This window comes from Manihot esculenta, chromosome 13 (assembly GCF_001659605.2).
Source record: "Manihot esculenta cultivar AM560-2 chromosome 13, M.esculenta_v8, whole genome shotgun sequence".
NCBI classification, from domain to species: domain Eukaryota; kingdom Viridiplantae; phylum Streptophyta; class Magnoliopsida; order Malpighiales; family Euphorbiaceae; genus Manihot; species Manihot esculenta.
This window is the reverse complement of record NC_035173.2, coordinates 21,659,058-21,731,146: the sequence shown is the minus strand read 5'-3', so window position 1 is coordinate 21,731,146 and position 72,089 is coordinate 21,659,058. Positions and strand designations below refer to the sequence as shown.

Here is a 72,089-nt window from a genome sequence, read left to right as displayed (position 1 = left end):
TATTAGTAATATAATATATCTTTATATATTAATTACACATAATTTTTACATTAAAAATATATAATTAATAATTATATATAAAAGAATATAATATTTTTATTAAAAATTGTATAGAATATATTAATTTTGATATTATTATTATTTAAATATTAGTATTATTATTTTTATTATTATTTTGATATTAGTTATTTAATATTTTAAAATAAACTTAATAATATTATAATTTTATATAAAAAATTAAAATTAAAATTAAACTTAAAAAAAACTAAAATAAGAACCGGAATCGAACCAAAACCGTATTAAAATTATTTAAAATCGTACCAAAATTTGATTCAAAATATGATTTCTAAGAATGAAAAAATTTGATATTTTGTTTCAGTTCTGATTTTTAAAAAGAATCGTACTAGAACCGAAACTCAACCGTATAATTAGATATAATAAATTAATAATATTAAATCTATAAAATAGTTAGAAAAATTTATGCTTTTATTTTTTTTTTATTATTTGGATATATTTTTAGCATTAATTAATACTCCAATATATCGTAATATTTAATAAGAATTAATGCATTTAAGAGGATTATAATCGAAAAGTTAATAAAAAATTATATTTTTTAATATGTATAAAAAAATAAAGTGGATAAAAATTATAAAATAAAAAAAAATATTTTTAATAGTTAACTTTTTTTTGGATGGAATTTTTTTGGTTAATTTTAAATTTATTGGATATAAAAAGTTAAAATTTTTTGTTAACATTTTTAATTTTAAACCTTCAAAATTATTACAGCCAATTTTTAAAATTATTTATCTAATTGGATATAAAAATTTAAAATTTTGTATTACTTATAATTGTAGTAAAAATTTCTAATTTTATATACAATTTTTAAATTTATTATAATTATAACTACACTTAATATAATTTTGACTAATTTTTAATTTGCACATGTCATAATATGTACCATTTATTTACTATTTTTAAATGTTAGTTAAATCATTTTCAAAAAGAAAATGTTAGTTAAATTTACATAAATAATTTCTAAACTCTAATTAAATATACATCATAAAAAATACCTATTTTTTTTATCGTAATCTTTACTTTAAATTGTAAAATCTTATTTTGAATGAATCAATAAATCTAAATAGTTTTAAATGAAAAAAAAAAAAAGAGTTTAAATTAAGAGTTAGAACATGAAGAGTTAGAGTTTTTAAGTTAGATTGATAGTTAGAGCTAAGATATTATTTACATGAACTTAACTAATATTTTAAAAATACAAATAAATAATATTTGATACATATAAGATATGCATCAATTTAAACTAATTACAATTATTTTAGGGTTTAACTATAATTATAATAAAATAAAAGTTTGTGATATAAAATTGAAAGTTTTGGTTATAAAAGTGAATAAAAGTAAAATTTTATATTTTTATATCTAATTAAATAAATAATTTTAAAAATTAAATATAGTAATAAATTTAAAAATTGAAATTTTATGATTTAAAATTGAAATTTTGAATATAATCTATACTATATATAAAAGTGAGAAGAGAGGAAAAAATTAAGATTTCTTATAATGCCTTTAGTTCTTTTATTTAAAAATAAATCTACTATTATTTAATATTTTAATATTTAATTTTTTATTTAGATTTAATTATAAAATATGATAAAGTTTATTAATGATAACCTTTCTAATCTATAGATTAAATTAATTTATATTATATGTAAAGGTAAAAAGAGGAGAAATGTAGGGTAACCTCGCTAGACCTATTATTTATTTACAACTATATTTGAATTTAAAAATAGATAATAACATTATTATTTAAATTAATTTTATGAGTTAATTAAATAAATTTTAAAATATATAAAATTGTTAACATTTAAAAACTTTAAATTGAATATATTATTTTGTATTTTAATGTAAATCTATTTTATTTTTTTATTAAATTTAATATTTTTTTAAAATAAGAGGAGATATTATTCATGTAAAAAAGGAGTTTACAAATGGAGGAGGTACATCAAACCAAACACTCTCCTATAAAGTATTAGAAGCAAATCTAATAATCTCGTGAGCAAGCTCATTACCACTATGTCTTACATGAATATATCTGTAATACCCGGCTAGACTCCGGTATCGGAATTTCTACCGTCCGGTGGAATCTCGGATGTCGGAGACCTCTAGATGGGTAAAACCATGTTTCATGAAATGTTTTAATGTTTTTAATGATTTTAAGTAAAGAGGAAATGAGTTTTTGAATAAAAACAACCTTGGAGGAAAGCTCAGGTTCGGCCGCCGAAACTCAAAGTTCGGCCGCCGAACATGCATGTGTTTCGGGTGAGCCTTAGGCCCCCGAAGGCATAAGTGAGGGAAGTCCAGGTTCGGCCGCCGAACCTCAAGTTCGGCCGCCGAACCTCAAGTTCGGCCGCCGAACATGGCATGCATGCGGAGGCACATTCGGCCCCCGAACGTGGCCTAGACAGCCACTATAAAAGGGTCCCTTAGCCGAAAACGGGCGAGCTTTTCCCCATTTTCGGCCAAGGTGAGCTCTCCGCCGTCCCTCACCGATCTTTGATGTTTTTCCTCTAGATCTTTCAAGTTTTTCATTTGTTTTAACTTTGTTTTGAAGATTTGAGCTTTTGAACAAAGTTTTGGAGTTTTGAGGTTCAAGAACTCAAATCTCTCCTAACTCCAAGTTTGGTCGCCTCTACTCTCGATCTTCAAGAGGTAAGAGTCGATCTCTAGCTTATATTATGTTTTAAGTAAGTTTTATGAAGTTCTTGGGGGTAGAATGCATGTTTAGGTTATAGTTATGTTTATGGGTATAAATGTATGTTCATGAACAATGTGGCTTGTAATGTGTGTTTGATGTGTTGTAGTTGGGGTTTAAGGTAGTTTGAGACCCCTAGGAGCTTGTATGTATGTTTTGGTTGAGCTAAATGCATGATGGTTTGAGTTTGGAGGCATTTGTGCATGTTGAACCAAGTTTCTGCCCTTTGGGAGAAACCAGGTTTGGCAGCCAAAGGGACTTTCGGCCGCCGAACCCTCCTGTGGAGGCAGCCTTCGGCTGCCGAAGCTTGCCCCCGAAAGGAGACTTTCGTCTCTGTCTGGGAGTTTCGGCCGCCGAAAGTGCCGCCGAACATGCATGAGTTTCGCCTCTGTCTGGGAGTTTCGGCCGCCGAAGGTGCCGCCGGACCTGCCTGACTTTCGGCTCTGGAGGGACTTTCGGCCGCCGAACCTGCCGCCGAAAGTGCCCTGTCCAGCCTTTCTTTGCATGTTTTTGCATGGATGTTTTGAGGAGTTTTAGAGGGTTTTGGGGGATGTTTTTAGAGTTATGTTCTAGTATGTTGGTCCCTCATTTGAGTCCACCTGTGTAGGTTCGGACCCGAGGAACCGAGGACCTCAGCAGTGAGTCAGCTGCTTCAGTCAGTGTCAGAGCTAGCCAGAGGTGAGTGGAATGACTCTTATGCTTTTAAATAAATAAATCAGTTTTGAGCATGTTCATGCATCACGGATGCCATGTGATATTTTAGGTTGTATGCATTAGAAATCACGAATATGTTGCATTGCATAATATGTTGTTGATGTGGATAAATGTTGAATGATCCGTTAGCCCTCATATGTTATGACATGATGATATGATATGGAAGTCCAGATGTGGCCTGCACTACGCCCCTGGCACTATGTAAGAGAAAGACCGGATGTGGCCTACACTACGTCCCCGGCACTATGGAATATGTATGTTATGTTATGTTATGTATAAGAGAAAGACCAGGTGTGGCCTGCACTACGCCCCTGGCATGATTGGATTATGTAGAGGGCTAATTGGTGACAAGTTCATCCTTGATATGATTAGTTGTGATGTGATGCATTCCATGATAGCATGTGTTTTAAATGCTTTATGATTCTGCTCACTGGGCTCTAGTAGCTCACCCCTCTCCCAAATTCCCCAGGTTTGCAGGTACGGGTTAGACAGAGAAGTCAAGAGGAGTAAGGAAGTCTTATGTATGTAATAGTTAGAATGTGGACATGACAGATTGTATAAATGATGTTTGGACATGTAATGTAATGATATTGAGGTTATAAGTGTGCTTGACCATAGTATAATGTAATCCCTTTTGAAACATGATCTTAATGTTATTGATGTCCATGTTTAGCCAACTCAACTCTTGTTATGCCACCCATTGGGGGCATTGATGAGATCCCTCAGAGGGGTTAAGTTTATGATTATGTATATGTTCAGTGCATGCACAGGTTGAGTTTGGTGGATGATAGAATGTATGAGAGAAAAGTTTTAAATTTTTATGTAAATTGTTGATCATGTATGGGATTAAACAGGTTTACAGGTTACATGTCAGGCTTGCTACGGGTCCCGGCGGCCTTAAGTCTGTAACGACCCGGAAATCCGACCCGTTACCGGCGCTAGGATCCAGATCGGCTTAAGGCCGCCGGGACCCGTAGCAAGCCAAACATACCTCCTGTAACCTGTAATATCCCATACATGATCAGCATACATAAAGCTGTAAACTTTTTTCTTTCTTTTTCCAAGCTTAACCTGAACATGTGCACAACAATAACATAACCACCACTGGAGTCCTCATCAAATGCTCCAATGGGGTATTTCATCATTCGATAAGCTTGGACTAACAAATACATCATAAAAACATTTCTATAGATCATGTACCAAGGGGATAACCATAAACATAGGGTCAAGCACATACTAATCCTCAATCATCATTATCATTACATATCATAACTATACATTACTCATTACATCATATTCATGTCCATTACTATCTATTACAACATACAAGGCTTGACTTCACTCTAGCCGACTTCTTGATCTATCCTGTACCTGCAACTTTGGGGATAAAGGGAGTGGGGTGAGCTACTAGAGCCCAGTGAGCAGAAACTAAAAACATTTGTTTTAATTCCTCCATTTTTAGGTATATTATTATTCGTTTTATTATCAATATTATTATTATCATTTAACTTTTTCTTTCTTTTCTTATTCATGCTTTCATGTATGCACCATAACACAAACATTTCACAACAAGGATGAACTTGTCACCATTTAGCCCCAGTCTTTCTTGCTCATACATGCCGGGGGCGTAGAGCCGTAGCAGGCACACCCGGACTTTCATAATCAGTCATAGTGCCAGGGGCGTGGAGCCGTAGCAGGCACACCTGGACTCACATAGGCTTTCATGACATACAAGGGCTAATGGATCATTCAACATTCATCCACATCAACAACAAAGTATGCAATGCAACATATTCGTGAATTCTAATGCATACAACCTAATATTGCATAGCATAATGATGCATGGGCAATGCTTTATGATTCATTCATTTATTCCTTTACTTTAAAGCTTAAGGGGTTGTTCCACTCACCTGGTAACTGAAGCTTTACAACGAACTCTGTACGACTATCTCACAACCGGGGGTCTCGGTTCCTCGGGTCCGAACCTACACAGGTGGACGCAAATGAGGCACCAAACATACGTGAACATGACTCTAAAATACTCCTCAAAGACCCCCTAAAACATCTTGAAACATCACATGAAAACATGCAAGAAATGGCTGAACAGGGCACCTTCGGCGGCACCTTCGGCGGCCGAAAGTCCTGGACAGAGACGAAACTCAGGTAGGTTCGGCGGCACCTTCGGCGGCCGAAAGTGCCAGACAGAGACGAAAGTCTCTTTTCGGGGGCAACTTCGGCAGCCAAAAGGCCTGCCTCCCCAGCCACGTTCGGCGGCCGAAAGTACCTTCGGCTGCCGAACCTGGTTTCTGCCAAAGGGCAGAAACTTGGCTCCCTTAGCATATTTCGCCTCCAAACCTTCCAAACATGCATATTGTTCAACCAAAGCATGCATACAAGTTCCTAGGGGCCTCAAACATGCATATACCCCATCTACAACACTTCAATCACATACAATCAAGCTACATTGTTCAAAAAGTCATCAAAAACCCATAAACATACACATAACCTAAACATGCATTCTAACCCTTAGATCTTGCATAAAACTTATTTAAAACATAATGAGAGTTCAAGATCGACCCTTACCTCTTGAAGATCGAGAGGAAAACGACTTTGACTCAAAGATGGGAGGATTAAGCTCCTTGAACCCCAAAGTACTCAAACGTGCTTAAAACTTGTAGATCTTCAAAACAAAGTTATAAACTTGTTAAAAACGTGAAAGATTGAAGGAAAATGCTCAAGATTGGTGAGGGGCGGCGAAGGTTTACCTTGGCTGACAACGGGGAAGAAAAGCTCGCCCGTGCGGACCAAAGAGACCCTTTTATAGTGGCTGGCCAGGCCACGTTCGGGGGCCGAAAGTGCCTCCGCATGCATGCAAGGTTCGGCGGCCGAACATGAGGTTCGGCGGCCGAACCTGGACTTCCCTCACTCATGCTTTCGGGGGCCTAACGTGCCTCCAAAACGCATGCATGTTCGGCGGCCGAACCTGACTTTCGGCGGCCGAACCTGGGTTTTCCTCCAAAGACTTTTTCATGGAAAAACTCATTTAATTTCTTACTTAAAAACATGAAATACATGAAAACATTTCATAAAATCATAGTTTTACCCTTCTAGAGGTTTCCGACATCCGAGGTCCCACCGGACGGTAGGGATTCCGATACCGGAGTCTAGCCGGGTATTACATTCTCCCCCCCTTAAGAACATTCGTCCCCGAATGTTCCTCAACTAATATACAATACATGGCATCACTCAAAACATACAACATAGCATACAATATATCATACATGCAACACATAGAACAACTAACACTCACCTCAAAACAGATGGGGGTACTGCTGGAGCATAGACTCCCGTGTCTCCCAGGTGCATTCTTCAATATTGTGGTGGTTCCAAAGGACTTTCACCATCGGGATTTCCTTGTTCCTCAGCTTTCTGATCTGAGTGTCTAGGATCCGCACTGGCTGTTCTACATAGGTGAGATCCTCATGGATCTCCACATCAGGCTCACTAAGAACCTTGCTCGGATCGGACACGTATTTCCTTAACAGAGAAACATGAAAAACCGGATGGATTCTCTACATCGAAGCAGGCAAGTCTAGCTTGTACGACACATTACCGACCCTCTGAAGCACCTCGAAAGGGCCGATGTACCGTGGAGCTAACTTACCCTTCTTCCCAAACCGAACCACTCCTTTCATAGGAGACACCTTGAGCAAGACCAAATCCCCCTCCTGAAACTCTAGCTGTCTTCTGCGGATATCTGCATAACTCTTTTGCCGACTAGCAGCAGTCCTGATCCTCTCTCTGATTATGGGTACCACCCTGCTGGTAAGCTCTACTAACTCCGGACCCGCAAGAGTCCTCTCTCCTACTTCTTCCCAGCAGATAGGTGATCTGCACTTCCTCCCATACAAAGCTTCATATGGAGCCATCCCTATGCTAGCATGATAGCTGTTATTGTAGGCAAACTCCACCAAAGGTAGATGCTGCCTCCAAGAACCGCCAAAATCTAGCACACACATTCTGAGCATATCCTCTATTGTCTGGATGGTCCTTTCTGACTGTCCGTCTGTCTGTGGGTGGAAGGCAGTACTGAAGTCTAATCTGGTACCCATAGCGTTCTGCAGACTCCGCCAAAACCTGGAGGTGAACTGGGGCCCTCTATCTGACACTATAGATACCGGGACCCCATGCAGTCTGACAATCTCATCTACGTACACCTGCGCCAACTTGTCCACAGAGTAACCACTCCTGACAGGGATGAAGTGAGCAGATTTGGTGAGTCTGTCCACAATCACCCATATGGAGTCCAATCTGTTGGACGTCGCCGGTAACCCCACTACGAAGTCCATAGCTATGTTCTCCCATTTCCATTCTGGAATAGGTAGCGGGTTAAGCGTTCCAGCCGGCTTCTGATGCTCTAGTTTCACCCTCTGACACACATCGCAGGCTGACACGAACAGTGCCACGTCCTTCTTCATAGCTGGCCACCAATACACTCTCTTCAGATCCTGATACATCTTGGTGGCTCCAGGGTGAACACTATACCTGGTATTATGGGCTTCCCCCATAATATCTCCCTTTAGACCAATGTCATCTGGCACACATAATCTGTTCCCGTAGCGGAGGATCCCCTTATCATCAAACTTGAACTCATTACTCTGGCCTGACTGAACTGTTCTGGCTATCCTGACCAACTCTGGGTCCTCATGCTGTTTCTGAGTTACCTGCTCCAGAAACACGGGTGTCACTCTCATCTGAGCCACTAAGGCACCTGTGCCAGACAACCCCAACTGTAATCCCTCACTCATAAGTCTGTGGAACTCCTTCACCACCGGCCTCCTCTCTGCTGAAATGTGGGATAGACTGCCGAGTGATTTCCGGCTTAGGGCGTCTGCCACAACATTCGCCTTACCCGGATGGTACTGAATCTTGCAATCATAGTCACTCAACAGTTCTACCCATCTCCTCTGCCTCATGTTCAGTTCTCTCTGACTCAGGATGTACTGCAGGCTCTTATGATCTGTGAAGATCTCACACTTTACCCCATAAAGGTAATGCCTCCACATCTTGAGTGCAAAGATCACTGCTGCCATTTCTAGGTCATGTGTGGGGTAATTCAGCTCATGCTTCTTCAGCTGCCTAGAAGCATAAGCGATCACCCTCTCATTTTGCATTAGCACACAACCCAGTCCCACACGGGACGCATCACAATATACTGAGAAGTCATCATCACTTTTTGGCAGAGCTAACACCGGTGCTGAAGTCAACCTCCTCTTAAGCTCCTCAAAGCTTTCCTCACACTGATCGGTCCATATGAACTTCTGGTTCTTCTTTGTCAATTTGGTCATAGGAGCAGCAATCTTTGAGAAGTCCTGAACGAACCTCCTGTAGTAACCTGCTAAACCCAGAAAACTCTTGATCTCGGTCACTGTGGTGGGTCTAGGCCAGTTAGCTACAGCCTCTACCTTCTTGGGGTCTACTTCAATACCCTGTTCTGACACAATGTGCCCCAAGAATGATATGCTCCTAAGCCAAAACTCACACTTGGAGAACTTGGCATACAAGCCATGCTCTCTCAAGGTCTGCAAAACTGTCCTCAGGTGATGGGCATGCTCCTCTGCATTTCGGGAATACACTAAGATATCATCTATGAAGACAATAACGAAGTGATCCAGATACTGACTGAATACTCTGTTCATGAGGTCCATGAATGCTGCAGGGGCGTTGGTCAGCCCAAACGGCATCACAAGGAACTCATAGTGCCCATACCTGGTCCTGAAAGCTGTCTTCGGTATATCTTCATTCCTTATCCTCAACTGATGGTACCCTGATCTCAGATCTATTTTGGAGAAACAACTTGCTCCTGCTAGCTGGTCGAATAGATCGTCGATCCTCGGCAAAGGGTACTTGTTCTTGGTAGTGACCTTGTTCAACTGTCTGTAGTCGATACAAAGTCTAAGGGATCCATCCTTCTTCCTCACAAACAAAACCGGAGCACCCCAAGGTGAAGTACTCGGTCGGATGAAACCCTTATCTACCAGCTCTTGCAACTGTTCCTTCAGTTCTTTCAATTCAGCTGGTGCCATCCTGTAGGGAGGGATAGAGATCGGTCTGGTACCAGGCATTAATTCAATCTCGAACTCTATCTCCCTAGCAGGTGGTAACCCTGGCAGCTCGTCTGGGAAAACATCTAAGAACTCACTCACCACAGGCACTGAGGCGGGCTCTCTGACATGACTATCTAACTCCCTCACATGAGCTAGAAACCCCTGACATCCCCTCCTGAGCAACCTACGAGCCTGAAGAGCTGAGATCAGACCTCTAGGTGTACCCCTCTTGTCTCCTCTGAAGACGACCTCTGACCCATCCTGATCTCTGAATCTGACTACCTTGTCTCTACAGTCCAAGGTAGCACCATGGGTCGATAACCAATCCATCCCTAGAATGACGTCAAAATCTGTCAAATCTAGAACCACGAGGTCGGCGGAAAGGCATCTTCCCTCTATGAAAACTGGACTACATTGGCAGACTGCCTCTGCCACTGACGGGTCACACTTGGGTCCACTGACCCATAGGGGACACTCTAACCCAGAGACCATCAATCCTACCCTCTCCACGACTCTCGGAGCAACAAAAGAATGAGATGCACCCGGGTCCATTAAGGCATACACATCAGAACAACCAATGATGAGATTACCTGCCACCACGGTGTTGGATGTGTTGGCCTCCTGTTGAGTCATAGTGAAGATCCGTGCCGGAGCTGATGGACCTTCACCTCTGTATCCTGCTGATGAAGAGGCTGACCCTCTCTCCCTGCCTCTGCCACTGGCCTGTGTTGCGGTTGGAGCTACTGGCTGCACCACACTGCCGGAGGCTGTCTGCTGAGACGGTGCTGTAAAGGCTGCTCTAGGACAGTCTCGAGCCAAATGACCCGCCTGTCCGCATCTGAAACACGTGTTTGTCCCTGCCAGACATACTCCTTTGTGTGGTCTCCCACATCTCATACATGCTGTAACCTCTGCGCCAGAGCTTGAGCCACTGCCTAAACCCAGACCTGACTTGATCTTGTTCCAGAACTTATTCTTCTTAGATTTTCTGTGACCTCTGTCCCACTTCTTATTTCCTGCAACTGCTGTACTCAGAGAAGAAGAGTCTAACCTTTCCCCACCTGGGGTCTTGGAAACAGAAGACTGTGCCACTGACTGTTTTACCTTCCCCTCAACGATAGCACTAGCCTCCATTCTCCTAGCCATATCCACTATGGTATGGAAACTCTCCCTCTCTGCTGACTGTACCAAAGAGGAATACCTGGAGTGCAGCCTCATAATATATCTACTTGACTTCTTTTGATCTGTGTCCAAATTCAGCCCAGCATATGGCAGCAACTCCAGGAACCTGTCTGTGTACTCCTCCACACTCATCTGATCAGTTTGCCTCAACTGCTCGAATTCTATCATCTTCTGCTCTCTAGAGCTCTCAGGGAAAGCCCATCCTGCAAACTCATTTGCGAACTCCTCCCAGGACATACTGTCCGCTCTCGGGTTCACATAGTTCTTAAACCAACTACGTGCCTTCTTGCACTCCAGTGTGAACCCAGCCATCTGTATGGCTCTACTATCATCAGCCCCTATCTCATCTGTAATAGTCTTGACCCTGCTCAGATACTCAAATGGGTCATCACCTGCTCTGTACTGAGGAGCACCCAACTTCAAGTAATCGGTCATCTTGACCTTGCTCCCTCTAGATAAGGTAGGCTTGGGTACTTGTGTTTCCGGGACAGTAGGTACTGGTGGTGGTGGAGGCGCAACATCCCCTGGGGTAGGGTTTGCTGTACTGGTATAGGGAGGTGGAGGTGGGTACATGGGGTACTGAGAGTATGGTGGGTAGTAAGGTGGGTATGGCATATGTGGAGGATAAGGACTAAAACTGGGGTAATCCGATGTACCTCCCATCGAATACCCTGGATGGTGTGAATAGGGTGGGTAGTGATGTGGCTGGACATAACTCGAGGCCTGAGTGCCTCCTTCTGATTCTCCCATGCCCTCCTCCGGCATGCTCACACCAAGATTGCCATCCCTCCTCTGATCTACTTCCATATCCTCAGACATTCCTCCCTGCACTGTTCCTCTTACTGATCCGCTTCTACCCAGATCCAAAGACCTTCTAGGGTCTCTAGCTACTCTGTCTCTGTTGGACCTACTGGACATTGCCCTAGGCAATGCTGGAGGACGGGCATCAACGCTCTCGTCCTGAGGTGGCACTCCAGTCAATCGTGCAGATCGACGAGTTCCTCTCATTCTTTCTTCTGAAAAACAGCACATAGCATAAGCAATCATTAGCATCATATGGTTCATGTGGAAACACATGAACCCTCATCACATACATAGCATCATATCATAACATTTATGCACATGCGTATCATCATGGCATATCATATCATCATATAGACAGGACTCTACATCCTATCCTAGTGGACATGATTTTCCTAGTGTGCTTGACCTTCTAGAACATCTATGAGCCCGACATACTAGGTCCGACCATATGAACCAGGCTTTGATACCACTCTGTAACGACCCGGAAATCCGACCCGTTACCGGCGCTAGGATCCAGATCGGCTTAAGGCCGCCGGGACCCGTAGCAAGCCAAACATACCTCCTGTAACCTGTAATATCCCATACATGATCAGCATACATAAAGCTGTAAACTTTTTTCTTTCTTTTTCCAAGCTTAACCTGAACATGTGCACAACAATAACATAACCACCACTGGAGTCCTCATCAAATGCTCCAATGGGGTATTTCATCATTCGATAAGCTTGGACTAACAAATACATCATAAAAACATTTCTATAGATCATGTACCAAGGGGATAACCATAAACATAGGGTCAAGCACATACTAATCCTCAATCATCATTATCATTACATATCATAACTATACATTACTCATTACATCATATTCATGTCCATTACTATCTATTACAACATACAAGGCTTGACTTCACTCTAGCCGACTTCTTGATCTATCCTGTACCTGCAACTTTGGGGATAAAGGGAGTGGGGTGAGCTACTAGAGCCCAGTGAGCAGAAACTAAAAACATTTGTTTTAATTCCTCCATTTTTAGGTATATTATTATTCATTTTATTATCAATATTATTATTATCATTTAACTTTTTCTTTCTTTTCTTATTCATGCTTTCATGTATGCACCATAACACAAACATTTCACAACAAGGATGAACTTGTCACCATTTAGCCCCAGTCTTTCTTGCTCATACATGCCGGGGGCGTAGAGCCGTAGCAGGCACACCCGGACTTTCATAATCAGTCATAGTGCCAGGGGCGTGGAGCCGTAGCAGGCACACCTGGACTCACATAGGCTTTCATGACATACAAGGGCTAATGGATCATTCAACATTCATCCACATCAACAACAAAGTATGCAATGCAACATATTCGTGAATTCTAATGCATACAACCTAATATTGCATAGCATAATGATGCATGGGCAATGCTTTATGATTCATTCATTTATTCCTTTACTTTAAAGCTTAAGGGGTTGTTCCACTCACCTGGTAACTGAAGCTTTACAACGAACTCTGTACGACTATCTCACAACCGGGGGTCTCGGTTCCTCGGGTCCGAACCTACACAGGTGGACGCAAATGAGGCACCAAACATACGTGAACATGACTCTAAAATACTCCTCAAAGACCCCCTAAAACATCTTGAAACATCACATGAAAACATGCAAGAAATGGCTGAACAGGGCACCTTCGGCGGCACCTTCGGCGGCCGAAAGTCCTGGACAGAGACGAAACTCAGGTAGGTTCGGCGGCACCTTCGGCGGCCGAAAGTGCCAGACAGAGACGAAAGTCTCTTTTCGGGGGCAACTTCGGCAGCCGAAAGGCCTGCCTCCCCAGCCACGTTCGGCGGCCGAAAGTACCTTCGGCTGCCGAACCTGGTTTCTGCCAAAGGGCAGAAACTTGGCTCCCTTAGCATATTTCGCCTCCAAACCTTCCAAACATGCATATTGTTCAACCAAAGCATGCATACAAGTTCCTAGGGGCCTCAAACATGCATATACCCCATCTACAACACTTCAATCACATACAATCAAGCTACATTGTTCAAAAAGTCATCAAAAACCCATAAACATACACATAACCTAAACATGCATTCTAACCCTTAGATCTTGCATAAAACTTATTTAAAACATAATGAGAGTTCAAGATCGACCCTTACCTCTTGAAGATCGAGAGGAAAACGACCTTGACTCAAAGATGGGAGGATTAAGCTCCTTGAACCCCAAAGTACTCAAACGTGCTTAAAACTTGTAGATCTTCAAAACAAAGTTATAAACTTGTTAAAAACGTGAAAGATTGAAGGAAAATGCTCAAGATTGGTGAGGGGCGGCGAAGGTTTACCTTGGCTGACAACGGGGAAGAAAAGCTCGCCCGTGCGGACCAAAGAGACCCTTTTATAGTGGCTGGCCAGGCCACGTTCGGGGGCCGAAAGTGCCTCCGCATGCATGCAAGGTTCGGCGGCCGAACATGAGGTTCGGCGGCCGAACCTGGACTTCCCTCACTCATGCTTTCGGGGGCCTAACGTGCCTCCAAAACGCATGCATGTTCGGCGGCCGAACCTGACTTTCGGCGGCCGAACCTGGGTTTTCCTCCAAAGACTTTTTCATGGAAAAACTCATTTAATTTCTTACTTAAAAACATGAAATACATGAAAACATTTCATAAAATCATAGTTTTACCCTTCTAGAGGTTTCCGACATCCGAGGTCCCACCGGACGGTAGGGATTCCGATACCGGAGTCTAGCCGGGTATTACAAAGTCGACCCGGATCCTAACGCCGGTAGCGGTCCGATTTTCGGGTCGTTACAATATCTCACAATAAAACTAGTCTCACTAGCTAGAGACTTACAATTTTGAATTATAAAATTAGTACTTGATATATTTAGAACTAAATTTGATGTCAAAACCTTTACTGCAATAACAAAATCTGTTTCAATCATAATGTTTCCCCAAGAGATAGTCTTCAACTAGCTAAGAACCTCCCTTATAGCTACCAACTCAAATTCTCAAGGGTTTAAAGACTGAGGTATCACAGCCATTTTGCAAGCCAAGAACTCACCATTATCACCTCTAACAAATTTTCCAATACCTATCTATCCTGCACTCCTTGTTGAGGCATCAACATTAGCATTTACCCACCCCACAGGAGGAGCAGACTACGCTCTTTGTCAAGGTTGAGACTGAGTTACTATTGCAAAGGCCTTAAATGTAATACCCGGCTAGAGTCCGGCACCGGAAGTCTTGTCGTCCGGTGGACTCCGGGCTGTCGGAATCCTTGAGAGGGTAGGAGATATGAGTTTCTCAAGAAATGTTGTGTGGTGTATTGTGTTACAGGTAAATGGAACCAAGTTTTGAGTTGAAATGGACCAAGGCAGAGGAGCCAAGTTCGGCCGCCGAAGATAAGTTCGGCCGCCGAAAGTGCCCAATATTCGGCTTCCGAATTCAGGTTCGGCCCCCGAATGTTGCATGGTTTTGCATGCGATTCGGCAGCCGAAGCTGAGTTGCTGAGCCAGCAGTTTTGTACCCTTAATAGACTCCCGTGTCTCCCAGGTGCACTCTTCTAGATTATGGTGGTTCCATAGAACTTTCACCATCGGAATCTCCTTGTTCCTTAGCTGTCTGATCTGCGTGTCAAGAATCCGCACTGGCTGCTCTATATAGGTGAGATCCGTATGAATCTCCACCTCAGGCTCTCTCAGAACCTGATTCGGATCTGACACAAACTGTCGTAGCATAGAAACATGAAATACCGGGTGAATTCTCTCCATAGAAGCAGGTAAATCCAGCTTATACGACACATTTCCGATCCTCTGCACCACCTCAAAGGGTCCAATGTACCGTGGAGCCAATTTACCTTTCTTTCCAAAACGAACCACTCCTTTCATTGGAGACACTTTTAGCAATACCCAATTACCCTCTTGAAACTCTACCTGCTTCCTGCGAACGTCTGCATAACTTTTCTGTCTACTCTGAGCTGTTCTGATTCTCTCTCTGATCATGGGCACCATTCTACTGGTAATGTCTACTATCTCTGGCCCTGCAAGAGCCTTCTCTCCTATCTCTTCCCAGCAAACAGGGGATCTGCACTTCCTCCCATACAAAGCTTCATAAGGAGCCATCCCGATGCTCGCATGATGGCTGTTATTGTAGGCAAACTCCACCAAAGGTAGATGCTGCCTCCAAGAACCGCCAAACTCTAATACACATAATCGAAGCATATCCTCTATGGTCTGGATGGTCCTTTCTGACTGTCCATCAGTCTGTGGGTGGAAAGCAGTACTAAAATCTAATCTCGTGCCCATCGCACTTTGCAGACTCCGCCAAAAGCGGGAGGTAAACTGAGGTCCTCTGTCTGAAACTATAGACACTGGAACTCCATGTAATCTCACTATCTCATCCAGATAGACCTGTGCCAACTTATCCACAGAATAGTTACTCCGTACTGGAAGAAAATGAGCAGATTTCGTGAGTCTGTCCACAATCACCCATATCGAGTCTATCCTGTTGGACGCTACTGGTAAACCCACTACAAAATCCATGGCTATGTTCTCCCATTTCCACTCTGGAATCGGTAATGGGTTAAGCATTCCGGCTGGTTTCTGATGCTCTAATTTCACCCTCTGACACACCTCACAGGCTGTCACGAACTGCGCCACTTCTTTCTTCATGGCTGGCCACCAATAGACCCTTTTCAGATCCTGATACATCTTGGTGGCTCCTGGGTGAACACTATACCTCGCATTATGAGCTTCCCTCATAATGTCTTCCTTCACACGGCCCTTATCTGGTACACAAAGTCGACTCCCATAGCGAAGGATCCCTTTGCTGTCAAATCTGAACTCTACCCTATTGCCTGACTGAACAGTCCTGGCAATTTTCATCAACTCAGGGTCCTCATGCTGTCTCTGAGCTATCTGCTCCAGAAACACAGGTGTCACTCTCATCTGTGCTATCAACGCACCTGTACCAGACAACTCTAGCTGTAATCCCTCATCGAAGAGCTTATAAAGCTCCATCACAACTGGTCTCCGCTCTGCTGCTATATGGGATAAACTGCCTAGTGACTTCCGGCTTAGGGCGTCTGCGACAACATTCGCCTTACCCGGATGATACTGGATTTTACAATCATAATCACTGAGCAATTCGACCCACCTTCTCTGCCGCAAATTCAGCTCTCTCTGACTTAAGATGTACTGTAAACTCTTGTGATCGGTGAAGATCTCGCATTTAACCCCGTAGAGGTAATGCCGCCACATCTTAAGTGCAAAGATAACTGCTGCCATCTCTAGGTCATGGGTAGGGTAATTCAACTCGTGCTTCTTCAACTGTCTAGAAGCATAAGCTATTACTTTATCACTCTGCATCAATACACAACCCAATCCCACTCGAGACGCATCACAGAACACTGTGAACTCTTCATTACTGACAGGCAGAGCTAACACTGGTGCTGTTGTCAATCTCCTCTTGAGCTCCTCAAAGCTCTCTTCACACTGGTCTGACCAGATAAACTTCTGGTTCTTTTGAGTCAATTTGGTCATAGGAGCTGCTATCTTTGAGAAGTTCTGAACGAACCTCCTGTAGTAACCTGCCAGTCCCAGAAAGCTTTTAATCTCAGTCACTGTCGTGGGTCTGGGCCAGTTAGCTACAGCCTCTATCTTCTTGGGGTCTACCTCAATACCCTCTGCTGATACCACATGTCCCAAGAAGGCAATGCTCCGTAACCAAAACTCACACTTTGAGAACTTGGCATATAACCCATGCTCTCTCAGTGTCTGCAGAATGATCCTCAGATGATGGGCATGCTCCTCTGCATCTCTGGAATACACTAAGATATCATCGATAAACACAATGACAAAGTGATCCAGAAACTCACTGAATACTCTATTCATGAGATCCATAAATGCTGCAGGGGCGTTAGTCAACCCGAACGGCATCACTAAGAACTCATAATGCCCATATCTGGTCCGGAAAGCTGTCTTAGGCACATCTGTCTCTCTGACTCTCAACTGATGATACCCAGATCTCAGATCTATTTTCGAGAAACAACCTGCTCCAGCTAGCTGGTCAAATAGATCATCAATCCGAGGTAAGGGATACCTATTCTTGATAGTGACCTTGTTCAACTGTCTGTAGTCGATACAAAGTCTGAGGGATCCATCCTTCTTTCTGACAAAGAGCACTGGAGCACCCCAAGGTGAGGTACTAGGGCGGATGAAACCCTTGTCTACCAAGTCCTGCAACTGTTCTTTCAACTCTGTTAAACTCAGCTGGCGCCATCCTGTAGGGAGGAATAGAGATAGGTCTGGTACCTGGCAGTAATTCAATTTCAAACCCTATCTCCCTATCAGGTGGTAGTCCTGGCAAATCGTCTGGGAACACATCGAGAAACTCTCGGACTACTGGTACTGTGGCTGGTTCCCTCACCTGACTGTCTAGCTCTCTCACATGAGCTAGAAACCCCTGACAACCCCTCCTAAGCAAACGACGAGCCTGAAGGGCGGAAATCATACCTCTGGGTGTACCTCTCCTGTCTCCTCTGAAGACACACTCTGACCCATCCTGGTCTCTAAGACTCACTAACTTCTCTCGACAGTCCAACGTAGCACTATATGTAGATAACCAATCCATCCCTAGAATGACATCAAAATCCGTCAAATCTAGAACCACAAGGTCAGCTGGAAGGTATCTACCCTCAATAAACACTGGACTGAAACGACAGACTGACACTGCCACTGATGGGTCACACTTGGGTCCACTGACCCAGAGAGGATACTCTAACTCAGAACTGATCAAACCCAATCGCTCTATGGCTCTCGAAGCAATAAAGGAATGAGAAGCACCGGGGTCCATCAAAGCATACACATCTGAACACCCAATGATGAGATTACCTGACACCGCTGTGTTCGACGTGTTAGCCTCCTCCTGTGTCACTGTGAAAATCCGTGCTGGGGGATAGTGAGATTACATGGAGTTCCAGTGTCTATAGTTTCAGACAGAGGACCTCAGTTTACCTCCCGCTTTTGGCGGAGTCTGCAAAGTGCGATGGGCACGAGATTGGATTTTAGTACTGCTTTCCACCCACAGACTGATGGACAGTCAGAAAGGACCATCCAGACCATAGAGGATATGCTTCGATTATGTGTATTAGATTTTGGCGGTTCTTGGAGGCAGCATCTACCTTTGGTGGAGTTTGCCTACAATAACAACCATCATGCGAGCATCGGGATGGCTCCTTATGAAGCTTTGTATGGGATGAAGTGCAGATCCCCTGTTTGCTGGGAAGAGATAGGAGAGAAGGCTCTTGCAGGGCCAGAGATAGTAGACATTACCAGTAGAATGGTGCCCATGATCAGAGAGAGAATCAGAACAGCTCAGAGTAGACAGAAAAGTTATGCAGACATTCGCAGGAAGCAGTTAGAGTTTCAAGAGGGTAATTGGGTATTGCTAAAAGTGTCTCCAATGAGAGTGACACATGTGTTTCTGGAGCAGATAGCTCAGAGACAGCATGAGGACCCTGAGTTGATGAAAATTGCCAGGACTGTTCAGTCAGGCAATAGGGTAGAGTTCAGATTTGACAGCAAAGGGATCCTTCGCTATGGGAGTCGACTTTGTGTACCAGATAAGGGCCGTGTGAAGGAAGACATTATGAGGGAAGCTCATAATGCGAGGTATAGTGTTCACTCCGTTTCATGTGTTAATTATGTGTTTTAGGAACCTTCGAGGACGAATGTTCTAAAGGGGGGGAGAATGTAATACCCGGCTAGAGTCCGGCACCGGAAGTCTTGTCGTTCGGTGGACTCCGGGCTGTCGGAATCCTTGAGAGGGTAGGAGATATGAGTTTCTCAAGAAATATTGTGTGGTGTATTGTGTTACAGGTAAACGGAACCAAGTTTTGAGTTGAAATGGACCAAGGCAGAGGAGCCAAGTTCGGCCGCCGAAGATAAGTTCGGCCGCCGAAAGTGCCCAATATTCGGCTTCCGAATTCAGGTTCGGCCCCCGAATGTTGCATGGTTTTGCATGCGATTCGGCAGCCGAAGCTGAGTTGCTGAGCCAGCAGTTTTGTACCCTTAGTCAGCATTTGGGACAGGTGTTATCACCAGATCATGTCCAGAAGTTGGTCACATCTCCCATGCTTTATTTGCACGCTTTTAGTTGCTCAGGCTAAGGGTTTCACGGGTGTGGAAAGTGTAGACGTGAATGTTTTGACAAAGCTCCGTTTGTGCGAGTTTGAGAGGTTGAGGAGAGTTGGTCCGTTTTCCTTAGGTCAGAGTGTTCAGCTTCTTGTTTCAGGAGGTAAGTAATGCTCTTGACCCTGTTTATGTGTTTTCTGAAGGTTTTATGGAAGTTAAGGGAGAGAGATGCATGTTTAAGTGAGAAGTAGTGATTTTGATGAGTTATGCATGTATACATGTTTATGTGTTATGTTGTTTTGTTGTTTGGGGTTATTAGATAGTTTTGGACCCCTGTGAACATATACTTGAGTATCTGTGTATTGACTAGTTGAAGTCTGCATGTTTGGAGAAGTTGAAGGGAAGAAGGAGATGGTTTGCCGTTGAAGCTGAGTTCTGGATGAACTCAGGTTCGGCAGCCGAAGGTTCATTCGGCCGCCGAACCTCCTGCATGGTGGCTTGGTTGCCACAGCTTGCCCCCGAGTGTTTTTGCATGTTCGGCTCTGTTTGGGGGATTCGGCCGCAGAAGGTGCCGCCGAAGGTGCTTGAGTTTCGTCTCTGGAGAGGACATTCGGCCGCCGAACCAGCCGAAAGTGTCCTGTCCAGCTTTCTTTTGCATGCTTTGCATGGATAGTTGAGTGAGTTTAAGGGGATTCTTGGGGACGTGTAAGAGAGTTATGTCTACGCTTGTTTGGTCCCTCATTTGAGTCCATCTGTATAGGTACAGACCAGAGGAACCAGAGAGAGCAGCAGTGAGTACTGCTCCAGAGGTTCAGAGCCTGCAGAGTCAGTCAGTCCAGATAGCCAGAGGTGAGTGGAACTAAACTTATGACTTTTAATTGAACCACAAACTGCTTTGAGCATATCTCATGCATCATGTTTATGCCATAGGTTGATTGCATTAGTATTCATGAATATGTTGCATTGCATCGTTATTTGGTGATATGAGTGAATGCTGAATGATCCAATAGTCTCAGACAGGAAGTCCAGGAGCCTTTGACTACGCCCTGGCAGGTATAGCGAAGTCCAGGAGCCTTTGACTACGCCCTGGCAGGTATAGCGAAGTCCAGGAGCCTTTGACTACGCCCTGGCAGGTATAGCGAAGTCCAGGAGCCTTTGACTACGCCCTGGCAGGTATAGCAAAGTCCAGGAGCCTTTGACTACGCCCTGGCAATGGTAAGTACAGAGGTGTTATATACACATATACATATATGACAGGAAGACCAGGTGCTCGATTCTACGCCCTGGCACAGAGTTACTGGGACTATGTGGTGACAGGTTTACTCTTGATGTGGCTTGTCTGTGATATGGTGCATTCCATGAGATCATATTTTACTGAGATGTTTTACTGTTCTACTCACTGGGCTATAGAGCTCATCCCACTCCCTTAACCCTAGTTTTGCAGGTTCAGTGTACAGTGTACAGGGACAGTCTAGCAGAGTACAAGAAAAGTAAAGAGATCTGTAATAGCTTAGAGTGGACATGTAATATGAACGAGATGTAATAGTTGTTGCTTGACCTAGTGATGTATGTTTTGTACATGATCTGTATATGTATATATGTTTTCCTGTATGTGAAAATCAGGCTTAACAGGTATGAGTTAACCCATCTAGAGCAAGCTCTAGTCAGGGATACAGAGTACAGAGTACAGAGATAGTGCATGCACAGGTTAAGCCTTGGTTCAGAAAAGAGTTTTATTTTCACAGAAAATGTATGATCATGTATGAGGTTTACAGGTACACAGAGAGTATAGCAGGCTTGCTACGGGTTCTGGCGGCCTTAAGCCGACCTGAATCCTAGCGCCGGTGACGGTCCATTTTGGGGTCGTTACATTAAAGGCTGCAGTCCATTGCCTGAATAATAGCTAGGCATTACTCTAAATTTGAACAACTGCATAAGTTTGTTGCTGCCATACACATTTATTATGTGCTTCCCATAAATACCAGCACAGTACTAAGGCCAACGCAGCATCATTACTATTAAACAGATTTAAAATCTTCCATAACCATTCAGTAAATGTAGCAGAGGGAGGAGAAAATCAGCCAAGATACGAAGCCCTCCATATTTGCCTAGCGAACGGGCAAGAAATCAGTGTATGAAACACTGTTTCTAAATCAACCAAACAAAAGGGGCAGACATCCTGAATAGATACATGCCTCGATACCAAAGCTGACCGGACCGGCAAGATATTACTATAGGTATACCAAATGAAATTCTAACTTTGGGGATTAGCTGAAGTGACCAAATCTTCTTCCATAACCGTTGTTGATCTTCATTACCATAAGAGACTCATCCCATGTTAGTGCTTTGTAAGCACTTTTTACAGAATAGAAACCATTAGTAGACAACCTCCAGTATAAAGAATCTGGCTTCAAAATATTGGGCAGCGATAATGATAAAATAAGATTTCTATCTATATCATTGAAAGCTTGTGAAAGCACTTCACTATTCCATGTGCCATGTTGAATGAGATCACTAACATAATCAATCCCAATAGAAGTTTCAAAATCTAATGTAATGAAAGGGTTCTCTCTATCAGGCAACCAAGGTTTAAGCCAAATGGGCACCGCCGAATCATTATCAATGCGCCATGAAATTCCTTGTCGAAAGAGATCATGCAATGCATGAATGCTAGTCCAAACAAAACTATGGTTTGTACCTTTTGGAGCATCTAAGAATGAGATAACAAGATAGTAACGAGCTTTTAATAATGAGGCCACCAAGAATTTAGGATTCAAAATCAAATTCTAATCAACACGACTTAGCATTGCCAAGTTAAACTCCTTAAACTTTTTACAACTAAATCCCCCACCAGTCTTAAAATTATCTTATTAATTGTAAAAGAGTTTATATATTCTTAATCGAATTTTTTAAAATAAATTAATAATTTTTTTCTTTTAAATTAATTGATTTTTAAGTATAAAAGTTATTTAAAAATAAATACCTATAATATTATTAAGTTTAGCAATATTTTATTTATTGAGAATTAATCTTTCACGATATATAAATTTAAATATGAAAAATAAATTATTTAATTAAATACTAATATATAATTTTATAATCTATACTATATATATATATATATATATATAAGTGGGAAGAGGAAGGAAATATTTGGACTTCTTAAACTACCCCTACTATATTTTGTTAATTACAAATTTATTATTATTTAAAATTTTTTAATTTCATTATTTAATTATATTAATATTTTATTTAATTTTAAATTGATTAAAGAAATATCTTAATATTTAAATTATAAATAATTAAATTTTATTAATTAATAATTCTCTTAATATTTAAATTATTTGTATTCAAATTTTGTTATAAGTTAAATTATAATTTTTTTAAAAAAATAATTATATTTTGATATTATTTAAAAAATTATAATTTAATTATTTAATTATATTATTAGTCTATTTAAATTTAAATTAATTGAAGTTATTCTTAATTAAATTTTATTATAAAATATTTTTTAATTTAAATTTTATTTATTGAAATTTTATCTTAAATACTATCCTATTATATTTTATTAATTAATATGAACTCTTCAAATTTTTTGAAAGGACAAGAAAACTTCATTAATTCAAAGAGAACAGAGAAACAATGTGAGGAGGAGGGATATTAACCCAAACTCCTTGACCTGACTCAGAATGAGCTGATGTTGCTAGAACATGAGCGATATTATTCGCAGATCTATGAACAAAAACACACTTTGCTTCCTCATAACTAAATAGAAGCATTTTACAATCTTGAACTAAAAGGGCAGAAGACGATAAATCATCCAACAAAGCATAATTAATTGATATCACAAGTACCTGAGCATCCAATTCGAAAAGGACTCGATCCCATCCACACTCTTTAATCCAGCTCAATGCTTCCCGAAATGCCATAGATTCAGCACACTTTGCATCCATCTGGCTATAACAAGAGCCTGCTTTAGCAGCCACAAAACTCCCATCATCATTCCGGATTACACAACCGAAGCCTACCGAACCTCGTTGCAAACTTAAAGAGGCGTCAATGTTCGCCTTGATCCAACCGTGCGGCGGAAGAGACCAGACCGGGCGAGCCGAGTCGACAATGGTACTTACTGAGGAAACGACACGGGCTGCTTTCCATTGCTGCAAAAAATTCAGAGCCATGAAGAACACACCACTCGCAGTCTGACCTTGGCCCTTCCATACAACATTGTTCCTGTTTTGCCACAAAGCCCATAAGATCATTAGCATAAGGAAGACATTTTCCACAGAAGCAGAAAAGAAGGCTAAAGAAAACCACTCATTTAAAGAGGATGCAGAAGGCGCAGGCCTACCCAACGGCGAGCTTAACCAGCAGCTGCGGGCAAAAGGGCACTGAATCAGAATATGCAAGACATTCTCAAGGGATGCATGACACAACGGGCATGAAGGATCAACCGAGACTCTCTTGGACTGAAGCGACGAAAGGCAAGGGACAACATTAACTAAAGCCCGCCAGTAGAAATTAAGCACTTTTGGGGGAACTTTAGCTTTCCAGAACCTTTTTCATATCTCGCTCCCTTCCCTATGTCGAAAGCCATCAACCAGGAACCTATATGCACTCTTAACCGAATAGGGACCTTTGGACTCGAACTTCCAGCACCACGCATCAGAACACGATGAAAGACTAAGAGGGATGTTCAAAATACAACTTCTGTCTCTTTCATTGAACATCTGTGCAATTAAACTCTCATTCCATCTGTGGTTAATTATGAGATCTGAAACAACAACTCCAGCACAGTTCGGAGGAGGGGTTGTGGAAATCAGAGACTCAGGCAGCTCTCTCAACCAGGGCTGCCCCTAGACTGAAACTGACCGGCCATTCCCAATCCTCCAGTAAGCCCCGGCTCGAATTAGACATGCTGCGCCACAAGAAGCTAGGGTTACTTCCCAACGGAGCTTCAAAGAAAGACTTTATCGAAAAATAGTGGGCTTTAAGGACACGGGCTACTAAGGACAGAGGCCTGTTGATAATGTGCCAGCCCTACTTCCCAAGCATGACCAAGTTAAACTTATGAAGAATTTTGAACCCTAGCCTGCCATCAGATTTGTGCTTTGCCATTCTGTGCCAACCCAGTCAGTGAATACCCCGATTTTGATCTGCCCCTTTACTCCACCAATACTAGTCATCTTGCGCTGCAAATCATCACAAAGAGTCCGAGGAAGTAAAAAATAAGCTCATCACATAGTCCGGCAAAGCTTGGAGGACTGTTTTCAAGAGAACCTCCTTATCTACTTGAGACAGCGCCCGATGCTTCCAAGAATTCAGCCTTTTCCACAATCTATCCTTAACAAAACTGAACACTTCCCTCTTTTTATTCCCAACATGAGAAGGAAGTCTTAAATAATTTCTAAAATCTGGTTTCTCCTCAACCTGAAGCATTGAGCAAATAGAGTCCCGAAAAGCCACATGAGTGTACCTACTAAAGGAGATAGATGATTTCTGAAAGTTAATCACCTGTCCAGACGCATTTTCATACATGGGAAGGATACGCTTGAGTTCCAAAGCCTCCTGAACATTTGCTCGGAAAAAGATCAGGCCATCATCAGCGAAAAAAGGTGAGAAATCTGTGGGCCACCCCGAGAAACCCTATACCCATGAAGGCTTCCACTGCTCATACAATTTTGCAAGAGACGAGAAAGCCCCTCAGCACAAAGAATAAACAAGTACGGGGATAAGGGGTCTCCTTGTCTCAACCCCCTTCTTGGAACAATAGGGCCTAACTCCTTGCTATCATGCAGGATTCAATAACGAATAGTGGAGATACAAGAGAACAGCAAAGCAACCCATTGTTGCGCAAAACCCAGCCAAAGAAGCATATCCCGAATGAAACTGTAACGACCCGGAAACCGGTACCCCTCTGTAACGGCCCGAACCATCACTGGCACTAGGATCCAGATCGGCTTAAGGCCGCCGAGACCCGTAGCAAGCCGACTATACTCTCTGTGTACCTGATAAATCCCATACATGATACAAAGATACTCAACAATCCTGTAAAACTCTGTAGGCTTAACTACTGCTACTCAGATATATCAATCTGAAATGGCCCTCAGGGCCTATACCAGGGACTACTATCTGCTGTGGATCAAGGGATTGAAACCCTTTTACTCTGTAACACAATCCACTGGTATCACATCAAAGCCATACATTAAGCCTAACTCACACATTTCTCATCAAGAAACGTAAAACAGGATTCATGTACAAGGGATTAATCATCCATCACACTATAGCAATGATACTAGGAAAAGCACAAGTCTATCCAGTATACGACAGTACATATCTATACATTACATTACATTACAACTACTCTTTTAATTACATCATGTCCACTACACTATTACAGCATACATTCAAGCACAACTTTCCTCTGTACTCTTGCTGACTTTGACTTCCCATAGCTATCTCAGAACCTGCAAAACTGGGGTTAAGGGAGTGGGATGAGCTCTATAGCCCAGTGAGGAGGAACAGTAAAACAGTTCATTAAGTACATGTTATCATGAAATGCGTCACATCACAAACAAATCATCAAACGGATGAACTTGTCACCTATAGCCCCCTACTATAAACAAATACCCTACTTGCTAGGGAGGCAGAGCCATCACCTAGACTTCTATGCCCAACTGTGCTAGGGAGGTAGAACCATCACCCAGTCTTCTCTGTACTGTATCATATCACAACAAATCCAATAATGCTAGGGAGGCGGAGCCATCACCCAGTCTTCTCTTATGCTGTATGTCTATCTGTAACTGAGTACCAGGAGCGACCTGGACTATCCAGGAGCGACCTGGAATGGCTATCTAATGCCATATCTCTGTCGTAGTATCTTATCTCATGTCAAGGGCTAAGGATCATCCAACGTTCATCCACACCACAACAACAACTTATGCAATGCATCAAATTCGTGGATTCTAATGCAATACAACCTATTACATAACATGGCATTTTATGATGCATGGATCATGCTAGAATCGTGTCATTTCTCAAAATAAAATATTCAGTTTAGTTCCACTCACCTCTAGCCAATGCTGGCTAACTCTGGGCCAACTCTAACTCTGGAGCCTCCTCGGTTCCTCGGTCCAATCCTACACAGATGGACGTAAATGAGGTACCAAACATACTCTAACATAACTAGGAACATCTCTCCAAAAACCCTCTAAAACATCACAAAACATGCATGCAAAACAAGCAAAGGAAGGCTGGACAGGGCACCTTCGGCAGCACCTTCGGCGGCCGAATGTCTCCTCCAGAGACGAAAGTCAGGCATGTTCGGCGGCCTAACTTGGACTTTCGGGGGCCGAACCTGAGTTTAACCAGAACTCAGTTTCGTGCACAAGGACGCCTGCCAGTCCCTCCATCACCTGTTCAGACCTCAACACATGCATTTAACCCTTCTAAAACATGCATAAACACTTCAACAAACCTAAGGGAGCTTCATATAACTTTAAACGCCAACAAACAAGCTCACAAGACACACATCAAACATAAAGGATTCATAAACCCTATGATGCACATCTTATGCAAACTCATGCCTAGCTCCCTTTTCCCTTTACAAAACTCATAAAAACATCATAAGAACCATGGATCAACACTTACCTCTTGAAGAACAAAGGCTGAGACAAATCCAATAATGCTAGGGAGGCGGAGCCATCACCCAGTCTTCTCTTATGCTGTATGTCTATCTGTAACTGAGTACCAGGAGCGACCTGGACTATCCAGGAGCGACCTGGAATGGCTATCTAATGCCATATCTCTGTCGTAGTATCTTATCTCATGTCAAGGGCTAAGGATCATCCAACGTTCATCCACACCACAACAACAACTTATGCAATGCATCAAATTCGTGGATTCTAATGCAATACAACCTATTACATAACATGGCATTTTATGATGCATGGATCATGCTAGAATCGTGTCATTTCTCAAAATAAAATATTCAGTTTAGTTCCACTCACCTCTAGCCAATGCTGGCTAACTCTGGGCCAACTCTAACTCTGGAGCCTCCTCGGTTCCTCGGTCCAATCCTACACAGATGGACGTAAATGAGGTACCAAACATACTCTAACATAACTAGGAACATCTCTCCAAAAACCCTCTAAAACATCACAAAACATGCATGCAAAACAAGCAAAGGAAGGCTGGACAGGGCACCTTCGGCAGCACCTTCGGCGGCCGAATGTCTCCTCCAGAGACGAAAGTCAGGCATGTTCGGCGGCCTAACTTGGACTTTCGGGGGCCGAACCTGAGTTTAACCAGAACTCAGTTTCGTGCACAAGGACGCCTGCCAGTCCCTCCATCACCTGTTCAGACCTCAACACATGCATTTAACCCTTCTAAAACATGCATAAACACTTCAACAAACCTAAGGGAGCTTCATATAACTTTAAACGCCAACAAACAAGCTCACAAGACACACATCAAACATAAAGGATTCATAAACCCTATGATGCACATCTTATGCAAACTCATGCCTAGCTCCCTTTTCCCTTTACAAAACTCATAAAAACATCATAAGAACCATGGATCAACACTTACCTCTTGAAGAACAAAGGCTGAGATGATCCAAACTCAAAGATATGGAGAAACCAAGCTTCAAAAGCTTCAAACTCCAAAACCTTGTTTAAAGCTCACAACTCTTCAAAACAAGGGTAAAACTCATTCAAACCGTGAAAGATGTGAAGATAAACCATGAAAATACTTTAAGGAGATCAAGACCTCACCTAGGTCAGAAGGAGAGAAGAAACCTCCTCCTTTTTCTGCCACTCGGTGCACTTATAGATGAGCAACCGCCTCAGGTTCGGCTGCCGAATCGCATGCAAAACTATGCAACTTTCGGGGGCCGAACATAACCTTCGGAGGCCGAACATTGGGCACTTTAGGCGGCCGAACTTAACCTTAGGGGGCCGAACATGGCAAAATGCCTCCTTGGCCATATCTCTTCAAAACTCAATCCTTTTCTACGCTAAACCTTTAAAACACTTGCACATATTTTAGAAAACTTTCTCTTACCCTTCCAGAGACCTCTGACATCCTCGAACTCCCCCGGATGGTAGGAATTCCGATGTCTGAATCTAGCCGGGTATTACAGAAACCCCACTCAAGTCTATCATAGGCCTTGCTGATATCCATTTTGAGGGCCCTAGAGAACTCTTTCTTCCTTTGATGCACTTTAAAACCATGCAAGGCCTCAAAAGCTAAGATTATATTATCCTGAATACTTCAACCAGCAATAAAAGCACTCTGACTCTCCGAGATGATGGTGGGTAGAAAGGACTTAAGCTAATTAACTATCATCTTAGTGATGATCTTATAGACCACATTACAGAGGGCTATAGGACACAAGTCGCTCATTCGCTCAGGCACAAGCTTCTTTGGAATCAGAACTAAAGCCGTCTCATTCAGCTTCAGAGGAATAGACCCGGAATGTAGACACTCAATGCAAAAACTAGATATATCATCTCCTATAATATCCCAATACTGCTGGAAAAAACCAGGATTGAAACCATCTAACCCAGGAGATTTATCAATTTTCATGGAAAAGACTGCAGACCTTACCTCATCACAATTGTATGGCGCTAAGAGAGAAGCATTCTGATCCTGTGATATCAACGTCGGGACACACTGCAGTACATGTTCAGAATTACAACCGTGGGAAGTAAAAAGAGTCATAAAGTAATCAATCATCACACCCTCCAGCCCTGAATTCTTGTCCCGCCATACATTTGAATCATCCAACAGTTTGACAATCATGTTTTTTCTTTTTTGAGCACTGATAGACTGGTGAAAAAAACGAGTATTAGCATCACCCTTCTTAAGCAAAATTGCTTAGCCCGCTGCTTCCAGAAAATCTCACGGAGGTTTAGGAGGTGAAAGAAGCGGGCTTTAGCTCGTATAAATTTGAACTCTTCAAAACACACTTTTAAACCCTCATGTTTTAAATACATTAGTTTTAATCACACTTTTAATTTTTCATATTCCAAATATACTGTCAACTCTTCAAATCTCGTGAATATCATCTGTATTATTTATTTTATATCAATTTTTTGTGGAAGTGTATTCTCAATTAATTTAAATTTATATTAAACTCTTTTCTGTATAACTTTTTATATATTAAAATGACTATAAGATGTTGTAATATAAATTTTTAGTATATTTTTTTATTGATTCCTTTCATATTGATTCAGATAGTGCAATTTTTGAAATTTATGTATATATTTTAAGAAGTTAATCCCTTTATATTTTTTTAAAATTATTATTTAAATTTTTATATTAATTATTATATATTTAAAAAATTTATTTAAATAAAATTTAAACATGAAATAATTTTCTCTATAATTATATAATTTTTTATTATTAGTTTGTTTTATTTTCTCTATATTTAATTTAATTTTCTAAATGTTTTATATAATATTCATATAAACATGAGTGGAAAAAAATTATAATTTTTTAGTTTAAAACATAAGTTCTTCTTTTAGATAAATATTATATGAAATGAAAAGATTAAAAAAAAACAAATGACAAGTATTTTTTGAATTTAAAAATAAAAATCTTTATGAATACCAATTATGTTAATTTTTATTTTCTAATTATACATATATTTAATACAATAATTAATAAGCTAAAATCAATAAAAATTTAATTTTATTATTATTTAATTTTTCTACAAAGATTATTTAGTATTATGTAAAAATAATTAAAAATAATTTATTCTAATAAATAATTAAAATTTATTAGTTATTAAATTAAATATATTATAATATATTATATAAAATAATAAAAATTTTAAATTTACGAGTACAATGAGTACAAATTAATAATTACACGTTAAAAAATAGAAAAAGTAGCAAATTATTATTATTATTATTATTATGAGAGTTTGAAATGATAAATTAGTAACATTATAAATAATAAAATATAATACAAATTATTAGTAATTTTAATAATTAAAAGTCTTATTATTTTTTTTATTAATTATTTTATTATCTAAAAAACTTTATTAAAGTTGTAGTGATATAATTATATTGTAAAATAATTGTTTGAATGCAAACCTTGGTGGCAACAAGCATAAGATTAGCTCTTCAAAAATAATTGTTTGAATAACACGTGCAGTCTGGTTGGACCTGAATATCACGTGCTAACATAAACCCTACTACTTGCGAGTTGAAGGTTCGATGCTTCCTGTCCCTCCCGTTTCAACTTTCATAGATAGAACAAAGCAAACCCTGTAGCTCTGAAATCTTCGTTGCTAGCTCTCAGAACCCAATTGTCTTTTAAAAGAAAACGCTGTTTGGCCAGAAAACAGCATACCTTTCAACTTTATATTATTTGATTCGGTTGGTATTTATATACTATTACCAAAAATGGGGCATAATAAACCCAGGCGATCCAAAACCCAACATTCCCATCGTGGACAATCCAGCAGGACAATTCAAATTGAAAGGTAGTTCCAGTTTTGGACCTCAAATTTCATATCGGTATTGGGAATTTCTTGTTTGAAAGATTTGTATTTGCTCTAATTTTACAGGGAAGATGAGTCTCTTCCATCTGCTCAAGGTATTAAATTACTTCATCAGTCATTTTTTTCTTCTTTTTTTTTTTTGTTATCAATTTTTGAATATGGTGTCTGTTGTGGTGACTTCTTTTACTTCAAAATAAATTTTCTTACTGCTTGCAGTTCCTGAGGAGGATACAAACGTCCCCGTAATTCAGCTTGCAATGTGGGTATGTGTCTCTTACTCCTCTCTCTCTCTCTCTCTCTCTCTCTCTCTCTTTATATGTATATCTCCTCAATACGTTCTATAATTCCTTTGCCATTGATGTCCTTGTCTTTAATGTCCCCTCGTGATTGTTTAACCAGTTTTCTTACATTTCACTGTCATCAATTTCTGTATGATTTCATACGGTAAACTGTAACTTGAATCTTTGTTAAGAATGGAGTTGGTGATTTAATTTAATGTTTGATTCCTGTTAACGGATTTAGTTCTAGGCATTTGATGTAATTGGTTGTACTTTATTGTTCAGGACTTTGGACAATGTGACGCAAAAAGGTGTACAGGCCGCAAGCTTGCAAGATTTGGTTTGTTGAAAGAAAGTATCTGTACAACTTTCGACTTTAGTTTTATGGTTCAGCTGATTGGATTCTCATTATGCTTAAATTGGAGTTTGTCTTATGCTGACCAGGTTATATGGCCATTGATAGGAGGATCTCTGGCAGTCTTTTGTACACGACAATTTTTATTATCTTGAATTAGGTTATTTAACATGCTTGAATATGCAAGAGTACTTTTTGCATAAAACCTCTATCACATTAAGATGGTTCATGATAACTAGTAAGAATATGATGGGACTTTTCAATATTTAACGTGTTATCTTTTCTTTTGCTGTTGGGTGGTGCATAAACTTGTTAGATTTAGGATTATTTAAATATTTATGTTTTATATGTAGAAAGGGTGAATGAAAGACGATGATATATGTGCTGAGAAGGAAGGTGGAAAATATAATATGCCAAAAAAGAAAAGAAAAATGAAACTACAAGACTGGATTGACAGTATATCCCATTGATATTGCAGTGACTTATGTGTCAGTCAATCTAAGAGTCTGTTATTGACAAAAAAAAAAAAAAAATCTAAGGTTCTGTTTGGCATTGGGGTTGGGGGGGGGGGTCAGAAAAGCACTTTTTTTTAAAAAAGCAGCATTTTAGATGTTGTTGAGAAAAATAGTTTGTTAAAATAGTTTTGTTATTTTGGTTTTCTTATTACTAAATTATGTTTTTTCTAACTATTATATTTAAGACAGTGTTTTTCCCAACAACAGTTGCAACAGCAATGGCAAACATGCCCTAAGTGAATTTGAGGTAGTCGAGTCCATTGCTTTATTAAGATAAATATGTGATGGGTGATAGACTTGAATGATTGGTCATCATACAATCATCATATTAATTAATAGCAAAGGTTGTCCATAGGTATCACTTCAGGGTTTAAAACCTCAGGGCTCAGGTCACCATTTTCTATACTGAACTTCATTTGATGGCATTGTTCAAAAATCTCAAATATAAAATGGTACTACGTGAAGCCGCTTCAAAATTTTTGAAAGATAGTTGGTTTATGTGCTTTTGAAGCCTTATGCATGACTTTTGCAAAATAGATTATTTCTCATTCCCTAAATGGATTATTGAATGATTTTATGCAGGAGTTGCGGGTCAGTAGTGGTTTTGGTGGCATTGTTTTAAGGTAATAGCAGCAACTTTTGTTCATTAGCATATAGCTAATGTAGCTCGTTCCTCTTGAATGGTTTTTCTTTTGCTATATCTTTTCATGCCTTTTTTTTTCTTCCTAATTGTTGCACTCACGAGATAATCCCCCACCCGATGTCAGTCTATTAAGTGATTTGAGCTTTGCAGAATGTAAATGATTAATTATTGGGGCTTCTGTATGGTTGATTTTGAAAAATCATGCCAACTGGGATGGAGGAAGTGGTACAAGTGCGACAGATGTTTAGCATAGTGATTTCATGCTGCACAATCTTAGAAATTATAATAATGTAAACAATGCAAATTATGTGGGGCTAGGGGCATTTGTGAAAATTTTCATTCATGTTATTATCTGCTGTTTGTCTCTTCTGGCAGTCCTGTTGGGAGTCAATGTGTCTCTAGAGAAGATCATTTCTTAATAAAGAGGAGAGGATTAGCTGTTGTGGATTGCTCATGGGCGCGCTTGGGAGATGTACCATTTGTGAAACTACGCTGTGCTGCTCCTCGCTTGTGTATGAACATTATTCTTCTTAAATTATACCTTTCGAAAATATATCATTCTGCATAAGAACATAACTAGATGATCTTGCATTTTCCTTTACCAGAAAATATGCATATGTATCTTATACAGGTTTTGCATTAGGGCTCATTGGTATATACACAGACTTATTTACCCTTACTGTTTGTAATGATCCTTATCACTTGTGTTTGAAGATCTATATAACATCTCTATTGTTGAATTCCCTCAGTTTTCACCATAAGCATGGAGTATGTTTGCCTAATTTCATCACAAAACCACAAGGATGTGGTTAATTGAGGATTTTTTCTGTGTTTCCATGATTTTCATTTTGTGTGGCCCTATTTAGATTTTTTCCTTATTTGTAGTTTTAGATTTGCCACTGACTTTGATAAAAAGTAAGTTTGATAGGGTGATGTGTCTGTCATTTCTTTCTTTCCTGAGGTTGTTATTACAGTCTTGTTATGGAGTAGCATTTTAATATGTGAATGATAGACACAAGTAATCTCGAAGGTTGATGAACAAGTTTATGTTGCTTTGGAAAATGAGTTATTAATTTGTATTTGCAGTAGTATAAATATACATTGGAACATGGGATAAAATTAATATACAAAAAAAAAATTTGTGATAATCAACTAATCTTTGAGATTGAGAATGAGAATGACCACACCTCAAAACTAATGACAAACATATATATATATATATATATTCACGATAACTTTTTGGTGATCTAAATGTTGCAAAGAAGGTAGCTCCTTGAAAGTTGATTAGTTACATACGTCATAACCCCTTAAATTATTATTAATGGACATCTGAAATAGAAGGTAATCAAGGTTGCATGGTCATTGGGGAATAACTAGCTGTTGATATGAAGCTTGATGTAATCCTGTTCAATTATGTTCCAAAGAAAATGAAGATCACATTTTTTATGATATTAATATATATAGTTGAATGTCAGTGATTATCTAAATTAAGCTATTATTCCATGCTTATACCCAATGAACGTTTTCTCTTGAATTTGAATTTTTTTTTTTAATGAATTGCAGTACCATGGCTTGTAGCCGCAAACCCGGTAAATTATGGTCGACCCTGTGAGCTCTCTTGTGTAGAAGCACTATCTGCAGCTCTAATAATATGGTGCGAGAATTTCCAATTCAATCCCACATGAAATGGTGATAGTATCATGTGCCATTTCTGTTGTATTTTTACTTAACCCATTATATCCTGTTGGTTCAAAAATAATTATTAATTAGGTAGCGTTTAAATGTAGACTGAAGTTGACCTGGGATATATTATCTGTTATTTTACATTTGGGTGAGATAATTGTCTAATAGCTTAAGGAGAGGCTCTGTCTGGAAAAACTGCTGTTTCTGCTAAAGGTTTTAGATTCTAAAGAGTGCGTTTTGCTGTTACATTCAACCAAAGTATATTGTTTAACTTCTCTGTCTGAGCCTCTGAGGAGCTCTTAATTCCTTTTGCTTTTTGTTGTGATGCTGATAACCTATAGCTGCTAAAATCTTGTGTGTGACAGAAGTTTGATAAAAATGGTGGATGAAAATTCTTTCAAGACAAGGAAATTTGTTTTCATGAATATGTTTATCTACATTTGAGGCTATTAGATAAATGATCACAATCCTCTGCAATTGGGCATCTGAAACATATGCTATGGTTGTCCCACTGAATTAATAATTCCAAATGGCTATGAAATATTGGGTCAACTTTATGGAGTTCAAAACAAAGCTTCAAAATAAATTCTCTTACCTTTCTTATACTCAATTACATTGATGGATATTCAGAGATTTTTCCTAACATTTGGTAGAATAATGTGGCCATGCCTGTAATAGCCTTCTAAACTATTTTTGTAATTGAGTTTTTCCACTTGTTACATCTGATAGAACTTCTCAGTATTGCTTTCAATTTATTTCAGTTATATATTTGATATTTTGTTGCTGTAATATCAGTATTTCGATTTGGATCGTTTTACTAAGTTCATAGTTATTAAAGGCTCAAGGCATTCTAAGGCCTGAAGAGATCTTGGAGTCTAGGCACAAGGTCTAAGGTTTAAGGTGCAGGCTCACACCTGAATAAGGTGAGGCGAAAAAATAACTTTGAATAAACAACTAAATATATAATAAAATAATAATAGATGGAGCTTCATTCAACCAAAATTATTAAAATTACCAATATATAAAGCATTATTAAGTAAACCTCATTATTAATATCATTTTTTAGAACTTGTTAGAAAATAAAATACACAAATTTTGGACATTCAAAATACCTTAGGTTATTTATTTTCACAAAAAAATCCAAGTAGCCCAAGTGTTAGAAAAGAATGAGAAAACAATTTAGATAACCCAAAAATAAAGGACCTAAATGACATGTTAATATTACTTTATAAATAGAAGTAAAAAAAATCGAGGAATGGATTACCTAAATAATATTTTGGTGTCTTTGAAAAAAAAAAGAATGAAAAAAATACTGAAATAGAGAACCCACATAACATTGTAAATAATACTTAAAGAAGCACTGTTTTAGATAAAATAGAAACTAAGAAGCCCAAATACGAGTTAATATGAGAAAGATAATAAGAGAATATTAAAAAAAAAGTATGAGAAAAGGGATTAAAAGGACAATTAGCACTGAAAATGGAAATATGTGATGTTTGTAATCACGGGCGTGGTGCTTTGATGAGATTTTTGTGACTAGTTATCACTAGCTATTCTAATTCTAAAAGCTTCCAAGTACATCAGTATTGGTTTCTGGTAGATTGGCAAATTTTCAATGAGGGGTTATTTTGTTGCTAATGGTGTGTTTGCCGAAGATGGAAGTAAGGAATACACACCTTTCTAGAGCCTTGAGCCTTCAGCAAAGCGCATGCCTATGCACATAAGGCAAGGGCTTGGTGAATGTCATCTGCCTTTCTCTTGTAGAGGCTCTAGGATTGGAGATTGGTAAGCCTCAAGTCTGAATAGTGCCTAAGGCATGCCTTTAATAATTTATAATTATGACTAAAGTTCCTGTATTTTTTGCACCTGTTGTGAGAATAATTTCAAAAAGTTCTTTTCCTCAAGAATTTTATGGATGTTCTTGGTAAGAACATGTGGCATATTTAAGTTCCAGGTTTCTTTTTTTCTTCTCATATCATGTTTCTGAACATGATCATGAAAAATAGTCATTTGTTTAATTGTTTTGAGAAAATTTGTTTTCAACATGGTTTTTGTTAACTCAGCTAGCAACTTTCTGATAAATATGGAATTTTTTGTTGCTTCTTAGTTGTTTAATAAACTCTTCTAAGAGAAAACATGTTTCATATGTTACAGGATAGTTTTCTTTTCTATCCAATTAGAACATATTTTTTAGAACATGGGAACCAAAAATGAACTGCTTAGTATTTTCTTGGTGCTAGAATAGAGAAATATGAAACTGGAAGATGTAAGGGATGAAAAACCATAGCAAGGTAGGATAGTATGTTAGTAGCAGTAATATTGATTGGTAGCTTTGGCTGGTTATGTTAGTTCGGACAGCTGTGAACATGGCATATGTGATTGTTGCGCTTGTGTATGTGCAATCTTGGTGAACCAAGTGACCAGTGTCAGTAGGTGAATGGATGGTGGAGGTGCTGACTGAAGGCCATCTTGTCTATCGCTAGTATGGATGGTTGTAATTGATATATCTGAATTATGTAAACCGTGGTCGTTTGATACTATACTGTTTTCTGTTTCTAGATTTCGTTATGCAATTCCAACAAATTAACTTTTGAAAAACAAGTTGTTGAAACCAGGGAAACCACTGTGTTTTTCCTGTGCTTCAACAAAAACAGGATACTGGTAAAGCCACTAGTTTTCCTATAGTCTAAAAAAAACAGGCCCAACTGCCCACATTAATCTGAAGCACGATGATGGATAAGTTGTCGAACATAGGTTTCACTGATTCTTAAAAATTGAAGGGTGGAATCATGAAAAATAGCTAGTTTATCAGGATCCATATATGTAGCACATATTCTTAGCCAAGTCTAAGTAAGATAGCTCCAAAAGCTAATTCTTTTTAACACAAATTCTCATATTGGTGGGGAACTGTTTAAACTTACTTTTGGCTGGGCAAGAGCCACAAATTCATGCGTTTTTAACTTACTATGATTATTGTATTTTCTGACAGTGGGGAAGAGGAAACTGCAAATTTGTTGCTGGGCAAGTTCAAATGGGGGCATGCATTCCTGAGCCTCAACAGGTACTTGTTTCTCCGTTGTTTTTTCTTTGTGAAGTAGGATTTCCATAAACATTTTATGAAGCATGGTTACCTTTGGAACTCAAAACAATATGAATTTGTTAAATCTTATCTTCAATCATGTGAAACAAAAATTAAATTCCTTTGAATTCTGTTATTCATAAGCATAGAAAAGTCAACTTGAGGTTGTTTGCTCCAAGTTTTATGTTTGCCATCCTTTGTTGCCCATTGAATTTTTTAGACAGGCTTCTGGGGTGTTCAATTCAATGATATAAATGGCTTGCGAAGTCACTTTTGAGTCGCAAATCTGTAATGGTTCAAGCATCAATGAACTTTTGGAAAACAGTACTCTGTTTACTTATATATATCCATACACATTCATATGTTGGGATGGTTTCATGTCTATCTGGAGTTTGACATTTCTTTTGATATGTGCCAACATGAACTACTTTTCATATTCATTGTGTTTTATCTTTCAATTAATGCAGGGAACTTCTAAAGTCATATGCTGAGTGTGAAAACAGTGCGGCCATCATTTCTGTCCAAAATGATTGGCTTTCCCTCCAAAATAAAGTTCCAAAAGCTGTCCCAGATGTTCAAGGTACTTGTCTTTTGCTGCTAGACAAAGATTTCTATTTTCCCATAAATCCAGCTAAAAGTCCAATTGCGGTTATTTTTTGCCCAGGAAAACTCAAAAGTGTATTACAAAAGAAATAATAAAACAGAAGAAATAATATAAAAGAAAAGAACAGAAAGCGTTGATACAGCTAGGCACACGAAATTAATGTAATGTAGAAAAAGGAAAGATTCAGGAAAATAGCAAATCACTTGAACTGAAATAGCAGCTTCAGTTACAAGTTCAGTTCCGCAGATACAGATTTCCACGATAACTCTTCTTTGTGATAGTCCGACCTACTGAAGTCTCAATTCAAAGGAATGAAAGAACAAATAAGAAACTACTCAGGAGGCAACTCTCCCAGCAAGATAGGAAACTTGCCTCAGCAATAATGTGAAATATAAGAATGTTTTTTCATGCCTCTATCCTCAGGTTGCCTCTATTTCATCTTTTTCTATTTTCTATTGGTTCTTCTCTGCCGTAAATCTATTAGCATTTCCAGTTGCCTTTCATCCGAGAATTTCTCCAACAGAATCTCATTTCTCACTCTTTCTGCATTTTTCCTTTCATCAGCAAACAACAAAAGCCCTGGTTTTCATATCGCGGACTCGGGTAAACAATCATAAAAGAACGGTAACGGCTACAACTATGCAATTTTTTTTATAGAAAATTTGCAAAGCTCATGAAAGTAAAAGATTTTGAAAAATATAATTAAAACTAAATTATACAACTTAATAACAGATATGGATATATTAAATAAACACAAAATTAAGTTGTATAACTTAGTTTTATGTTTATTTGTTATATTTCTGTATATTTGTTATATTTCTGTATATTGTTAAGTCGTATGAGTATATCAAATAAACACTTAAAAGGCTTTGAGAGAAATTTGAGAGAGTCGAAAAGAAGTTGATTGATATCAGTAAATATAGGTTGGCTGCTGTGAAAGAACATCGTGGAAATATGAATGTTTTTTAAGTTTTTTGTTTTGGAATATGAATATGAATGAAGACCGTTGTGAAGAACCCTCCAATAATTCATATTTGTGTGACTAAGGCTGTTGGTGAAGGAAAAAGAAAAAGATGATATGAAGCCTGCTGTGAAAAGAAAAGGAATGGCCGATACTTCACGGCCTGCAATGGCTGTTACTGTTACATAACGTTCGTAACGGCAGCAACAAAATTTTATCACCCTTATTTCAAGGCTTTAACGGCCACGAGCTCATGCAAAACCCGTTACTAACAGCCGTTATTTAAAGCTATATCCAGACCCTTCTGTTCTTGTTTTGTTTCTTTTTCTTATGCGGTTCACCTTGAGATTTCGGGCCTAAAAAGCCTCATCTAGGCTTTTAGCTGGATTTCTATTAGCATTATAATGCTACTTTTAAGGATCTTTTTCATGAAAACAATGCAAATAAACTGGCTAATTTTCGCTTGGAGTCCTGAAGTTTGTGTGTGTTTCAATTTGCTCCATTAAATCTAATTTCGCTCTTAAAACTCCAACTCCTTCAACGTTAACTTCAGTATCATTGAAGTCCTTGTACATGTTACTGCAGGTTTTCAAGTCGGTACATATAAATAATTAATTTTCTCTTCTCTCTCTTGTAATATAAATTTCTTTCTATTTTTTCACTTTAACATATAATACTTTTAATTCTTTAAGAGTTATTAAAAATTTCTGGTAATAGTTAATTTTTTTTCATTTTTTATAGCCATCTTTTATTTATAAATTAAATACTAAAAAATAAGTAAAATAAATATCAAATATTAATTGAATGAAAATAGTTCATAAATTTTGTGAAATATTTTTATAAATATTATGAATTTGAATTATAATTATGTTTTATTAAATATTAGTATTGACTTTAACGTTTCTGATTATTAGAAGCTACTATTATGAAAAACAATTTAAAAATTTACCTAATTAAATATTTTACAACTAAAAAAATATATAGTAAAATAATGAAATGAATTTGGACAATTTCAAAATTCTCCGTTTTTTCTTATTTATTTATCTAACTTATCTTTTATGAGAGTGAAAAAGGTGGGAGAGAATGAAATTAAGTGAAAAATGAGAAGAGAAGGAAATAATTTTTAGTTGTAGTTACATAGAAATAACAGGGACTCTAATAATATCTAAATTGAAGTCAAAGGAGTTTTTAAAGAAGAAATTGAAGTCGAGGGACTAAATTGAAAGTACACACAAAGTTGAGGGGCTGTAGGAGTCAATTTTTACATGTAGAAGCATTGTAATTTTTACCTCACTCTGTTCTTATCCGTTGGGTTACCAGATTTGCTATTTTGGAACTGGTGAGCCAGTGAGCAATCTTGAAATCTTGAGTGCAATTTAGTTTACTTGGAAGGATTAATATATTCTCAGTACTTGTTTAGTATTTTAGCCAATTTTGCTATGTCTGCAACAATGAATCGTGTTAATAACTATGGCAAGTTTGGCCTTGTGATTACGATGCTGAATAAGCCAGTACACTAGCTGAAAAATAGCTACTGAAAAATGTCAACTTTCTGCTACAGGAGGAGAAACAAGCAAAGATGAGGACGCTTCTAGTGATTCAGAAGATGGACTTCCACCACTAGAGAGGAATATGAATCATTTGAACTTTGAGGAAAGTGATGATGAAAGTGAATAGGTAGATGATCATATTTGATTATACGGTGAGGACTTCTCTATAGTTGTCAGAATATCAAAGTCACTGCACAATTTGCAAATGCTAGGCATTAGGAATCAGGCTATTATTTATTTATCAGCTGCTCTGCTCCAAAGTATTTTCTTATGGTTAATTAAATTCAAGCATTATTTTGTATTTGAATGATTCTGGTAGCAGACAAATTGTATACAAGCTTTCACAACATAATCTTGTGTGTTCTTGCTGGTTACTGCTGCTAACCTTGTCTCCGCAATTCTAGATTGGGAATGAAATCAAGGCTCATAGGAAAATATGAAAATCTGTTTTCAGAAAATTTTAATAAACAGAAAATATTCTTTTAATTAAAAGAAAATTTAAGTTATTTTAAAAAATATAAGTTTTTTTTATAAAAAATACTAAGTCAGAGATTTTTATTAAAATTTCTATATAGTTTTATTAATATATTTTATTTTTTAAATTAAGTTAAATAATAAAAAATAAATTATTTTATCGTAAATGTTTTTTATGATATTTTTTAAATATAAGTTATTTTTATCAAATAAATAGAGTTAAATTTAATTTGGTACTGCTTTTTATTATTTTTATACTTTTACTAATATAAATATTTTTGCTAATATAAATAAAAAAAATATAAATATAACATAGATCTGTATAATAAATAAAATACAAATATAACATATAGGCGTGAGTAATTTTCATTCTAATCGAAAAATAAAATAACATTGATTGGTTTGATTAATTTAGTTCAATTAAAATTAATTATCTTGCTCGGTTGATAAATTTTGAGATGAGAAAAAATATGTTCACAAATTTATGTCCATAACTTACAATAGGTTATATTAACAACTTAACCGACTTTCTGAGTTAATTCTGACTCTATAAATGTGGAGTTAGGAGAAAAGTATAAGTTACAAAAATATAGTGGGAATATAAAAAAACAATTTAATAAAATATATAATCGTATAAATGTGTCATAACACAAATAATTTATATAAAGATGAACTTGTCACCAGTAACTTTCTATAGATTTTAATAGTACTCGGCCCACAACGGGTACTCCTCGGAACTTCCTTTTAAACATAACATAACATGTCCATAGTGCTCATAACGTATTTTTCCCTTACATAGTGTCAGGGGCGTAGAATGAGCAGCCCTGATCTTTCTATATCCATCATAACATATCATAATATACTCAAGGGTTAGTGGGTCATCCAATATCTATCTACAACAATAATAAATTATGCAATACATTATATTTGTGAATTCTAATGCAAAAACAATCTAATTGTATATACATGGCATTCATGATGCATGAACATACTTAAAAAGTTTGATTTTTTTAAAATAATAAATCAATTCAATTCTACTCACCTTTAGCTAACGCGCACCTAATCCTGAAGCAGTTATCTCATTACAAGTCTCTATGATCTCTCAAATCCGATCCTACACAAATGGACTTAAATGAGGGACCAAATATAACTTTTACAATACTTAAAACAATCCCCAAGAAATCCCTAAGAACACACAAAAACACACAAGAACACACGTAGGAAATAAGCAGAAAAATGCTGGACAGGAAATTTTCGGCGGCAGGTTCGGCGGCCAAAGGTCCCTCACAGATCCGAAGGTTTCTCACAGATCCAAATGTCAAAACCTTCAGAGGCAGGTTAGGCGGCCAAATGGCTACCTCTACAGACAGGTTCGGCGGCCAAATGGCTACCTCTACAGACAGGTTCGGCGGCTGAACCTGGATTCTCCAGTAAGGTAGAACCCAATTCTGCCCTATGTTCATAGCCAAGAAACAAACCCAACTTACATGCAATAGCTTAAAGATTACCATAACACGTATAAAGGAGCTCAAAAAATGTTCCAAACTCAATATGCATCAACAAAATCCCAAAAAATGTTCCAAACTCAATGTGCATCAACAAAATCCCAAGAGAAAATCATCCATTGTCAAAACTAACTTAAACTTCAAAAACTTTAGTATAATCAATTATGCATGTGCTAATAACTTGTAATACTGGTTTAAAACTTTCAGAAAACATAAAAAAAAGAAGAATTAAACTTACCTCTTTGGACACATAAAGGTAACAACAACCAAGATTTGGAAAAGAGGGTAACCGATCTTCGAAGGGTCTCAAAAAGCTAAAACTTGAAATTCAATCCAAATCTTCAAAATCAAAGTAAAAACTCATGAATTCTTTAAGAGATTTGAAGAAACTTCACAAAAACATCACGGAGAATGCATGGACTCACCTCTGCCCGAAAATAGAGAAAGAGTTCTCACATTTTTAAGCTGAACACCTTTTATAGTTGGCTGGAAAAGTCACATTCGACGGTCGAACTTAAAGGTTCGGCGACTGAATTTTAAAACTCCTCTAACTTTAACAAAAAATTTCAAATTCATTTTATGAAAACTTTATTTTACCTTTCTAAAAATTTCAATATCAAAATCCCGAATTCCGATGGAGATTTCATCGAAATGTTAGAATTTCGACGTCGGAGTTTAACCGAATATTACAAATTTAGTTTGGTTTATGGATGACCTATTAAACTGAATTCAAATTTTAATTTGGTTCAGTTCTATAGATTGTTTCAATCTAAATTAAATTTTGCTCTCCTCTCTCCATATATATATATATATATATATATATTAAATGACTTACCACAGTTATGAGATGCAGTAAGCCAATTTTGTTAAATTAAAATAAAATTACTGTATCTTGAAGACACGATAAAGGTATTATATAATTATGTTTATTTTGTAGTTTATATCACTTAGATGCGGTTTTATGTTAAAGTGCCCTAGGTGTAGAATTTTTTTTTTTTCTCAAAACAGGTTTAAGAAAATATTTTTTTTATTAATATTGATTAGACAAAAAGCCCATAAGTCTATCTATTCCTAGCAATTCTCATGATTTATCTTTTATTTACGTAATCCACTTATGATTTAAGTGTTAGATTCGTATCCGAATCTTACAGTTCTAATATATTATAATATAAATCTTGATTTTGAAAAATTCATGTGTATTAATTATTCTTTTCGTTAATTTTAACTGTTAAATATTTATAAAAAAATTTAAAATATTTATGATACGAAAGAAATAATTAATAGACTTTTTAAAATTTTAAGAGACCATCTAATAAATTTTTTAAAATTATAGAGATTAAATAGTAAAATACGTAATGATTAAAATTAATAAAAAAACAAACTTTTAGACTTTTTAAAACGTTAATTAAATTTTAATACATCTTTTAAAATCGAGGGACCAATTAGTAAATTTTTTAATATTTTTTAGACTAAATAATAATTTTTATTTTTTTATTTAAATCTGATCTAATTGCCATTTCCTCATTTCTAATCGGTTCAACTACTTTCTTAATTTGTTTTTCTCAAAATACATCTCTTCTTTTGTGAGAACCTACAACAATATAACACAAGCATGCAATAATATTGAAAAAAGAGTTTATGCTTAAATGATAATTGAACACGTGGATTCATTGACGATGATTCTTCATTTATTAATTTTTTTTTAAGAATTGCTCTATCCCTATAAAAATAATATTTAAAGTTTACACAAACTTTTTTTAATTTTTATTAGACTAAATTATGATTCATAAAATCAATATTTAATATAGGCTATTACCTATTAAACATAGGTGTTCTATTTTTAAAATTAATTTTTTTACATTTAAATATTTCATTAAATAATTTAAATATTACACGTAAAACTATTTTTATAAAAAAATTAAAATTTATTTCCCCAAAGTTTAATAGTGTAATGTATAATTTTTAATAATATAATGGATTAAAAATCAAATGAAATAAATAAAAAGTATATATTAATTTTTAATAATAAAAAATAATATCAAAAAAAAATAAATAATAAGAGAATAACTCACCTAAAAATTTTTGATGAGAAGAAAATAAATGGAAGATTTTCAAATAAAATTTGAAAGTTAAAATAAAATTTTGTGGATGAGATAATAATGAAAGAGAAAGAGAGGTGTTGTTTTGAATGAGAGGGGCTGCTGTTAGTGAAGGAACTACGTTGCTGCGAGAAAAGTTTGGGAGGGAGGAGTGAGTCTTATTTTTTAGGGTTTAGTGTGAAATTATACTAATAATTTTTAAAAAATTTCAGAGAATCAGTGGTCTCCTTAATCCTTTTCTAGCTTTGTCGTTGGTTGCCACCCACTCCTCTTAGCAATCATCAAATCATTGGCGGAGAAGTTTAGAGTCTCGTGACGAAGAAGCCTTATTAGGGTATAAATTGAAGGAAATGAATGACCTTGCAACTAATGGTGGATGTGATGCATCTTAATTATCCCTTAAAATCAACATTAGAATCTCACTTAAATTTGATATCAAACATTTATTTCAGTTTGTTAATAATTTTTAAAAATTTTGAATCTTAATTATCGGATCAATTAAATTTAATTTAGTAGTTGAATTAACTAAAATAACTAAATTTTTATTAATAAATATACATTATTATAATTTTTTAATAATATATTATTTATAATTATTTTCATATTTTTATTAATAATATTAAATTTCTAATCATTATATTATTAAAATAATTTATATATTATTTTTATAAATCAAAATATTATTATAAATTTTAATTATATAATTATTAATATTATATATTATTTTATTTATTTTAATAAATTTGATTATGATTGATAATCAACTAAATATTTTATTCAATTATGTTTACCAACCCTTTAATTTTTATATAAATTTTCTATTAATATTAATTTAATTTAAGAAATAATTACTATTACGCCTCTATAATTTTTCTTAACTAATTAAAATTCTCTTATAATTTTATAAATATATTAAAATACACTTATACTTTTATTCTATTAATTAAAAAAATATTAATCCGTTTTTACCTATTTTCTTCGTTACACTTCCGTTTCTATTTATTTTTTTGGTTACACTATTCGTTATATCCAAATTACTTTCTTTGTATTAAATAAAACTCACCACCCACCACTCACCACTCACCCATTCATTCTCTCGATCTCTCTCAATATTTACACTCTTAAAATTCGCAAGAATGTCATCTTTAAGTGGGATAGATGGACAAAAGGATAGAAAGTTTATAAATATAAATTACAAGTGTGGAAAGTGGGTAGGAGTGTGAATCTCAGAGTTTAAAGAGAATTCTAAGAAATTATATTGCTATGCAGATATAATAAGTGTAAGATATAGAGAGAATAGGTTTACAGCAAAACTGACTTACTTCTCATATTATTCACAAGAGTATTTATAGGATACATGTACACGTGAATACCAAGTATAACAAGAATACAATTCTAACTAGGAAATAATAACTCAATCATAATACAACTCTAATACACTAGCAGGCCCCCTCAATTCGAGCAAAATCAGTAGAGAATGATCGAATTGATAATTGTGACATAAGGAACTTGTGCCGAGTTTTAGGTAAAGGTTTGGTCAAAATGTCTGCAAGCTGATCCTTTGAACAAATATAACGAACTTGAATCTCTTTCTTTTGAACTTTATCGCGAATGAAATGAAACTCAACCTCAAGATGCTTCGATCGATTATGAAAAACGGGGTTAGCAGAAAGGTAAGTGGCGCCAATATTGTCACACCAAACATTTGGTGTTACTTGAGAAGCAAAACCAATATCACATAACAAGGACTGAACCCAGACAAGTTCTTGAATTGCTAACCCAAGGGCTCTATATTCGGCTTCAGTGGAAGACTTGGCAATGGTTCGTTGTTTTCGAGAGCTCCAAGAAATCAGATTTCGGCCCATGAATATAGCAAAACCAGAAGTTAATTTTCGGTCATAAGTACTACTCGCCCAATCTGCATCACAATAAACGTTGAGCTGGGTAGTAGGAGATTTGGATATAAACAAGCCATATGTGGAAGTGGCTTGTAAATAACGCAAAATTCTTTTAACAAGTGACCAATTTTCCTCGGTAGGATTGTGCATAAATTGAGATGCCCGATGAACAGAATAACATACTTCAGGACGAGTGAGACTTAAATATTGTAGTCCCCCTGTAACGACCCGAAAATCGGACCGCTACCGGCGCTAGGATCAGGGTCGACTTAAGGCCGCCGGGACCCGTAGCAAGCCAAACATACATCCTGGAAACCTGTTTAATCCCATACATGATCAACAATCATACATAAAAATTTAAAACTTTTCTTTCATTCATTTCTCATACGCCAAACTCAACCTGTGCATGCACTAAACATAATCATAAACTTGACCCCTCTGTGGGATCTCATCAATGCCCCCAATGGGTGGCAATACATGTGTTGAGTTGGCTAAACATAGACATCCATAAACATTAAGATCATGTATCAAAGGGATTACAATAACTATGGTCAAGCACACTTCTAAACCTCAATATCATTACATTACATATCCAAACATCATTATACAATCCGTCATGTCCACATTCTAATTATTACAATAACAAGACTTTACTCTTCTTGACTTCTCTGTCTAGCCCGTACCTGCAATCCTGGGGGATTAGGGAAAGGGGTGAGCTACAAGAGCCCAGTGAGCAGAATAATAAAACATTTAAAACATATGATAACATGAAATGCATCACATCACAGCTAATCACATCAAGGATGAATTTGTCACCAATAGTCCCCTACATGGTCCAACTGTGCCAGGGGCGTAGAATAGGCCTCACTGGTCTTTCTCTTACATAACATAACATAACATGGACCAACTGTGCCAGGGGCGTAGAATGGGCCTCACTGGTCTTTCTCTTACATGGTGCCAGGGGCGTAGAATGGGCCTCACTGGTCTTCCGTACCGTATCATCATCCTCATAACATATGGGGACTAAAGGATCATTCAACATTCATCCACATCATCAAACATAATATGCAATGCAACATATTCGTGATTCTAATGCAAGCATCCTATTATATTTCATGGCATTCATGATGCGTGAATCATGCTAAAACCGATTTATTTATTTAAAGCATAAAAGACATTCCACTCACCTCTGGCTGAAGCTCTACCGACTCAGAAGCAGCTAAACTCACTGCTGGGGTCCTCGGTTCCTCGGGTCCGAACCTACACAGGTGGACTCAAATGAGGGACCAAACAACTAGGACATAACTCTAAAAACATCCCCCAAAAACCCCCTAAAACACCTCAAAACGATCATGCAAAAACATGCAAAGGAAGGCAGAACAGGGCAGGTTCGGCGGCACCTTCGGCGGCCGAAAGTCCCTCCAGAGCCGAAACCCAGGCAGGTTCGGCGGCACCTTCGGCGGCCGAAAGTCCAAGACAGAGACGAAAGTCTCTTTTCGAGGGCAACTTCGGCAGCCGAAAGGCCTGCCTCCCCAGCCATGTTCGGCGGCCGAAAGTTCCTTCGGCTGCCGAACCTGGTTTCTGCCAAAGGGCAGAAACTTGGCTCCTTTATGCACATTTGCCTCCCAAATCCCTCAACATGCATATAACTCATCCAAATCATGCAAATATACATACATTGGCTCCTAGGGGCTTCAAACTAACTTAAACCCCAACTACAACACACAACAACAACTCAAATCCATCATACAAGCTCAAAACATAACATTAACTCAAAAACCTAACTATGAGCTAAACATGCATTCTACCCCATAGATCTTTTTAAACATGAAATGAGCTTAAGATCGGCTCTTACCTCTTGAAGATCGAGAGAGAGACGTCCTAAACTCGAAGGTGGGAGATTTTGAGTTCTTGAACCTCAAAGCTCCAAAACTTGCTTTAAACTCAAAAATCTTCAAAACAAAGCAAAAGCTTGTGAAAAACTTGAAAGATTTGAAGGGAAGAACTCAAAGATGGTGAGGAATGGCGGAAGGACTCACCTTGGCCGAAAATGGGGAAAAAGCTCGCCCGTTTTCGGCTAAGGGACCCTTTTATAGTGGCTGGCCAGGCCACGTTCGGGGGCCGAAAGTGCCTCCGCATGCATGCCATGTTCGGCGGCCGAACTTGAGGTTCGGCGGCCGAACTTGAGGTTCGGCGGCCGAACCTGGACTTTCCTCACTTATGCCTTCGGGGGCCTAAAGCACTCCCGAAGTGCATGCATGTTCGGCGGCCGAACTTCGAGTTTCGGCGGCCGAACCTGAGTTTTTCCTTAAGGTTGTTTTTATTCAAAAACATTAAAACATTTCATGAAAACATGGTTTTACCCTTCTAGAGGTCTCCGACATCCGAAATTCCACCAGACGGTAGGAAATTCCGATACCGGAGTCTAGCCGGGTATTACATTCTCCCCCCCTTAAGAACATTCGTCCCCGAATGTTCCTCAACTAGCACATAGCATGGCATACACATAGCATACATACAAACACATAAACTCACAAGGGACTAACCTCAGAAAAGGTAAGGGTATTGCTGGAGCATGGACTCCCGTGTCTCCCAGGTGCACTCTTCCATATTGTGGTGGTTCCATAGGACTTTCACCATCGGGATTTCCTTGTTTCTTAGCTTTCTGATCTGGGTGTCTATGATCCGCACTGGCTGCTCAACATAGGCGAGATCCTCTTGGATCTCCACATCAGGCTCACTAAAAACCTTGCCCGGATCTGACACAAATTTCCTCAACATTGAAACATGGAAAACCAGATGGATTCTTGCCATTGAAGCAGGTAAATCCAGCTTGTACGACACATTCCCAATCTTTTGCAAGACTTCAAAGGGTCCGATGTACCGTGGAGCTAGTTTACCTTTCTTCCCAAAGCGAACCACTCCTTTCATTGGAGACACCTTGAGCAATACCAGATCCCCCTCCTGAAACTCTACTTGTCTTCTGCGGACGTCTGCATAACTCTTCTGTCTGCTTGCAGCAGTCTTGATTCTCTCTCTGATTATGGGCGCCACCCTGCTGGTGATCTCTACTAGCTCAGGCCCTGCCAAGGCCTTTTCTCCAACTTCCTCCCAGCAAACAGGTGACCTGCACTTCCTCCCATATAAAGCTTCATATGGAGCCATCCCGATGCTAGCATGATGGCTGTTATTGTAGGCAAACTCCACCAAAGGTAGATGCTGCCTCCAAGAACTGCCAAAGTCCAGCACACACATTCTGAGCATATCCTCGATAGTCTGGATGGTCCTTTCTGACTGTCCATCAGTCTGGGGGTGGAAGGCAGTACTGAAATCCAACCTAGTACCCATGGCATTCTGCAGACTCCGCCAAAACCTGGAGGTGAACTGGGGCCCTCTATCCGACACTATTGAAACAGGAACCCCATGCAGTCTGACGATCTCATCCACATATACCTGCGCCAACTTGTCCACAGAGTAGCCACTCCTGACAGGAATGAAGTGAGCAGATTTAGTGAGTCTGTCCACAATCACCCATATGGAGTCCACTCTGTTGGATGCCACCGGTAACCCCACTACGAAGTCCATAGCTATATTCTCCCATTTCCACTCTGGAAAAGGTAGCGGGTTAAGCATTCCAGCCGGCTTCTGGTGTTCCAGCTTCACCCTCTGACATACTTCGCAGGCGGACACAAACTGTGCCACTTCTTTCTTCATCGCTGGCCACCGATAAACCTTCTTCAAATCTTGATACATCTTGGTGGCTCCGGGGTGAACGTTGTATCTTGCATTATGAGCCTCTCTCATAATGTCTCCTTTTAGCCCTATGTCATCTGGTACACACAGTCGACTCCCATAGCGGAGGATCCCCTTACTGTCAAATCTGAACTCACTGTCCTTGCCTGACTGAACAGTCCTGGCAATCTTCACTAACTCTGGGTCCTCATGCTGTTTCTGAGCCACCTGCTCCAGAAACACGGGTGTCACTTTCATCTGAGCAACCAAGGCACCTGTACCAGACATCTCCAACTGTAGACCTTCATCAATGAGCTTGTAAAACTCCTTCACCACTGGTCTCCTCTCTGCCGTGATGTGGGATAGACTGCCTAGTGACTTCCGGCTTAGGGCATCTGCCACGACATTCGCCTTACCCGGATGATACTGAATCTTGCAATTGTAGTCACTCAACAGCTCTACCCATCTCCTCTGTCTCAAGTTCAAATCTCTTTGACTCAGGATGTACTGCAGGCTTTTATGATCCGTAAAGATCTCACATTTTACCCCATAGAGGTAGTGCCTCCACATCTTGAGCGCAAAGATTACTGCTGCCATCTCAAGGTCATGTGTGGGGTAATTCAACTCATGCTTCTTCAGTTGTCTAGAAGCATAAGCAATCACCCTCTCATTCTGCATCAGTACACAACCCAGTCCCACACGGGACGCATCACAAAAGACTGTAAAGTCCTCATCACTAGATGGCAGAGCTAAAACTGGTGCTGAAGTCAACCTCTTCTTAAGCTCTTCAAAACTCTCTTCGCACTGGTCGGTCCACAGAAACTTCTGGTTCTTCCTGGTCAACCTGGTCAGAGGAGCTGCTATTTTCGAGAAGTCCTGAACGAACCTCCTGTAGTAACCCGCCAAACCCAAGAAACTCCTGATCTCCGTCACTGAAGTGGGTCTAGGCCAGTTAGCCACAGTTTCTGTCTTCTTGGGTCTACCTCTATCCCATTCTCTGACACTACATGCCCCAAGAACGAAATGCTCCTCAGCCAGAACTCACATTTAGAGAACTTGGCATACAAGCCATGTTCCCTCAAGGTCTGCAAGACCAACCGCAGATGATGGGCATGCTCCTCTGCATTCTTGGAATACACTAAGATATCATCTATGAAGACAATAACGAAGTGATCTAGGTACTGGCTAAACACTCTGTTCATGAGATCCATGAATGCTGCAGGGGCGTTGGTTAACCCGAACGGCATTACAAGGAACTCAAAATGCCCATATCTGATCCTGAAAGCTGTCTTTGGCACATCCTCATCTCTTATGCTCAGCTGATGGTACCCCGATCTCAGATCTATTTTGGAGAAACAACCCGCTTCAGCTAGCTGGTCGAATAGATCGTCGATCCTTGGCAATGGATACTTGTTCTTGGTAGTGACTTTGTTCAACTGCCTGTAGTCGATACAAAGCCTAAGGGATCCATCCTTCTTTCTTACGAACAAAACTGGTGCACCCCAAGGTGAGGTACTCGGTCGGATGAAGCCCTTTTCTACCAGTTCTTGCAACTGTTCCTTCAATTCTTTCAACTCGGCTGGAGCCATCCTGTAGGGAGGGATAGAGATCGGTCGGGTTCCAAGCATCAATTCTATCTCGAACTCTATCTCCCTAGCAGGCGGTAAACCTGGCAGCTCGTCTGGGAAGACGTCTAGAAACTCTCTAACCACTGGCACCGAGGCGGGCTCTCTAACCTGACTGCTAAGCTCTCTCACATGAGCCAAATACCCCTGACATCCCTTCCTAAGCAACCTACGAGCCTGAAGAGCTGATATCAGACCTCTAGGTGTACCCCTCCTGTCTCCCCTGAAGACAACCTCTGACCCATCCTGAACTCTGAACCTGACTACATTGTCCCTGCAGTCCAAGGTAGCACCATGGGTAGATAGCCAGTCCATCCCTAGAATGATGTCAAAATCTGTCAAATCTAGAACCACCAGGTCGGCGGACAAGCATCTTCCCTCAACAAACATAGGACTACATTGGCAGACTGACTCTGCCACTAATGGATCACACTTGGGTCCACTAACCCAGAGAGGACACTCTAACTCAGAGATCATCAACCCCAACCTCTGGACGGCTCTCGGAGCAATAAAAGAATGAGATGCACCAGGGTCCATCAAGGCATACACATCTGAACAACCAATGACTAAATTACCTGCCACCACGGTGTTAGATGTATCTGCCTCCTGCTGAGTCATTGTGAAGATCTGTGCTGGAGCTGATGGACCTTCACCTCTGAAACCCGCTGAAGAAGAGGCTGCCCCTCTCCCTCTGCCTCTGCCGCTGGCCTGAGTCATGGCTGGAGCTGCTGGCTGAGCCACACTGCCAGAAGCTGTCTGCTGAGATTGTACTCCAAAAGCTGCCCTAGGACACTCCCGAGCCATGTGTCCCTCTTGCCCGCATCTGAAGCAGGCTGCTGTCCCAGCCTGACAAACTCCCCTGTGTAGCCTACCACACTTAGCACAAACTGCATTATCCGCGCCAGAGCTTGAGCCATTCCCTAGTCCCAGACTAGACTTGACCTTGTTCCAAAACTTGTTCTTCTTCGGCTTCTTGGTGGTACTGCTCCACCTCTTGCTACCTGAAGCTGCTGCACTAAAAGAAGAAGAGCCTGGGGTCTTAGAACCAGAAGGCTGCGCCACTGACTGCTTAACTGTCCCCTGAACGATGGCACTGGCCTCCATTTTCCGAGCCATATCCACTATGGCATGGAAGCTCTCCCTATCTGCTGACTGGATCAAGGAGGAATATCTAGAGTGGAGTTTCATGATATACCTCCTTGATCTTTTCTGATCCGTGTCAAGGTTTTGCCCTGCAAATGGCAACAGCTCCAAGAATCTGTCTGTGAACTCCTCTACACTCATCTCATCAGTCTGCCTCAACTGCTCAAACTCTATCATCTTCAGCTCCCTTGAACTATCTGGGAAAGCCCATCCTGCAAACTCGTTTGCAAATTCTTCCCAAGACATGCTGTCTACTCTAGGGTTCACATAATTCTTGAACCACTCTCGTGCCTTCTTGCACTTAAGCGTGAACCCCGCCATCTGAATGGCTCTACTATCATCAGCCCCGATCTCATCCGTGATCACCTTAACCCTCTCAAGATACACAAACGGGTCATCCCCTTTTTCATACTGAGGAGCACCCAATTTCATGTAGTCGGTCATCTTGACCTTGCTCCCACTGGCTGAGCTAGGTCTAGGAGGTTGAGTAACAGGGGCTGCTGGTTCTGTAGGTGGTGGAGGTGGTGCAACATCCCCTGGGGTAGGGTTTGCTGGATTTGGATAGTAAGGTGGGGGTGGATACATTGGGTAATGTAAATATGGTGGGTAGTAGGGTGGGTATGGCATCTGTGTGGGATAAGGAGTGAAGCTAGGGTAATCCGATGTACCTCCCATCGAATACCCGGGATTTTGTGAGAAGTGTGGGTAGTGGGGTGGCTGAACAAATCTCGAGGCCTGAGTGCCTCCTTGGGACTCTCCCATTCCCTCTTCTGACATACTAACTCCCAAACTGCCATCCCTCCTCTGCTCTACATCCATATCATCCCCCATGCCTTCTGACATTCCTCCCTGAATTGTTCCTCTGACTGATCTGCTTCTACCCAGATCCAAAGACCTTCTAGGGTCTCTTACTGCTCTTTCTCTGTTAGACCTACTAGACATTGCCCTAGGCAATGTAAGAGGACGGGCGCTCATGCCCTCATCCTCAGGTGGTACTCCAGTCAATCTTGCTGATCGACGAGTTCCTCTCATCCTGTTTTCTGAAAGGCAGTACATAACAAGCAAACATTAGCATCATATGGTTCATGTGGGCACACATGAACCCTCATCACATATCATTAATGCACATGCATATAATCATGGCATTTCACATCATCATGCAAGACAGGACTCCACATCCTATCCTAGTGGACATGATCTTTCCTATTGTGCTTGACCTTCTATAACCTCTATGAGCCCGACACTCTAGGTTCGACCATATGAACCTAGGGCTCTGATACCATTTTGTAACGACCCGAAAATCGGACCGCTACCGGTGCTAGGATCCGGGTCGACTTAAGGCCGCCGGGACCCGTAGCAAGCCAAACATACATCCTGGAAACCTGTTTATCCCATACATGATTAACAATCATACATAAAAATTTAAAACTTTTCTTTCATTCATTTCTCATACGCCAAACTCAACCTGTGCATGCACTAAACATAATCATAAACTTGACCCCTCTGTGGGATCTCATCAATGCCCCCAATGGGTGGCAATACATGTGTTGAGTTGGCTAAACATAGACATCCATAAACATTAAGATCATGTATCAAAGGGATTACAATAACTATGGTCAAGCACACTTCTAAACCTCAATATCATTACATTACATATCCAAACATCATTATACAATCCGTCATGTCCACATTCTAATTATTACAATAACAAGACTTTACTCTTCTTGACTTCTTTGTCTAGCCCGTACCTGCAATCCTGGGGGATTAGGGAAAGGGGTGAGCTACAAGAGCCCAGTGAGCAGAATAATAAAACATTTAAAACATATGATAACATGAAATGCATCACATCACAGCTAATCACATCAAGGATGAATTTGTCACCAATAGTCCCCTACATGGTCCAACTGTGCCAGGGGCGTAGAATAGGCCTCACTGGTCTTTCTCTTACATAACATAACATAACATGGACCAACTGTGCCAGGGGCGTAGAATGGGCCTCACTGGTCTTTCTCTTACATGGTGCCAGGGGCGTAGAATGGGCCTCACTGGTCTTCCGTACCGTATCATCATCCTCATAACATATGGGGACTAAAGGATCATTCAACATTCATCCACATCATCAAACATAATATGCAATGCAACATATTCGTGATTCTAATGCAAGCATCCTATTATATTTCATGGCATTCATGATGCGTGAATCATGCTAAAACCGATTTATTTATTTAAAGCATAAAAGACATTCCACTCACCTCTGGCTGAAGCTCTACCGACTCAGAAGCAGCTGAACTCACTGCTGGGGTCCTCGGTTCCTCGGGTCCGAACCTACACAGGTGGACTCAAATGAGGGACCAAACAACTAGGACATAACTCTAAAAACATCCCCCAAAAACCCCCTAAAACACCTCAAAACGATCATGCAAAAACATGCAAAGGAAGGCAGAACAGGGCAGGTTCGGCGGCACCTTCGGCGGCCGAAAGTCCCTCCAGAGCCGAAACCCAGGCAGGTTCGGCGGCACCTTCGGCGGTCGAAAGTCCCAGACAGAGACGAAAGTCTCTTTTCAGGGGCAACTTCGGCAGCCGAAAGGCCTGCCTCCCCAGCCATGTTCGGCGGCCGAAAGTTCCTTCGGCTGCCGAACCTGGTTTCTGCCAAAGGGCAGAAACTTGGCTCCTTTATGCACATTTGCCTCCCAAATCCCTCAACATGCATATAACTCATCCAAATCATGCAAATATACATACATTGGCTCCTAGGGGCTTCAAACTAACTTAAACCCCAACTACAACACACAACAACAACTCAAATCCATCATACAAGCTCAAAACATAACATTAACTCAAAAACCTAACTATGAGCTAAACATGCATTCTACCCCATAGATCTTGCATAAAACTTACTTTAAACATGAAATGAGCTTAAGATCGGCTCTTACCTCTTGAAGATCGAGAGAGAGACGTCCTAAACTCGAAGGTGGGAGATTTTGAGTTCTTGAACCTCAAAGCTCCAAAACTTGCTTTAAACTCGAAAATCTTCAAAACAAAGCAAAAGCTTGTGAAAAACTTGAAAGATTTGAAGGGAAGAACTCAAAGATGGTGAGGAATGGTGGAAGGACTCACCTTGGCCGAAAATGGGGAAAAAGCTCGCCCGTTTTCGGCTAAGGGACCCTTTTATAGTGGCTGGCCAGGCCACGTTCGGGGGCTGAAAGTGCCTCCGCATGCATGCCATGTTCGGCGGCCGAACCTGGACTTTCCTCACTTATGCCTTCGGGGGCCTAAAGCACTCCCGAAGTGCATGCATGTTCGGCGGCCGAACTTCGAGTTTCGGCGGCCGAACCTGAGTTTTTCCTTAAGGTTGTTTTTATTCAGAAACATTAAAACATTTCATGAAAACATGGTTTTACCCTTCTAGAGGTCTCCGACATCCGAAATTCCACCGGACGGTAGGAAATTCCGATACCGGAGTCTAGCCGGGTATTACACCCCCAACAATGGATCGATAGAGAGTAGGATCATCAAAGGATCGACCATCAATAGTAGCTTTATCTTTGACACTAGCTGGGGTAGTAAAATCTTTACAATCTTTCATTTTAGCTTTGACAAGCAAGTCTTGAATATATTTTCGCTGAGTGAGTAAAAGACCAGCCGGCTGCCATGATGCCTCCATACCTAAGAAATAATCCAAAGTACCCAAATCTTTAATGGAAAAAGCAGCTTGAAGGACAGTAACCATATGTTGAATGATAAGTGGATCAGAACCGGTGACAAGTATATCGTCAACATAAACTAGAAGGAAAATAACGTGTTCACTTTTCCGAAAAATAAAGAGTGAAGAATCAGCATTGGATCTTGTAAAACCAAGAAGAGTAAGATTGTGAACCAATTTTGAATACCATTGGCGAGGAGCTTGCCGTAGACCATAAAGAGAGCGCCGTAACCGACAAACATAATTAGACTTTGTTTGATCAATAAAACCTGGAGGCTTCTCCATGAAAACAGGAATATCAAGATCGCCATGGAGGAATGCATTAGAAACATCTAATTGCTTGATTTTCCAATTAAATGAAATGGCAAGAGACAAAATCATACGTATGGTTGTGGGCTTGATGACAGGAGAAAAGGTTTCCTTGAAGTCAATTCCCGGCCTTTGATGGAAACCTTTTGCTACCAAACGTGCTTTGTACTTGTCAATGCTACCATCAGCTTTGTCCTTGAGTCGAAAAACCCATTTACATCCAACAATGTTTTGAGCTTGACTTCTTGGAACTAAATCCCAAGTGTGTGTGTGAAGTAAGGCATTAATTTCATTTACCATAGCCTTGCGCCACTTAGTATCTTTGTTAGCTTGCGTGAAGCAAGTCGGAACAGCTTGAGTTTGGACAAGATTCAATGTAGGAGACCAAGGCAACCTCGGTTTTAAAGAGCCCATTTGACGTCGGGCGACCATTTGATGGCGCTGAATCAATTCTTACGGCGGAGAGGAGACCTGTGCATCATTAGAGGCGAGAATTTCTGCAACACCTGGTGTAGAACTAGTGTCGAAAGGCTACCGTTCATGTGAGGCAGACGTTGGTGTGACTGGCTCGGCAGTGGGCACAATATCACCTGCTGATCTTGGTGAAGCAGCAGCCAGCTCTTGCGAAAGATTAAAAGGTACCACATCAGATGTAGGTACTTGTGCAGGTTGTGAAGACGGTTTAGCACCAAGAATCCCCGAATAGTTGCTATGTTGCGGTATAGGCGGCAATGGAACCGAAGTGGGAGAGACTATTGAAGTCGTAGAGATGGAATTATCACTAGGCTTGCAAAAAGGAAACACCTGTTCATAAAACAAAACGTGACGTGAGATAAACTTTTGACAAGATTGAATATCCAGACAAATATAACCTTTGTGAAGTTTGCTATATCCAAGAAAGACACATTGAGAGGATTTTGGGGCCAATTTATGAGGTGCATAGGGCTTTAACCAGGGGTAGCAAAGAGAGCCAAAAACTCGCAATTCATCATAGTTAGGCTTCGTACGAAATAAAATCTCAAATGGAGAAAACCGATCATGAATACTGTTAGGCAGCCAATTTATAGTGTGGAGAGCAGCATCAAAGGCATAGTTCCAATATTCATATGGAACCAAAGCATTATGAAGTAATGACCTTTCCAATTCAACTATATGACGATGGCGTCGTTCTGCAATGCCATTTTGTTCCGGTGTATGAGGACAAGAGACTCGTTGAGATATTCCTTGTTCCTGTAAGAATTTTGTTAGTGTTTGAAATTCACCACCCCAATCTGATTGGAAAGCTTTAATTGGCACCCCGAAATACTTCTCAACCAACTTCTTAAATTGAACAAATATAGGCAAGACATCAGATTTACTTTTGAGATAATAAAGCCAAGAATATTTACTAAACTGATCATGGAAGAGAACATAATAGCGATAACCATCTATGGAAGTAACGGGAGAAGGCCCCCAAACATCAGAACAAATTAATTCCAAAGGCTGTGAAACTTGACTATTTGAGATAGAAAAGGGTAGTTTGTGAGACTTGCTCACATTACAAGCATGACAGAAATCAAAAGGTTGCTTGGAATCAAAAGAAATGTTATTATGTCTAAGAACTTGATTAACTAAGCGAATGTTCGCATGACCAAATCGCTGATGCCAAAGGGAGACAGTAGCAGGACACGCCTTGGGTGAGAACGATAGAACTCGCGACATAGGGAAGTGATAAAGCCCGTTTTTACTCCGGCCTTGATAGAGCACCTGCCTCGTGGGGATATCCTTAACAAAATATACATCAGGGAAAAATTCCATGGAAGTATTATTGTCAGAATTAAAAGCTTGCACAGATAATAAATTAGTCTTGACAAATGGAGAATATAGAACATTACGAATTTTAAACAATCGACCATTAACACAAGAATCAGACTTGCCATGAGATAAAATTGGAAGAGTTTTACCATCAGCTATGGTTAAAGCCATGTTGTCACGAATGGGAGTTGGATCTTGAAGATGTTCCTTATCGTTAGCCAAGTGATAATTCACTCCCGAGTCAACAGTCCACTGAGTAGGACGAGGTTCGGTTGGTGCCTGGACAATATTAGCTTGTGGTGGTTGTTGGTGTTGCTGCCGTGGGGATGGGCACTGCCGAGACATGTGACCGATACCATTACAGTTATAACATGTAACTATGGATTGATTATAGCTGCGAGTTCCAGAATTGGAATTGCCGTTTTGTCCATTACCACGACTATATGCTGAATTTTGATAACCAGAATTCATGTAACCAGAATTTTGGTTATTGCCACCTCTGCCTCCACGACCTCCACGGCCACCACGTCCGCCGCGTCCACCACGGCTAGAATTGAAACCAGAATTAGAGTAGCTGTATTGTGCCGTAACAGGTGCAGCAGGAGAAATCGACAAGGAATCAGTCTTGAGTTGAGTTTCCTCACTGAGCAAATAAGAATACAACTCATCGAACGAGAGATCATCATGACAAGCTTCCATAGCGCGAACAAAGGGCCGATACTCGGACCCTAAACCAGCCATTACATCACAAACAAGATTAGCTTCCGGTACTGGATTTTGAAAAGCTTCAAGCTGATCAGCAATGGAATGAGCTTTCTGCATGTAAACGTCGATTGAATCAGTGCCACGAGCAAGAAGTTTTAATTCTCGCCGTAATTGTTGAACTTTCGCCTTAGTACTTTTAGAACAGATTGTAGCAAGCTTGTCCCAAGCTTCTCTAGGGGTAAAGTTCATGATGGAGTATCAATAGAACCATCAATATGTTGAGTCAAGTCATATCCATGAAGAAGAGGTAGAAGCTGACCTTCCTATAGGAAGTAATTGGCAGAGGTGAGCTTAATAGAAACAAATTGTGAGATATTTGGTATATGAAGTAATGAACTAGCAGAGGTTTGAACGGGGGCAGATGAGGAAGTAAGACTTGGTGAAGAAGAGGTGGCACTGGGTTCAGTCATCTTTTGACAGAGGAAGAAAAAGGATAGATAATTGAAGTGTAGCCCTAAGGCTCTGATACCATATAGAGAGAATAGGTTTACAGCAAAACTGACTTACTTCTCATATTATTCACAAGAGTATTTATAGGATACATGTACACGTGAATACCAAGTATAACAAGAATACAATTCTAACTAGGAAATAATAACTCAATCATAATACAACTCTAATACGCTAGCATAAGAGTTTTTTAATTGGGTTACTCCTACCACATCTATTGATAATAGTTGAGTTTCTAATTAAAGGTTTGGTGGAAATGCAAGGTTGCTTATAGAGCCAAAAGCTAATATATTAAAGATCAAAGAAGAGAGTAAAATTTTTTTTGCAAAACTTGACAAGGTTGAGATGCTTTTAAGACATTTAAACACTCTAATTACTATTTTTATTGTGTTAGGTTTCAAATATGCTTACAATTGGAATATGTTATTTATCTAGGGTAGGAAGATTGCCATTATCAAATGAAAATTAGATTTATTTTGAGCAGGTTCTGTAATGGCTTTAAATGTGTTAAATATAAATTGATTATGATTTTTATCAAGATGTGTTTTGAAATTTTGACGTATTAGTATAATGTGATAAAATTATTAATTATTGGTTTAATAAATGGAACTCGACAGTAAAAAAATACAAGACATTTCAATAAGTAAAAAGAATCATATTTCATTATAATCAAAATAGTTGTCCATTATCTTTTCTAAGTAAATAAAAATACAAGTTATAAAAACACGTCTCCCACTAAATAAATTGTATACTAGACATGTGTTTACATTGAACTCAACTTTGCAGAAAACAAGAGATATACAACCACCAAAACTAGCAAAAGATATGTGATACGAATTCAATAGAACAAATTTCTAACAATGATGTGGAGCAAATTTATATCATTCAAATGAATCTAAAAAGAGTTCAAAATTATATTTATATAATTCTATTTATGGGGTCTTGATACTTGCCTTTTTGGGTATATTTAAATAGATCCATATTTAATTTGCGTTGAAGTGAATTAAATTCAAACTTTTGTCTAGGTTCATTTTTATTTGAATTTTAAGTTTCTTTTTTGGTTTAAGCTTGCTTTTACTTTCTTGACATTACTGGAGTATTGTTTGCTTGTATCTATACTCTAGGTAATATTTTTCAAGTAGCACAAAACCTAGTTCGTGTGTTACTTTCCAAATTGTCAGTGTCTTCTTTCTAGTTTTTGTGCGCTTCCTTCTTTCTTTAGGTTTCCTTCTTTGTTTCTTTAAACGCACCTTGTGGTTGGTTGGTTAACTTTAGTTTTTGAAATGCAATTGAAGAATCAGCAAAAGAGTGGTAAGAGTGCAAACACTTGAGTGCTTTTATTTCTAACACCATTTGCTGGTTATCTTTGTTCTTTATTGATTTAAGGCAGGATGAGTAAATATAAAAATGTGGTGGATAGTGATGATGAAAGTGAATGGGACTTGGCTAGTGATTATAAGCTCTTCAAAAAGTCAGTTAGTAGTGAGTTTAGAAGGATTTATAAGACTCTTGAGAGGTTGATTGAAACTATGGAGAGTTTAAATGTCTCACAAACTCCCACTCCTACAAGAGTTTGAAGAGTTTATGCACTAGAGATTCATCCCTTCACACTATTATAGGGATTTGGACAATAGAATGACAAGACTAATTCAAGAAGGAAAGATGGAGAAAGAAAAGGAGAAATAAGATGCTAAAGTTTCAATCTCAACTTCCATAGAGATTAAAATTGAAGAGGAAGTTGTAATGTATGAAGTTAATGTAGTTGTTACTGAAAATTCCATCAATGAGCTTATAGAAGAGGTTATGAATGATGGTGGACATGGGGAGCACATGATTGATGAGGTGGAGGAGGCGAATGAGGCTATTTTGGAAGTTGTAGAGGAGAATGAGTCACATCCATAGGATCTTTCTATGACTGATATTTTTATGTCTAGTTCATTTGTTCTTGATGTGCAGGTTATTGATGAAAACATCCATGACAAAAGTTTTATGCTATTTCCACCTATTCAAAAGGAGGTCTTTGAAGATGTATGGATTCCTAAAGCTTCCCTTCTTAACATAAATATCAGCAAGATTCGAGAACGAATCTTTTCTAAAGAAGGAGGGAATGATACAGATCCAATAGGATAAATTTCTAACAATGGTATGGAGTAAACTTATATCATTCAAATGGATCTAAAAAGAGTTTAAAATCATATTCATATGATCCATATATATTTGGGGCGTGCTTCAACTCATATGGGGAAAATTTAATGCAACACTTGCAATCATAAATTTAGGGAGCCTAATCAAATCTATGGGCTAAAACTACACAAAGGGAAGCCTAAGTGTAACGACCCGAAAATCGGACCGCCACCGGCGCTAGGATCCGGGTCGACTTAAGGTCGCCGAGACCCGTAGCAAGCCTGCTATACTCTCTGAGTACCTGTAAAATCCCATACATGGTCATACATTTTCTGTGAAAATATAAAACTGTACTTTGTACCAAGGCTCAACCTGTGCATGCACTCTCTCTGTAATCCCTTACTAGAGCTCTCATCATTGCTCTAGACGGGTTAATCTCATACTATGTTAAGCCTGGTTTTTCACAATCATCAAAACATTTACATAAAATAAACAGACCAAGCATACAACAGGGATTTACAATACAAATAGGTCAAGCACACTACTGAACTCTATACAAAACTTATACATCGCTGTACAAATAATACATGTCCACACTATACTATTACATAACTCTTTTACTCTTCCTGCCTTCTCTAGACGCCCCCTGCACTCTGATCCTGCAAAATTGGGGTTAAGGGAGTGGGATGAGCTACTATAGCCCAGTGAGTAGAACAATAAAAGATATTATTAAACATGCTCTCATGGAATGCATCACATCACAACTAATTCACATCATCTCAGGTGAACATGTCACCAATAGTCCCGACATCCTAAACTCGTGCCAGGCCATAGAATGGGGTCCTGGTCTTCCTGTACACAACATAACTTACCATATACCGTGCCAGGGTGTAGAATGGGCACCTGATCTTACTCAGGGACCATGGATCATCCATTATCACCCACACAACACAAATAGAGAATGTAATGCAACATATTCGTGATTTCTAATGCACTCAACCTATTGCATAGTCATGGTGCATGAAACATGCTAAAAGCATTTGAGTTCTCAATTAAAAGATTAAGTTTAGTTCCACTCACCTGTGACTATCTCTGACCTGACTCGGCAAACTCTGAAGTAGTGCTCACTGCTGCTCTCTTCGGTTCCTCTGGTCCGTTCCTACACAGGTGGACTCAAATGAGGGACCAAACTAACTCAAAGACATCTCTACAATACTCCCCAAAAATCCCCTCAAACATCCCAAAACAATCATGTAAAACATGCAAAAGAAGGCTAGACAGGGCACTTTCAGCGGCAGGTTCGGCGGCCGAAAGTCCCTTCCAGAGCCGAAACTCAAGTACTTTCGGCGGCACCTTCGGTGGCCGAAAGTCCTCTCCAGAGCCGAAAGTTCAAACTTTCGGGGGCAAGCATAGGCAAGCTTAGGCAGCCGAAGCCACCTCCTCAGCATGTTCGGCGGCCGAACCTTCCTTCGGCGGCCGAAGCTGGGTTCTCCAGTATGGAAGAACCTTACTCTGCCTCATGCCAAACCTTTCCAAACTCACCCAAACACACAAACCACAACTTCTCAACATACATATACTCAAGTATATGCACAAAGGGGTCCAAAACTACCTTAAAACCCCAACAAACAACACAACACAACATATATACATGCTTTCATCAACAAAACACCAAAAACAACCCTTTTTAACCTAATCATGCATCTCTACCCACAAACTCCATAAAACCTTCATAAATCATGAAAAGAAGCTCAGGATCTTCACTTACCTCTTGAAAACAAGAAGATGAACGATCCCAACGTGGAGATATGGAGCAACTCTCTTCCAAAGTCTCCAAACTTCAAATCTTGGGTTTTTAGCTCAAAAGCTTCAAAACAACAATAAAAACTAACAAAACTTTGCAAGATTTGATGAAAACATGAAGAAGATCCAAGGAAGACATGGTCTCACCTCTGTTTGTGAAAAGAAAAGCAAATTCTTATCCTTTCACCGACTGAGGGCCTTTTATAGGTGGCTGGCCAGACCACCTTCGGCGGCCTAACGTGATCCCGAATGCCATGCATGTTCAGCGGCCGAACTTCACCTTCGGCGGCCGAACCTGGCTTTCCTTCCTTGGTTCTTTTCTTTCAAAAACTCATTTCCTTTTCACTTTAAAACTCTAAAACATCCTAAAAGACTTTAGAAAAAACATAAATCCGACCCTTCTAGAGGATATCGACATCCTAGATTCCACCGGAAAGTAGAATTCCGATACCGGACTCTAGTCGGGTATTACACTAAGTGAAGATCAAGAAAGGCTTTTGCAAAAATTCAGTTTTGTTATGATAGGCTTGCTATGTTTTATTATTTAAACACTTGTTTTATTTTAGTTTTGTTTGGGCTTATATTCTGACCATATTTTATCTTTTAAGTTTTAGAGTTTTGGGTCATGTTTTGGGCTTATGTTTTAATACTTATGTATTTGATGTGTTATTTTAGTGTGTGATTGGACTTGGGTCTTGTGTGTAGTTCGGCTAGGCCTAAAAAGAGTGTCTTATGGTTTTATTTTCTCTCTTTACTATATAAGGATAAGAAACACTTGCAAGAGGCAGCTTTGAATCTAAATTTTCAGAATTCTTTTCATGCATTTGGCGTGTATTGCTTGGAGTGAGAGTGAGGATTTGCTTTCATCAATTACACCAGGAATCTTGGCTAACTTATCAACTATTCGTTGTGGCGTTTGTCAGATTCTCATATAAATCCTTCGATCATTAGTGTTTCAGCTTCTCTAAGTATGGGGTGTGACTCGCGGTTGTCGAAGCCGGTCAAAAATAACCTTTCTAGTTATCAACAATATTACAACTGTAGATAGTGGTGAAAGGATCGAATCCACAGGGAATTGAAAACTTACCTATCTTCCTTGTCAAGACCAAAAGAATTAACTGAAAGCAAAATAAAAATAAAGTGCAATAAAAGTAAAAAGGGAGGTTTTGAGATTGATTGAACTGATCTAATGCTGAAAGCAATAAAAGAAAGCGAATAATAAAATAAAGAGATTTCAATAATGAGAAAGATCTAGTTGAAGAATTGAATCCACTTCAATTGTTGGAATTGATCATTGACACTTAGTTTCCCTTGATAGGTTCAATAGATTAGTTATGGAGATGGAAGACGTTTCTTACCATCATGTCTCTCTTTAATCATTAACCAATTAGGGAACGTCCTCTAATTAATTACTAATCAACAAGTTGTCAAGGAACGTCTTTGGGCCTTAGGCATCAAAACAACTGTCAATTACATTAAGAAATAGAAAGATCTAATCCTAGCTACCCAAACGCATGGTGATATTGCTAGATTATGTAACTTCCTTAGTTTTTACACCAAGTGTTCTTTTGTTTGAACAATCCAAGCAATTACGGATTCAAAATTATTCAAACTAATAATATATTACCTTGCAATCAAGAATCAAGTGGCCACATTGATCATAATAACAAAGCAATAATTGAATCAAGCATGAAATTACATAAATATTGAATAACCAAAAGATAAATAACTTATGTTCAGATCTCACAATCCATAAAACAACCAAAGTATCACATAATCTTCAACTAAAACAAAAGGTTTCAGCCACTCATGGCTGAAACAAAACAAGAAAATAAAGGAAGAAGAAGAGATGGTGCCACTTGCAATCCCGTATGTGTGTCCAAGGGAGAGTAGAAAAAGCATGGGGAGGCTCCTTATATGTCTTTTTATAGTTGAAAGTGTTGCCCTAGGTTCTTAATTGCTGCCCAAGTTGAATTCTTGGCTGCCCAAGTGTTGCCCATGCCGCCCATATCTTGTATTGATGAGGTGGAGCCTCTCTTTTGAATTTTGAATGTGCAAGACTTGAGGTAGCATGTGTGACTTCTTTGGCTTCTTTGACAAACTAAATTTGAATTTCAAATTTGAATGTGCATCTTCTAAAGATTTGGCTTCTTTAATAAGGAAAAGGATTCTTGAAGATCTTGAATTTCAAACTGCTCTGCAGACTGCACTTTCCTTATTTGGCACTTTCCTTATTTGACACTTTCCTTATTTAGCACTTTCCTTAATGAGCTGAATCTTGAATTTGAATTTTGAATTCTCTTAAGAATTTAAAATTTTAATTTCAAATTACTTTTCTTATTTGGCTCCTTTCAAGTTGCATTTGGCATGCTTGCTCTCCTTTGCTCCATTTTAGGCAGTTTTAGGAGCATTTTTACCAAATTGTCTCTTTACACCATTTTCTGCAAATAAGATTAAAATCACAAAATTAGGCAGAGAAGTGTAAACTAACATCAATAATATCATGATAATATGGTCTAAATTATGCTCTATCAGGGTGCCATAGGAGGTGGGTTTATCAAATCTTTGGATTCCATATCTACTTGTGCGTGTGGGTTTGAGGCTTGTGCCATAGAGTTCCACATCAATATGTCCCTAAACTAAATACACCCACTAAACTAGCAAAAAATAATTTTAAATGTGGCATCCATTTTCTGTTGTGGTTCATAAAATTAGCAAAAAGTATGAAGTTTATCTTGATAAGCTTGTATCTCCTGTGACAGGTTGTAAAGTTACTGCATTTGTGTTCACATATGCAGGTGGTTGATTTGCAGCGTTTGGAGTCCCAGTGGCAGGTCCTTGACTTGCATTGAATGTTGAAGGCCTTTGTGACTGGAAAAAAAAATACAGTTAAAAGATTATAACTAATAGATAATATGTCAATAACATTATAAGTTATAAGTCATGTATATCCTTAATGGTGTATATTGGCAAGTCCATTTATTATGGCCCAATTGCTTGCAATATGTACAAGTGATAGTAAAATGTTTAGTTCTCTTTGCCGGTGGCTTATCGTCTCATTTTCTTCTTACCTTCTTAACCTCCTTAGTTGTCTTATAAGAGATGATGGAACCATTGCAGGGAATGCATCATTAGGTTTTATATCCCTTTAGAGAATTACATGAATTGATCCTTGATAAACCTTCAAATAAGTAGCCAAAAAGTAATACGTAATAGCCTTAAAGTTATTCTCTTACTGTATGCTTGCAAGGCAACTCACTAATGGCTTACCAACCATAAGTACAAGTATCCTTCTCTAGAGCCACAACAAAACAACATAGGCCTTTATGAACTTCAAACTCATCATTCCTCTTTGGTATTAACCTTAGGCACCTGCTCATATTGACAATTTTATTTAATATTTTTTAGCCTTTGGTGTTATTTTATCCTCCTAAGAAGTTGCCTAAGTGTATCTCTTATGGAATCTAGGCATGCACTTTGACCTAACTAAACTAATGATATTTATTAGCTGTTACCCTCTTAACTTATCAACCCAAGCATTCGTTAACTTTGTAATATTATTGGTATAGTCATCACATTTAGCTTGTGGCCAAACATATTTAGATCTACCTCAAACATATTTAGATCTACCTTTAATTTTTCTTTAAGAATTTTAACAATCCAATTTATAGTGCGATTTGAATTCTTAGTACCTATTGACTTACATGAGTATACTCATCTTGTAGACTTTTTATCATGAAAATCATTTTGGTATGCTAAAATAGAGGCATGCAAACTCCAGGGACATTCATCATTACCACAGGATACAATTAGTCTCTTTGTGTCTAATTGCTTTCTGACTAGCTCATAACTCCCTTCAATTGTATAATCTCTTACAACTTCCCTTAACGCATAGACATCTATAAATGAGTGACACACTCTAAAAATATTTTTTGATCCCAGTACATTAGTATGTGTCTGAATACAAACATTGAAAGTATATACTCTTCTTCCTTCTAATAGAATTATCTATTTCATCTGTGTTTGAGGTATCTAACTCATCATCTTTATCACTTCCTAAATAAGAAAAACTATCAGTATCATCTAGGGTGAGCACTTTTTGGTCTAAATTGAAAAATCAAACTGAATTGAACAAAATCGAATCGTTCAGTTTAGGTATTTGGTTTGGTTCAGTTATTAGATTTGACAATATTTGATTTTCAGTTCGGTTCGGTTTATTAACCGAAATTAAAGAGAAAAATCAAACTGACCATGGGTATATATATATAAAATTCATTTTGTTCAACTGCCTCTCCTATTCCTTCTTCTCTCTCTGTGTGTCTCTCTCTCTGAACGACACAAGAAGCCCCTCCTCCCTCACCCAAGCTTCTTCCTTCTACATGATTCTGGCACCTCTTCCTCTCACGACTACTCTTTCTCGAACCGACATATGAGATAGAGAGCTAGACAGATTAGAGCGAGCTTATTATGTCGTTGGTTTCTTCTCCTTGGAGGATCGAGCTTTTTCTTTGTCATCATTTGGTTGCTTCTTCTGCGAGGAGAGCAAGCTTCAAGCATCTTTAGATATATTCTTGTTGCCTTCAAATTTGAGAAGATGGATCGAGAGTTTGGTGGAAATTTTAGTTATATTGTGTAAAATTTTTTTTCTCCCGATTGTTTATTGCAAAGCAATCAATGGCTTTTGGCGATTTCAAATAATGAGAATTTGATATTTCTAGAATTTGATGTTTTTAGTAAATTTGATAATTTTTCATGTATAATTTGGAAATTTGATTATTTGTTTTTGTGATATTATTTGATAGTTTGGTTATGGTTTTCCTAGATTAAAAATGGAAGTGAGGAAGATTTGGGAGTATATGGGGTTGGGAAACGGGAAATTGGCCAACAATGGGTTTATGATTTTTTTTTTAATGTCAGTTTTGTGCTTTCCAAACCGAACCAAACCGAATCAATTTTGATTAGTTTGATTCGATTATTCTTTAATTTTGGTTGTGATTTTTTATAAAATCAATTTTTTGATTTTTTAATTTCGATTGGATTTGGAATCGAACTGACCGAATGCTCACCCTTAATATTATCAATAGATGTATGATCGAACATAATTTCAATACATATTTCATATTGTTCTCAGCATTGAATTGAATATTTTTCATACTAATTTTGTATTTTTTGGTGATATTTCACAAAAAAGCAAAAGAGAAGTGAATTTGATAAAAAAAAAAAGTATTAAAAAGTGCTGAAATTGACTTGACCAATGATTTGGGCAAACCTACCAAATGATCGTGCTTCACAGAACCAAGAATTGCCCAGATTCTCGAGCTAAGTTGACCATATTCCAGTTGATAGATTAGAGCATCAGTTTGTCTAAACCATTGGGCAAATCAACAGTCAGTAGCAGAGGCAGATGTAACGACCCGAAAATCGGACCGCTACATGCGCTAGGATCCGGGTCGACTTAAGGCCGCCGGGACCCGTAGCAAGCCTGACATATAACCTGTAAACCTGTTTAATCCCAAACATGATCAACAAACATACATAAAAATTTTAAACTTTTCCTTTCACTCATCCAACTCAACCTGAACATATACTGTGCATAGTCATAAACATAATCCTGATCCCTCTGTGGGATCTCAACAATGCCTCAATGGCAATACATCATGAGATGAGTTGGCTAACATCTGTATCATCAAATATCTAGGATCATGCATCAACAAGGGATTACAAAACTCATAGGGTCAAGCACATCTATAACCTCAATATACCTCATTACATACATACTGTAATCTCTTACATTACATCATATTACAATTGTCATGTCCACCATCTAACTATTACATACACATACTTCAAAACTCTGGCTAACCTCCTGGTCTACCCTGTACCTGCACATCTGGGGTTAGGGGAGAGGGGTGAGCTACAAAGCCCAGTGAGCAGAATAGTGAAAACATATATTTAAAATCTCATGCCATTATGTAATGCAACACATCACAACAAATCACATCTCGGATGGTATTGTCACCAGTAGTCCTCTACATAGTCCAACTGTGCCGGGACGTAGAATGGGTACAACCGGTCTTTCCCTTAACATAACATATCATACAGTCCAACTGTGCCAGGGACGTAGAATGGGTACAACCTGGACTTCCTCTTACATCGTGCCAGGGACGTAGAATGGGTACAACCTGGACTTCCATACCATATCATGCCATAACATCATCATATCATATGAGGACTAAAGGATCATCCAATGACCAATCCACATCAACATCATAAATGCAATGCAACATATTCGTGAATACTAATGCAAGCAACCTACTATATCTCATGGCATTCATGATGCATGGATCATGCTCAAAATTCATATTTCGTTATTTTAAAACTTAAGGTTTATTCCACTCACCTCTGGCTAGCTCTGATAAACTCTGTAGCAGCTGGCTCACTGCTGGGGTCCTCGGTTCCTCGGGTCCGAACCTACACAGGTGGACTCCAATGAGGGACCAAACATACATAAACATAACTCTAATATACTCCCCAAAAACCCCCTAAAACATCATGAAACAACTACATAAAAACATGCAAGAAATGGCTGGACAGGGCACTTTCGGCGGCACCTTCGGCGGCCGAAAGTCCCAGACAAAGGCGAAACTCATGCATGTTCGGCGGCACCTTCGGCGGCCGAAAGTCCCAGACAGAGACGAAAGTCTCTTTTCGGGGGCAACTTCGGCAACCGAAAGGCCTGCCTCCCCAGCCATGTTCGGCGGCCGAAAGTGCCTTCGGCTGCCGAACCTGGTTTCTGCCAAAGGGCAGAAACTTGGCTCCTTTATGCACATTTGCCTCCCAACTCTCAAATCATGCATAAACTTGTTCTAAAACATGCATACACACCATACATCACACCTAGGGGTCCCAAACTATCATATACCCCAACTACAACACTTCAAACACACAAAAACAACATACATTGTTCAAATCATCATCAAAACCCATAAACTCAACTTAAAGCCTAACATGCATTTCTACCCCATAAAACAACTTAAAACTTACTTAAAACACATAAGGAGCTTAAGATCGGCTCTTACCTCTTGAAGATCGAGAGGGAGACGACCTAAACTTGGAGATCCACGAAAATGAGCTCCTGAGTTCCCAAAGCTCCAAAACTTGTTTCAAAAGTTCAAAACCTTCAATGCAAGCTTAAAACTCAAGAAAAAGGTGGGGATTTGAAGGAAGAACACTAGATTTGGGGAGAGGGAGGTCGGAAGCTAACTGTGGCCGAAAATGGGAGAAAGCTCGCCCATTTCGGCTAAGTGACCCTTTTATAGTGGCTGGCCAGGCCACGTTCGGGGGCCGAACTTGCCTCCGCATGCATGCCATGTTCGGCGGCCGAACTTGACTTTCGGCGGCCGAACCTGAACTTCCCTCACTCATGCTTTCGGGGGCCTAACGTGCCTCCAACACGCATGCATGTTCGGCGGCCGAACTTGACTTTCGGCGGCCGAACCTGGGTTTTCCTCCAAAGACTTTTCATGCAAAAACTCATTTAATTTTCATACTTAAACCATGAAATACCTTAAAACATTTTATGAAAACATGTTTCTACCCTACTAGAGGCTTCCGACATCCGAGATTCCACCGGACGGTAGGAATTCCGATACCGGAGTCTAGCCGGGTATTACAGCAGACCTGACAGTGAGCAGAAAAATAATTTAATTTTGAAATAAAAGATCAGATCTCCTCATTCAAAGCCGCGGGACCCACTCGATTTTCCCGCCTTCAGTGCGGCACAATATCCTAC

General features: G+C 39.1%; 1 protein-coding gene across 4 annotated transcripts; it reads left to right on the top strand.

Moving 5' to 3' along the window:
* Positions 1–30,846: 30,846 nt before the first annotated feature.
* LOC110630261 (18S rRNA aminocarboxypropyltransferase) lies at positions 30,847–41,247 on the top strand. 4 transcript variants are annotated; one of them, XR_006348266.1, is made up of 11 exons: positions 30,847–31,187; positions 31,272–31,300; positions 31,422–31,468; positions 31,769–31,927; positions 32,936–32,976; positions 33,372–33,508; positions 34,560–34,650; positions 37,669–37,740; positions 38,226–38,338; positions 38,423–38,785; positions 38,927–38,979. XR_006348266.1 is itself a non-coding variant. In XM_021777671.2 (10 exons), exons 1-10 carry the CDS (start codon positions 31,108–31,110, stop codon positions 40,998–41,000), a joined length of 792 nt encoding a protein of 263 aa, XP_021633363.1. In that variant the 5' UTR covers positions 30,847–31,107; the 3' UTR covers positions 41,001–41,247. The 4 variants fall into 4 exon arrangements, 3 of the variants coding, with proteins under 3 accessions (XP_021633363.1, XP_043805671.1, XP_043805672.1); XM_021777671.2 differs by lacking the exons at positions 38,423–38,785; positions 38,927–38,979 and adding an exon at positions 40,885–41,247 and having other exon boundaries at positions 31,769–31,834; XM_043949736.1 differs by lacking the exons at positions 38,423–38,785; positions 38,927–38,979 and adding an exon at positions 40,885–41,247.
* The last annotated feature ends 30,842 nt before the right edge of the window (positions 41,248–72,089 follow it).

Bases quoted from the DNA above. Each gene is read 5' to 3' on its own strand.
- LOC110630261 (XM_043949736.1), top strand. From the start codon at position 31,108: ATGGGGCATAATAAACCCAGGCGATCCAAAACCCAACATTCCCATCGT. The intron at 31,301-31,421 runs GTATTAAATTAC...TACTGCTTGCAG, and splicing joins GTCTCTTCCATCTGCTCAAG to TTCCTGAGGAGGATACAAAC. The intron at 33,509-34,559 runs GTATGAACATTA...AATGAATTGCAG, and splicing joins CTGTGCTGCTCCTCGCTTGT to TACCATGGCTTGTAGCCGCA.